The 72089-nt window shown below is 44.4% G+C and overlaps 2 long non-coding RNA genes across 3 annotated transcripts; one reads left to right on the top strand and one right to left on the bottom strand.

The window, feature by feature from the left end:
- Positions 1 to 53078: 53078 nt before the first annotated feature.
- LOC135383135 (uncharacterized) lies at positions 53079 to 53870 on the bottom strand. Its single transcript, XR_010419685.1, has 3 exons — positions 53715 to 53870; positions 53398 to 53636; positions 53079 to 53331 (listed from the first exon to the last, which is right to left on the bottom strand). It is a non-coding gene; the product is annotated as an uncharacterized LOC135383135 (long non-coding RNA).
- Positions 53871 to 66014: 12144 nt separating this feature from the next.
- Positions 66015 to 70759, top strand: LOC135383134 (uncharacterized). 2 transcript variants are annotated; one of them, XR_010419684.1, is made up of 6 exons: positions 66015 to 66408; positions 66495 to 66627; positions 67301 to 67481; positions 67584 to 70075; positions 70205 to 70426; positions 70634 to 70759. It is a non-coding gene; the product is annotated as an uncharacterized LOC135383134 (long non-coding RNA). The 2 variants fall into 2 exon arrangements; XR_010419683.1 differs by having other exon boundaries at positions 70205 to 70759.
- The last annotated feature ends 1330 nt before the right edge of the window (positions 70760 to 72089 follow it).

Raw genomic sequence — 72089 nt, 5'->3', positions numbered from 1 at the left:
TCATCACCATATTTAAGGTCACCCTGCAGGTTCCTCTCAACGGAACCGAACCATTTGCTCTGAATGGCTTCGTAATATTGAGAAAAAGCTTCCAGTGGCGTCCAAAAGTGTCCACACATCAGATCCGTAACTACACTGCGTTGTGTCGGACCATCTCGAAAAAAGCTCAGGAAGCCGGACGGCTAAGATGGAGTGAACATTACAAACTAGGGTGCGTTCTGATTCCATTGCCTTGATTACCTCTAACACAAGGCCTGATGACTCCGTCAAAAATTTTAGCTTAGTAAGAAGCTCTTGCATTTTATCCGTAGTATCTACCATGGCACGTAACTTCTTGCACTTTTCTTCATTCGCTTTCGCACTTCTAAGGAAAGCAACGATGGGGCGCCAAAAGCGAAGGATGTCGCAGGATTCATAAAATGAAAACCATCGGAACGGGCTTGCCGTAGACAAGTACTTCGGCTCAATGTCCATGCGCTTGCACAACTTTTCAAACTTTCTCTTGAGTTCACGAGACCCTTTGAGCATCGCGGGCACGTGAACGACAAACTCGTGCGCAGTTTTGAAAGAGTCCATGCGAAGAGCTTGCCCAAGAGCATTGTTCAAAAAGTTGCAGTTTTATATGAAGTGTTCTGTACTCTGAGTATGACTCTTTGAGATCGGTATCCAGCTTCGACATGTAGGAGGCTGAGTCCGTCACAATCGTAGCTACGTCCTCGAATGACCTGGCGACTTTGCACAGTGCCTGCTGTATATCACCGCTCCCACTACCGTAGCGTTGCACCCATCAATCACCTTAAGGTCTAACATCACTGTCCAGTCACCGCCGACGAGTCGTGGTATGTCACCATCACACCCACAGCCGGACGTCCCTTGATATCCGGAGATGCGTCAACAGTGCTTAACGTGTCGCCTTCCATCGCTGTTCGGATGACACGAATATCCTTCCTGTATACCTCCGGAACATATTTCCTGTAGAAATGATCACCGCCGGCATCTGTTCGCGCCATTGATCTCTATAGTATAGGCTGGATCACGCATAGGATGCTCGACAGCGTGGTCACTGGCCGCCATATTGGTGAGCCCAACGCGTCCTATCGTCTGCATTTAGTTCAAGGTGGGCTGCCCGTATTTTTTAAAATTCCCTTTAAATTAAAGTGCATGTCATGCCAGTTTGTTGCAGCTTTGAGTATACTTCACACGGACAGAGAAAGAGGGATAACTTTTCACAGGTAAGCTCTTTATTTTGAGAAAAAATCTGTTTATTCGTATCGTATGCATCTGAACTCGGAATTGCTTGCGTTCCTACTTCGCTGGTGCCATTACGAACTATGTGTGGCTGCTCCTATCAATCTCAAAACTACGTATTTTCTATAAACAATGCGCTTGTGCTATACAGGTGCCCCTCACAGTCGCTCAGCTGTGCCGAAGAGGCGGATGCAGAACCAGCGCCAGTATGCCAATTTGTTCCACTGTTCTTGTAATTTGTGAGGTACGGTGGAAGAAAATACACTGCTGTGTTAAACTCGTACGTGCAGTCGCTCCTACACCGTGTGTGATAAGTCATGCGTGTGCATGCTCTTCGTGCGCAGCGCTTCGAATTTCTGTAATGAAATGTTGACAGCTGAACAACTGCAACGTACTCGTGACAATAACGTTATTTTCAGATGAGGAAAGGGGAGTTTCATCGCCAGGGGCTATACTCCACCGCATAGCTGGTGGTGGTGAATAAAATAATTGAGCACCTTCACAATAAGGATCGATGTCTTATTGTAGAACACACACAGATACACTCGTAGAACATAATACGATAATGGAAAAAGTCAAACGAGAACCATAGAACACCAAACCGCACAATAACGAACGAGAACCGCGCGGAACACCACACGAAAACCGAACAACAAACGAAAAAAAAAAAAAAATACGAACGAAAGTACCTTACAATAACAAACAGTGTGAAACCTTTCTGAGCAAAAAGAATTAATTTTATAGGTTAACATTCACCGAATTCACCTTTATGCGTATGCTCCCTGTGCACACCCCCTATTCGGAATACAGGCAGCGGAGAAGACAAAGAAGGCAATTACCATTAAAAAGTACAGGAACACGGCTAAAGCACGTTGATTTTTTCTTATGAATCAGCACTCTGATTCTTAAGAAAAATGCGTGCTAATCAGCAATGAGGAGCGTTCAAAGCGCAATAAATACTCCAAATCAAATCGCTTCCCATTGTTTCCTATGGGAGCAGCCGGCGCCAGTGGGCCCTCGAACATGGCGGCCGGTTGCCGCACCTGTCCCCCACGAGCCCCTCTCCTATGCGCGATCCAGCCTTTATACATAGAGATCAGTGGTTCGCGCTCTTTTCAAATTCTGGTGTCTTGCACAGCTCACATGTTCGGATAAATGCAGGGCTGTTTTTCCATATTCACTTTTGAGCGCAATCCGGCAATACTTGCATATCAAACCGTCGGTGCCTTCCACAGCGGATACTTCGAAATCAGGTTACTCTTTGCGTCAGCAATCAGCGGGGGCCTTCCTCTTGCGCCCCATTGCGAGGCCAACGGGAATATTACCTGCGTGTTTCGTGTCAAATGTCCTGGCAATAGTGCCAACGAAATCCAAAAAAGGAAGGATGGCTGCACTTTGGGGGTCGCCACTGCTTGTTGACCAGTACGAGGCATGGCCTGGATGACTCACGGAGGCAGAACAGCTCGCTTGGAGAAAGACCTGAACGCCTGGAATCTCCTTTCCTTTGTTGGTGGGTTCACATACATTTTGAACCTACTCTGACCTATTAACGAAAGGGTTACACGAGATGTTTTCTGCTGTACCATAGGCTAGTGACTTCAGCGCAGGATAATCGGCTTTCCACGTGGAAACGAAGTGGGGGAAAAACGAAAATGTGTCGCTCCAAAGTTGAAAAAAATGTGAAATTGGGGACCGGCTTTTCGCATGTACCACCAGATGCAAGATTAAAATTCGGAATTTCTCGGAATATTCCGAATTTCTAGAAAAATATTCGGCGGGTGTTTTTCGGCATTTTTCGGTAAATGCCGAAAACGCGGAACCCTGCTCATAAGTTTGCTTCGATTTTCTGGCAGCTAACATGAAGTGCAACGCACGGTACACAAGTTTCGTTTCGCTATTCTCATTGCACATTGCTGCACATTTCGCAAGCGTCACGCAATCCCACGCAGGGGCGGATCTAGAGGGGGGATCAGGATGTCCTGACCCCTCCTCAATTCCTGTCTTGGCATAGGGCTTAATTGACCTAGATCGTGTATCTACCATGCTGGCCAAGGCTGGACCCCCTTCTCAGAAAAATCCTGGATCCGCCCCTGATCCCACGTGACCTCTTTTTGATCAGTGAAAATAACTCCCTTCATGAACATGTATGTTCATCTCAGCGCTAATCACGTTTTGCATGCTGTAGAAGGAGGGGGGATCAGTAGTCTTCCTTTCGTGTTTTGTTATCTTGTTGTTTTGCTACTCTCACTTCCGATGGTGTCTAGCGACGTTGGGTATCTCGTTTCTTGTGTTAGCGAGCAGTTGCAGTTTACCTCCATGCAGTTTACGACGTGTTTATCTAGCGATTTGTAGTGCTGTAACGTGCAAATTACCGGACTTTATCGGCTTTTCCATCGTTGTGTTTCGAGCAGCGTGTGTTGTTCCGGTGAAAGTTGAGTTGAATGAATCGTCACAGTCCTAACGTATATCGCGCAGTGATGACCAAGGCCAAGAACCAAGAATTCTGGTGGGTTATGCTTTCGTAGACTGTCTGGCTTAGCAGTGTGCTCTCCACACATAGTTGCATTCTCATACCAGTAATTTGACTGAACCAAAACAGCCGAACTGCCTGTAATTGACGTAGCTCGGTATGTGTTAGTAGATTTGCACCGTTTGTAGTTCGTTGTGCGTTTAGGAACAACAAATTTATTCGAAGTTAAGACACCGATAATGCCGCACCGTACAGCAGCATTTATCATTGTGAGCCATATTTCACTTGTTAAAATTTGTCGTCATATTTGTTCGAAAATAAAAGCACAAGTCGGCGTACTTGAATTTATCTCCTCGAATTGCTTACGGCGAACATCCGCAAATGTTGCGCAGGCTTTTGCACCATACTAAGCACAAAATCATATTTGATTAGAATAAATATTTCAAGAGGAAGTCATTTAAATACATTGTTATTTATAGCTGTTCCATTCCACTCATGTTATGTGGCTACGCGAAGGATTCCGGGAAAGAAAAAAAAAACAACAACAACATGGCTAATAGGATGTTGCTGCCCAGGGAGTCTTGGCTGAAGAGGTGAGGTGTTAAGATTACAAATGTATCATATGGTTCTGTTGTGAAGTGAAAAATTGTGTAGTAGTGCACGACAACAACAACATAGATGAATGGATGATGATGATGATGTGGGATGTTTCCCTGCGTTGAGTGCAGGACCCTACACCATTCCAAAAAGGTTCACATGGAAAGATGACGAGGGAAGGAAATCCCTACAGTTCTTCCCTGCAGTAGTGCACGAATGTTAATTCGTGCACTACTTTTATAAGAAAGAAACAAGAAAAGGAAAGTCATGCATGCATCATTTCATGAATTGTAATGTATCAGTGTTTCATATTCGCATGGTTCCATTAAGTGAATGAACTCATGTAACTAAATTCATCTCATGGTCATGCTTTGTGTTTATCCAGAAGTCAGATTTTTAAGGCTTGTCATTTTTTGTCTGGATGAAGATTTATGTTAGCTTTGTATGAAATAACGGACACATATCAACATGTATACAGCTTGTGCACATGAAAACCAGCCATGTATAGAGTGAAATGAGTGTTTTTTAAATATTCTAGCCTACTCACGGTTGCCCTTGGCTTCTTGCAGGTCTACTCATTCCAGTTCTTGCTTCTAAGCAAGAATTGTATCATTGTAAAGCGAGTGGAAATAAACTGACGTCGACTGAGACAGGGGTTCCGTCTTGGCTATTGACTGTAGGATGACTCCAAAAAACGTCACAACAAAGTCAATGTTCATCTAGCTCTCAACAACTAGCTGACTCCACACAGTAGCCTGCTGTTCACAGCAACATCAACACTACCTTCGGGGTGTACACGTTACGCAATATGCTGCATTGTGCTGTGGTATGATAACATACTGATTGTCCCACAATACGTGTATATATATGATAAGGGCCCTAAGGGCACACTGCATGGCCTCTGGAATGTATATCCATACCTGGCTGCAGCATTACATATCAATGCACGTTACAATACACATTTTTACTTTTGGCCGTTATGGGACATCTTCGGCCGTATTGAGACTTTGGCCGTAATGAGACGCTTGGGGATTAAAGGATTATCGGCCGTAATGAGACTTCGGCCGTAATGAGATACAATGCGTTGAATACCCTGCCATAAGCTTTTCTGCGCCCACGTTTCCTGTGGCGCTGTATACCGTCCGAGCCGAGTTTTCAGCGCACACCACAGGAATGTCCGACGGACTAGCTCAATAACGCTATCGCATTAGAAAGTATATAACAACTCAGCGTGCCGCCCATCACACTGCGTAGGGTACTTTCATGTTTCCATCTTTTAGCTGGTGAAGAGCAACAAAATATTAATTCGTATGACCAGCCAACATTTCCAACGAACGAACAATGTCATTTCCTATTCAAAAACGTCTCGTCCAAACATACAAATCCGTGATAATTCGCAAGTTGTGCTTTTACACTACCTGTTGGGTACTTGAGTACAGAACAAAAAATTCCCTTTCGTTTTTCAACAAGCAAATCGAAGCATTGCTAAGGGACCTATACCCTCCCTTCGCAATCAAAAAAGCTTCCCACATCTCCCGCTCTACACTATAAAAACAGAACTTCACCTTATAGCTCGCTGTGCGGCAACCGCTGCCTACGAGCGATAGGATTACGGCTTCTTATGTGATTACGTGAATTCGGTGAATTACGGTGAATTTCCAAGTTGTGCTTTTGCTTTACCTCTTGGGTTTTTGTGTACACTTTAAAAACAACTTTACCGCATAGCACGCTGTGTGCAGACCAGTGCAACGAGCGGTAGGAATATCGCTTCTGATTTGAAGAGAGGGAGGGGGGTGCGTATGCCTTGTGGTGTCAGCTTGGATATATGATAATTAACAGAAAAAGTCTTACATCCCCCCACTTTCTTCGAATGAGATGCGATAATCCTATCAATTGTTGCGATGGTTGGCGCACTGCCTGCTATACGGTAAAGTTCTGCGTATTTTTTTTTCTATAGCCGTAACGATACCCACTCGTGTGCGGCCAACACCGGCAAGCTCCTTCCGCATCACCCCCCCCCCCCTTTGTTTTTAGAGGGTACGTGATGGGAAGGTGCCTGAGAAAAGTACATAAAGTACAGTACAAGCTACACCATTTGAAAGCACCATTTGTACTTCAAGGAAACTGCAAGTACTCACGCATTTTCTGACGGTACTGCTTGAGCACTTGAGACTTCAATTCTTTTTCTCACGACTCATACAGAGTAACTATAACTTCTCTTCCCATAAGCTAAAAGCTCTTCCCCTCCTCCCTTATATATATTCTCTCACTCGCTCACTCATTCTGACACGGGGCTGCTAACATCTTAATTTATACCAGCGAAGAATAGACAGATTTAAAAAAAATCAGTTATAGAGTTTTTATAGTAAAACTGTGAGAGCTACCTAGGTGCGGCTTTCACATGTGGATTATGTGGCCAGCTGGATATCCTATCGGAGAGTGCATGTACCTGGTTGACTACTTACCTAAAATTCATTAATGGACTCATTAAGCGGATGTTTTTTTGGAAAATGCGGGATTGCAGAATTCGAGACAGTAACTTTTTTTTCTCCCCTGCCTTTCTAAATCTCCAGAAGCGAGCATGTAACTTTGAGGTGTAAATTAAATCTTAAATAGATTGGTAAGAATCGCCATTATACAAATTGAAAATTTATGGCTACTTTTATTAGACAAGCGCAATGGCTTTGTATTGTTGACCGATTAGATGAGTCGCAAAATATCCCATCTTAGCTCACCTTAGTGAGCGCGCATATAAAGGTTAGATTTCATGACAGCAGGGAGCGGGAGATGTGGGAGGCTTTTTCGATTGCGAAAGGGAGGGTATAGCCCATCGGCAGTGCTTCTGTTTGCTTATCGTAAAAGGAGAGGGAATTTTTTGTTGTGTCTACTTTTTTACTCTGTGTTAGCGCCGCGAAGCAACTGTGGTTATGAGTGCGTACAGACATGGACAGACGGAGAGAGGACAGCAGGAAGGAGTGCGAGACAAGGGGGTTCGTACTCGTCCCTAGGATTCGAAACCACCACCTCCCGATCTTCAGCACCACCTTGGCAACATGACCAACCAGCAGACGCTTTTAATTGCCTTGGGCCGTTCATTTCCTTTCCTTTCCTTTTATTTTTGAGAAGGCAAAGGAAACGCTCCATAATTTTGGTTTGGTGCCCAGGCAGTTTCTCTCTTGGCATCCGTGGCATCCGAGTGCGCTGAAGTGCCGTTCCCATCCGCCGTTCGCATTGAGGAAGCCGGTATCGTTTGCTCTTCTTCAGTAAGAAAATAATAAATGCGTCTTAGTCGTCTTCCTTGAGCAATTCATGTTGCCTGGAAAGTATTGCTGGAATTTGTCCCCGTGCTATTGGTTCAGTATATCAGGAGCAGAGAACCCTGTTTTTCCACGTGAGGTTACGTTATAGCAAGTGCCAGTAAGCCCCGACGGACAGAGGTCTGCCCGGTTACCTCAATGGGACATCCGATCTTCTGTTGGAGTTCGTTTCGCATTGCAGGATCGATTAAGACTCTTAACTCTTGTTTCGTCTCTCGTGCTTTACTTTCCTTGTAACTGCTTTACAGACAGTGTCTCAGTGCAGTAATTCTTTGTGAACCATTATCTCAAATTGATGCGCTTATGTCCAGCGTTTCTCTCCGCCGCTCCTTTACTCCAATTATTGTGAGACATCTTGTATGAAACTGCGTTACCAAGACACTACGCACGACCGATTAATGAAACACACACAAAAAAAAAAACTCTACTCGCATTACTTGCATCACTCGCAAATCCCGTTCGATTACTCACCTCGTCGAACGGATCGCATCTTTTTTAAACCTACGTTCTTCTCTACACTTATGACCCGCGTCGACGGTGGCATGAACTCCTTACGATTCGGGCATCAGAGGCTCATCCGCACCGTTGGTGGTGGATGTGTTAATGACTTACAACCTTGTCTACGAAGCGCAGCACAGGTTGGTCCTCCAATGGGTTCCAGCACATTGCACTGTCGAGGGGAATGAACAGGCCCACAGCGCCGCAGCAGCAGCTCTCTTGTCTCGGAGACGGATAGCTTGTTGCGCTGCTGAGAGGAGATCGTCGGTCCATACTACGACGCCTTGTGACTACTCTGGCTACACGCCAATGGACCGCTGACATTCTCCCCCAAGCCATGCTGAGCAGAGTTGATCCAGCCATCGCTTTCCCCGTGCCTCGACATACCTCTTGTCAAGATGCCACATTAGGTCATCGAATGCGCCTCGATGTGGCTTTTACAGCGCAGTGGCGTTACCGCTTGAGGCAAGTTGACTTTCCCACTGCAGTCACTGCGGTGCTGTAGAAGATCTAGAGCACATTTTTATCCATTGCCCACACTACCAACCTTCCCGAACTGCACTCTTCGGATCCCTTAAAGGGACGGTCTCGTACCCCCTGCCCCTTTCATAAAGTGTACCATTCAATTGCCCTTTGGGAAAAATGGAATACTGCTAATTTTCTCGACAAAACACGCAACAGTTATTAAATAAGCGAATTAAGTTGATAAAGATTGCAGAGCATGCCGCGATCTGTGTTGGCAACAATAAGAAGGGCCACGTCTCCCTGCGGGTAAGTTCGTGATAGGATACAGAAATCGTCTGCTTTTGCGCGCGCTAATGCATCGGCGTGAGCAGACGACTTTCAGAAGTTACTGGGCACCGCGGCAACTCTCGTACATTTTCTTTCAGTTCTCAGGTGAAAAAGGCGCATTCTAAGTAGTGGCAAGCATGGTGGTTCAGAACAACTATGTTAATCTTCAAATACAAGTTAAAAGTTGCAGAACAACCCCATCCACAATCACAAATCTGAAGTCGCTGGCCTTCGGCGCTCGCGGTCGCATTACAGCTCCGACCAAAAATATATTACGCGCGCTTCCATTACACTCCCCGTTGTACACTGATCATGCTTCGAAATGAAGTGTCGCTGACGACGTACATGGAGAAGGAGTACGTGTTTATTTAAAAACCGTATTAAATACTCGCGGAAAGAAAACACGTGACTTAGCTTCCACGTATCCGATTGTGCGCCACATTATGGGAGACCCCACAGTCAATGCTCGGACTACATTCTCCGCTCGCGGAGGTATATGCCTGAGTGTCCCCCACTGATCTCTATGTATAAAGGCTGGATAGCGGATGGGTGAGGGTATCGCGGGAAAGGGTACGACCACCAGCCGCCATATTGCGGTGCTCAAAAGAGCCATTACAGCCCATTGGAATGCATGTAAGCTGTGACAAGTTTTGCTGTTTGTGAGCGCTTCCCTTGCTTCTTCACTAAAATTTTGCCACGGATCGCTGCAGAAATCCCTCGTGATTGGATTCCTTACGTTTTTTGTGTGAAATCCCGTCACATACATGTTATTTCCTGTCTATTTTGTACTCGTGTGAGGTCGTGTCGTCCCAATTTTGTACTTTGAACTTCGATTATGTGATTTGCTGGTTTTGTGTGGTGTTGTATTTGTTGTGTTACGTTTCCTTTGTCGTCTGTCAGTGTGTGCAGCGTGTTGCTTCCTGTGTTTCTCCCATTTCCTTTCTGCTCGGGAGTGTGGAATGCCAGGGAATGTTTGTTTATGTAACCGCCTTAATGCTGGGGTATAAACATTATGCTTTGCACAGGAAGTTTAGATATGACTAGTTATGACACGAAATGCCGAACGGCACTAAAGCACTTCCAAAGGACTAGAATGATATGTGATATAAAGGCTATATGACGGTAAAAACATATCGACTAGAAATATGTGCACTGGGGAAATGAATGGCGGTAAAGACAGTTCAAAATGACTAGAGGTAGAGTGAATAAGTCATAAAAAGGCTAAGTAGCAAGGTCTTGTGCTGAAAGCTCCAACATCAAAGTATCACAAGTCCAGTTGCAACAGCAAGTTTGAGGCAGTCAAGCAGGTAAGTGGGCAGAGTGCATTACTGGTTGTTGAATATGATCAACCTTGACAATTTCTTTCGCAGCTGAGGCCTGGCTGTCACCTTCTCTGTATATTCCTTGGCAAGGTGGTACAGTCCGATACTGCTGTAACACTGGGAAACTTCTTTGATCAGACTGATCACAGATACATTGATCGGATGGGCTGCATTCAAACGTGTTGTCGCAAACTTAAGCAGCGAGAATAAAGAGTAGACATTCGAGGTTGAAAAATTATTTATTGTCTCTAAGTAAAGTAAACATGCTGGAACGCACCAGAGTCATGTGGCTGGTGTGTTTGTACGTCCCACTAATACGAGTTTGTACGTTAGGCAACATTTTCATGCAATACTTTTGTCTTTATATGCTTTTGCCCATCTTAGTATTGTCCTATCCAATATGGAGTGGCTTTTACTGCATATGAATGCATAATTCAGGAGTGTTTTCATATATTGTACTAGCTGCAGCTTTAAGGTGCTCTTCGTGCAGTACTGATTCCAATCATCAACCATCGCTTGAACCTCTTAACTAGGGAACATGATTCTAGAGGCTAGATTTTCATGCAAATACACACTTTTTAACCAGAGTTCGAGGTAACTCGTTACTGTAACTAAGTTCCTTTTCTTGGTAATTATATAACTTAACTCGCTACTTTTGCGCCGTGGTAAGTTTCAGAGGAACTCCTTTTTCAGGTAACTTTGCCAAAGTAACTTAAGCTACGTTCCAAGTTACTAATTCGTTTTTACTCACGTCCACTTATTTCCTTGCTTTCTTTACGGTTCTTCCACAGCATTTTATGTCATAAAACGTGATGTCCAGTCAATGACAGTATTCTATTCAGAAAGTAAGAACTGCTGTTATTGAAATGAAGCTGAACCATCGTGTGCCCACAGGGAATAAGATGTAACGCGTTTGAATTGTTGGACATAAACGAAAACTCAACACAGGCAACTCAGGGCCGAACTCAACTGCACCTGTGTAGTGTTATTTTGTGTCCGAAGTAACTTGGGAGTAACTCGTTCTTTTTTTTAATAACTCTGTAACGTCTCAAGCTACGTTTCGGGCTGAATAAATTAGTTCTTAACTTAGTTGCATTTTTCACACGGTAACTTTGTAACGAGTTCCTTTTGACGGGCAACTTCTCGATCTATGCTTTCAACTCTGCATGCTTTTTGTACACTACATAAAGTAAGATACTTTTGCCCCAGTGAATTTGTTGTGTATTTTAAATGCATGCAAGTGAATTCCTAGAGGCGCATATTTCGAGCAAGATAAATGAATTTCTCATGCATGTGTGTTCAACCAGCTTTTAGTGCATATAAATCCGGCCTCGACATATGTCGCATGCATTATATTACTTTCTGGAGGTGTTCTGGGAAGTCGAACTTGTTGGGAACAGCGTCTGTCGAAGCATTTGTTTTTCAAATGTTTGCTGCAGACCAGTGATGTCGTCGACGGCGTCCAGTCCTTTCGCCTGACATTTGCCGCACATTTTGTTTAAATGTTCTGGGTGGCCGTGAGGGAACCTGCATTGAACAATTTATGCCATCAATTACGGAAGGGATGACAAGGCTAATCCAAGCAAGCAATCGTTGATACCGTGACCAACAAACTGAGCCGCAGATACCACAGCTGACAAGCGCACTTCAACGCCTGCTGCGTGCCGAGACCATACCCGTGAACTGCAGGAAGGCTAGCCTATCACAATGACTCTATCCAGATAACGTACGGCTTAAAGTTTAACGCTTAGATCTTGAGATACGATTCACAAAGTGCCGCGCACATGCATCAACAGCAACGTTTTGTCACCCCGCTCGTGGACTAATAAATCGCATTTATTTGTAAAACCAAGTCACTTACTTGTGAAATGTCGTCCCCAGTGGCTTGCCAGTACGGTCAGCACACCCATAACCACAGCAGGCGGGCATGACACCATAAAAATGCTACGCAAAGGCGCATGCTCACAATGCAGCTGAGTGGCGGACGGCAATGTTTTGAGCTTCCCAAGATGGCGGCCGGTGACCGTACGGTTGCACCCTCAATCCGCTATCCAGCCTATTACTATAGAGATCAGTGGTGTCCCCGTTTCGAGAGCAAAGGGGATTACTCAACCCAAGGTGCGTTTGCAAGTTACAATTACCGTGACAACGACGACGCACCCGCAGGCCGACGTCATACGTGACGTATGCATGAGAGAGCGCAGCTTTCGTCGTCTGCTCTTACGGCACGTTTCGACAAATTCCTCGAAAACGACTTGGTTATTCCGAATGAAACTTTGACGGTTGTATGTGTACAGTACTCGTGAAACTAGTTTTGGCTAAGTTTCTGAATCGCCCCGGCTGCACGAGACCGTCCCTTTAACGATCTAAACTCTCCCCCCCCCCCTCTCTAACAATATTGATTGGTCCCTGGCCACATCCAGCCGACCAACGCTCTGCCCTCAAAGCTATCTTCACCTTTCTGGATACCATAGGACTTCGATCCTTATTGGGAAGGGGCTTATTATTTCATTCCCCCGCATCATCATCAGCAATGGGGTAGAGTATCGCTCCTGGCGATAAAGCTCCCCATGCATCTCAGGAAACGGCACGACATTATGCACGATTCCGGCGTCAGTCCCTTCAACCCTGCAAAGAACAAGATTTGAGTGTGGTAGAAACAAGTGTGGTAGAAAAAAAAGAAGAAGAACACCATTCAGCGAGGTAGAACTCCGCACTCACTTGTGCCCGCGAGTTATCTCCATATGTCATTTGGCACAGCAGCAATCACGGGGACCTGCGTGTTTCGAACGAAAAATGAAAACTGCTTCTGCTCACACAAAAGGCGAAGCAAACGAATCTTTTGAAGCATTTATTTCCAAAGCACAGTCTCACAGCAAGCAATGAAACAATGTGGACATATGCGTGCGCACATGACACGAGCTCAAGTAACGAGCTAACAAACTACCTGTATCTTCAACCTCGCTGAAGGAACGATTGAAGGTTTATGAGTTTCCTATCCGGAAAAAGAGAAACAAGTAACATCAGCAAACTCGCCACTCTCCTCTCAGAGATCCAAAGAGTTCCACGCTCACCCGTTATATGCCTTCCGCCTTCAAAGACTCTTCTGATGCCACATGCTATCCAAACTGCAATGTTTTTCTTGATCCCTGTGAAATAGAATAGGAACGGTGACATTGTAGCCAGGAAGGAGCAAAAAAGATCTAGGTACATACACGATGCCTTTTGTAACCAGTCCCAGACTCAACTGGGACCGGTTGACTCTTGTCCAACTGGGACTGGATGAACTGTGTTATCGAACAGGGACCAGTTCGATCAACTAGTACCAGTTGGTCCAACTGGTTTCTAACCGGTCCGGTACGGGTTGCAACTGGGATCGGTTGCAAACCTGATTACTGAGCTGGGACCTGTTAAACTGGTCCCCGTTCGATGACATACTTTAGCTGGTACCAGCCCAACTGGTGTGCAACTGGTGCCCCTTTGCAGGATCGCTGTTCCTAACAAAGGCACATCCAAGAAACCGCAACACAAAAATGTATTTTATATGTAGTCAAACACTACACATATTCTGATGTAATATACATGATGTTCATATTCCGATGTAGCGCATATAACGTAATAGCCGATAGCCGATAAAACGTAAATAAATCATTGCAGTTGAGGAACTACAACGTTACATGGAATACATAATACTTCACGTCTGTTTGGTTCCTTGCTTGGTTGCCTTGTGGACATCTTGAACCTTGTGCCCCACAAAGTATTTCAGATGTTCTTAATACCACACGATGGATCAATATTTTTCTTTGAGCCCCAGCAGCTTAAGGTTTCTGGAAGGTCGAAACGGCACAAGTAAATATGCCCATATATCTATCACTGCGACATGTAATAGTAGTGTGTGCCTGGACAGTCACTCAATTTTAGCACTCGTAGGCCCGGAAAGCACGCGAATCTGTCAGGCGGCGCTGTCGAACAATATGACGTCATTTGTTTACAAACAGGTGGAGGTCTATTGAGAGATTCACGTTCTTTTCGGGGCGATGAGTACTCGGACGCGCTACGCTCGTTCGAGAGCAATCCGTGTTTTGCGTGTAAAGGATCTGAAATGCGATAATGAAGGTGTGCCGTTGTGAAAAAACATGCATTGGTAACGTTAGCATAAACCGGATGCTATTCAGAAAACGACATGTATTTGCAGGTGCCACGAATGTGAAGCGGAACAAAGAGAACATCTTCTCGTGGATGTAATACTTCTAAATGATGCAGAACGAAAAGCATTTTATCATAACACTCACGATCAAGCGGTCTCCGCAGTTGTAGCTGAGCTGTAATCCCATGACACTTGTCCGGCCGTGCTGAAGCCGCTGACGCTCATTGTAGCGTCGCACTCTCCTAACTGCAGAAAAATCACTAAGGGTCAGTTCTCACTTGGCGACGCCAGACACGGCGTCGTAAGCGCGGAGGAGGAGGAGGAGTGTCGTTGGGAGGAACCCGAGAGGTCTGCCTGCCTGATTAGGCGGCATGTTTCTCGGGAAGGGAAAGGTGGTGGAGAGGAGGAGAGGAAAAGGTGACGTGGAAGACCGAGTGGAATCCGCTCGGGGGGAGGATAGCTGCGTCCATGGGCCGACTTCAGGGGAACTGTGCCGGCATACGCCTATTACACATCTGAGGGAAACCCAGGAAAAACCCCAGACGGCACAGCCGGCCCGCGGATTCGAACCGCGGACCTCCCAGTCTCCGCGTTACCGCTGCGCCACCGGAGCTGGTAAGCGCGCGGCGGAAATAGACGCGCATTCCGGAGTCGGGATAGGAGAGACATCGAGCGAAAAAAACTGCCATGCCGACCTTCTTTCACGACGCCGGCGAGAGTTGCCGAGAACGACAGCTGGCGACCAAGTAGGTGACACAGAGAGGCCACGCCACCTGATTTTCCGTCTGCTTTGGACGACGGAATGCCACTGTAGTGGGAACGTGAAAGTCGCGCGCTGACGGGGCGGCGGAAATGCGCCTTCACTTCCGCCGCCCGCTCACGACGCCCCGTCGAGCATCGCCAAGTGAGAACTGGCCCTAATACAAACAACGTCTATGTCGCATACGACGCTGAGAACATAAGGAGCAAAAACTCAGTTCAGGCATGATGAGACGAACGCGCAAAAATCAAAACACGTCAACCGATGACGAACGCTGCACCAGCGAGCAAGCCACCGCTACGCATCATTCATCGCGGGAGTAGAAACGCGCAAAATACAAATATAACTTCAAATTAGCTTTCGTTAACACTAACGAAGATTACAAAAATTGATTTTGTCTTATAATGCTTTTCCTAGAATAAAGTTATCTGCTGAACGTTTCTATAACTTTGCCTTGCACTCTTCACAGATATTATGCAAACCTGTCCCCGTACCGAAACGGAAACTTCCCCCAAACATGTAAACTGGGCCAGCTCGAACTGGTACCACATAGTTCCCAATTGCCACCAGCCCTGCATCAACCGGCACCAGTTGACTTTCCAGTTGCCGCCAGTCCAGCTTGAACTGGTACCACATAGTGCCTAGTTGCCACCAGCCCAGTTTGAACGGGTACCAGTTAACTTTCCATTTCCCACCAGTTTGGTACCAGTGTTCCAGTTGACTACCGGTTGGTGCAAACTACGAACGAACTGGCAACAGTTGATTTCCCTGCACATTTTTTCGTCTGGGATGAGATGAGACCTAGAGATGACGACGGCCGAAACCTAAGATGTAGGTCGGTCACTGCCAAACTTGGTCAAGGGTACCGTGAGCAAAATGAAGCTCTATTTCATAGTCATTGGGCGAGTCTAGATTAGTGGAGGAAGCAGAGAGTAGGCTGCGAGTATTGGATTCTTGAAAAGACGGAGTAACTCCATCCCATTCATCTGAAAAGCATTCAAATGCCTTAAGGTGCTGGCGCTGAGTTAACCCATTAAAGTTCGAATTAATTTTTCTGGCGATAATTTGAATAAACTACTTAATTTCTCTCATGTGCAGGACGCAGCCGTTTATTAGGAGAGTTTGGCCATTTTAGCTCAGCCGGGTATTTTATCCACAGCACAAGGAGGGTATCAACCGTACGTTTAGCGACATAAACTAGATATATAAAACATATGAGCTCCCGGTCGATAGTGAGAACACAACCTTTAGGTGCTGAAAATGTGTGGTCAGTAACTCGTATAAAGATTGTGGTTCTCAAAAGCAAATCCTTGTCTCAAGCAAGAACTAAAGTATAATTTCGTGTTAGATTCGACACTCTGTATATGATATTGTATTATGCCTAGCGAGCAGATTGTCTCCGTGCCAGCGATCAATTTTGCTGGCTGACCTTTCCTTATCCAGCCAAGCGAAGAAGTGTATTTTCTTTATTTTAATTTCTGGGAAGTCGTCAACCAGAAACTATTGGGATGTAATAAGTGGGAATATGGTCACGCTGGGTTTTAATGGGTTAAGCGTTCATATATGAAGTTTCACTTAACACGGGTATCTCAACCACGCTGTCCACATGTGGCCTGCAATGATCTATTCTGTGCCCCGAGCGCCCTTGACCACTAAACAGAAGGAAGCTGCCCGTTCGAAAAATATAATGAAGAATTAGGAATAAAACCTGATTTTCAGGCATTGTTTTTACCCTTGCCCCCGCGTACGGCTGCCACTGTCCGTGTTGGACAGAACATACGGATGTGAGCACTACGTGTGGTTCATGCCTCAACAAGTTATGAACAGAGCAGGTTGATTTTCGCGCGCACTTTGGTAAACTGACACAGAAACTAATGCGATGATTAAGTCAGGCACACCTAACTTCCCACATTAAGTTAATGACGTTAAGTGACACGCTAAAAAAAAAAAAAAGGTAGAGACGCAACAGTTATGTACAAATGCCATTGCATTCTAAATTTGTAGGTAAAAATGAAGTTTGTTGTAGAGGGAGCAAATTTGAGGACATCCATTATCAATAACGTCAGCTATGCAGGGTGTTTGACGAAAATCCCCGGCTGAATAATTCGTAACAGCTGGCGCTATCGAAGCAATTTCTTTTTGGCAAAGATCTTTGGGACATCGACCATGAACTGAGTAGTGAGCGGCTCATTTGCATACGCTCACTAACTAGATAAAAATCTTAACTTTTAAGTTTTACTTTGCACGCTTACGGAACCTCTGTTTTGCGCATCGAGGCCTTCAGCGAAAAATATTACGAGAAAAAAACTGCATGACACTTAGTGATTTTTTTCGTGTGATTAATCAGTTTCGGTTTACACATTTCTTCCGTGGAGCAGTGCGCCAACGCGCTCTTTGGAGCAGCTATCCGACTGTCAATTTTGTGTTCATCCGGTTGGTTGACACACGGGGGTGACGGATGATAAGAACAGCCGCAATACCGCAGGAGACGCTTTGGTGTTCCCTCTCCTTCTCTACACTCTTAAAATGATCTTCACCACATAGCACTATCCTGGCCACACATCATGCCGGATGACAACGTTCTCTCCTTAGATTTGATAAGTATGGGATGCGTACGCCTTTATTGTTCTTTTCTTTCCTTTTTTTTTTGTGTGTGTATACCCATGATGCCGTACATCAGGACAAAAAGAAAGGCTCCGCCTCCCGTCTTCAACAAATCGGGCGAGAATGTTGTCATTCGGGATCATGGTTAGCTAGGAGCGTGCCATGTGGTGTAGTTATGTTTTAAGAGTGTACCGACTTGTTCACAGCGCTCGCGGCGCCTTCGTCATCATCCACGATAACAGCGTGCTATCTCACCTACGGAACGACAGAACCGGCAGGGCTGTTTACCAGTCGCTTTGAGAAGAAATATCAAAGCGTCTCTTGCGGCTGTTCCTAACCTTCCGTCAACCCCGTGTGTCGAATGAACACGAAATTGACTGCCGGGTAGCTCAAAAGAGCGCATTGGTGCACTGCTCCGCGCAAGTAATACGTAAACCGAAACCGATTAATTACTCGAAAAAATCACTAAGTGTCGATGCGATTTTTTTCTTGCAATATTTTTTGCTGAAGGTCCCGATGCGTAAAACAGAAGTTCCGTAAGCGTGCGAAGTAAAAGTTAAAAGTTAAGATGTTAAGTGACCTTATGCAAATGAGCCGGGCACTACTCAGTTCACGGCCGATGTCCCAAAGATCTTTAACAAAAAGAAATTGCTTGGATAGCGTCACAAAGGCAACAATACAGTGTGTAAACAGGAGATAGTTTCAGTGCTTCTCAACATTGTCATGATCGTTTGTGAAGCCCTACGTATTTTTCTCGAATCGTTTTTCAATATCCGACTTGGAAAGACAGTTTATTTATTTCTCATGGTGTGACAAGACACTGGCCTCTTTTCTTTGTATATTTTATTGTACGGGGTTTATATTAGACCCAATAAGGTTGAAACAGTTGTCCTGTACTGGCATGGCGACGTTTGAGAACTTACGAACATGTTCTCTACGTGGAGCCAATGAGCTCAGGCAATTTTTTTTTCACACATACTTCACTGACTCCTGCACCGGGCCTTCAGTGGTGAGTCGCACACCCTGACGGAAGGAATCACGTAACACGTGACCCTCTGACGCCACCCGCTCAAACGTTGCCTGCCTGCGTACTGCTGACGATGGCCCAATAAGGCCGAAACAGCTGTCCGGTACTTGCCTGCGCAATCCTGTTTTGAAACACTTTCATTCTCAGACGTCGCAGATATATCTAAGATTTGATATTAGAATTTGTGATTTTGGTATTGTGGATTTCGAGATCTTGGATTTCAAACGTTTGAATAGCGTGGCATGCCCAGAATGGTAATATCCCATCCGCGCAAAACGGCCCATTTCTTGCGAACACCAAATCCGACGCTGTTCTTATTAAGCGCGAGTGCGTTCTTTAGACCTGACAAGAAAAATGCCGTTCAGCTCATAATGTCAAAACAAGCCAATTTTTTTATATATTTTGTTAATGCGATCAATTAAACAGAACTTGGATGAGACACCATGGGTATTAGACGCAGCCTTCCACCATTAATTCCCTGGCGTGTGCGAGAACAAGCGAACAACTTCAGACTCTTAAGCAGCGCAGTAAACTTCTCGTCAGGCTGACCAGCCCATTAGATCGTTACTGTAACCATGTATTAGATACCTCTAGTACGTCGTAACAATGCTACGACAACGATACGATCAAGGAAGCTATCAAATCCAAGCTCAGCTATACGATGTTCATAGTTAACCAAGTGGGGAAAACCGTCTGCTCTTCATGGTAGCCAACGTCATGGGAGGTGGTGGGTTCGAATCCTACCAGCGGCTGTGCCGTCGGAGGTTTTCCATGCGATTTCCAGCAGACTTTCCAGACGAGTGCTGGCACAGTTTCCCTTGAAGCCGGCCCAGGACGCATACTATGTCCTACGTTCCCCAATCCTTCCTGCCGTCCCCTGTCTACGTCTGTACACCGCTGATAGCCGCAGTTGCTTCGCGGCGCTAACGCGAAATTAAATGAAAGCTTAGCAATGTGATGTCACTCGAGTTAAAGAAATAGGGCTATTGGTTTATCACATTATCATGAAGACCTTGCTATCTACTTCCTAAAACGGTATTATGTACTTGCACCGTTAACGCAAAGGGCCTGTCATTTATCAGGTGGCTGCCCGTCTTAACGACCTTGCATGTCGTTGGTGCATTACGCGTGTAATGATTAAGCCCCCGGAGCGCTTAATCCCTTGACGTGCAAATGGGCGGCCCCATGTTCGCTACGGTGCAAGGTTCATAATGAATCCACAGTGATTTCTCATCGGTTCGTCGCGGAAGCCGAGAGACAATGGTCCCTGAATGCGCAAACATGAATACTCCAGCTATTTAAATGGGCTTGGGACGGGAACACATACAACGACTCCTGAGTAATAAGTGCATTGTCGTGTACAGTAATTTAGTACTGAGCTATTGCAAAATGAAATGTCATAGCTCCACTATAGCTCAGAGGGTTTTCTCACACTGAGCGGCAGGAGAATATCCAGAAGTTAAAGTCATTCTGTTATGATGTCTCGTTTGTAGTATTTGGAATGCTCAACCTTGCTTTCTCCCCAACCATCATCATCAAATAAAGTTGTTTGCTTCTGTTGTGTTTTCCTGAAGAAATCCAACATCCTTGGAACGTTCGGCGATGAAACTCTCCATTCATCATCTCGAAATAAAGTTGTTCTTGTTTTGGGAACGTTCCCTCTGCAGAAAGGTGGTGGTGGTGGTGGTGATGGTGAAAGGGCTTGCCGTTGTCGGCCTCACGTATGTGGGCAACGTCACGACTGACGCCGTGGGGGAATGTGCGTCCTGGGCCGACTTCTAAGGGAACTGTGCCGACATATGTCTGAGAGCGTCTGAGCGTCTGCAGAAAGGGAATACCCTAAAACCCGCCTAAAACCAATCGCCGATGAGAAAAAGTTAAGAGCGTTTAATTTACAGCTCTTGTAGTTAAAAGAACCATGAAATTTCCCGAGCCTCCATAATTTTTTTTTTTTTTTCTGGAAACGCTTCTTCGCGCCGAGAAACTAATATGCCAGAAGTTTTTCTGGGCGAAATCACTCCACTCTCGGAGAAGGGCGCGCTTCATCTTTCTCTTCCGCATTCCTCCTCTCCCGCACGCATTCTCCTCTGGATCGAGCAACTATGCGGTCTGTGCTGCTGGCCACCGTTACGTCACCGGTGTTGCGCAATACCAAACAATGCTGGTGCTGCGCCTGCCAGTCGCGCATACAAAGTCACAAGGTCTCTGGTCGCGTCTGAGGGCACGTTTCTCTTCGTTGCAGGCGTTCGGATAACGCGCTATAATGAACATATTTTTGTGGTGGATCTTTTTTTGTATGTGTGTTAGCGCCGCGGAGCAACTGTGGCTATGAGCGGCGTACAGACGTGGAGAGATGGAAGGAGTGGGGGACAGGGGGGTTAGTGTGCATCCTGGGCCTACTTCAGGGGGAACTGTGCCGACATTCGTCTGGAAAGTCTTCGGAAAACCCACGGAAAACCTCAGACAACACAGCCGGTGACAGGATTCGAACCCGTGTCACCTCCCAGTCTCGGCGTGGAAAGCGATCATCTTAACCACTATGCCACGGGAGCTGGTTTGTGGTGAATCGTTTGCTACACTTGCGCTGGCAGGTATGATATGTGAGCTGTACTTTTTCGTCGAATGTAATCGTCGTGTTCTCGGCGGCCGTTCACAACAGGGAATGGAAGCACCCACCTTCGTTGCTATGAGGTTTTTCTTGACGAGATACGTGTGCTTGTAGCGGTTCACCGCAACACCGCAACGTTGTGTTGGTTGTATCGCCGTCACCAATGGAAAGCGTCTGGTGGTTGGGTGGCGCTGCAATTATATTTACGTGTTGGCATCTGACAACAAAGCAAGTGCGTTGTGAAGTGTGGCGGCGATGTTTGGAAGCTGTCCCCTTTTGTTGCTCGATTTGTTTGTACGAATTAGCAATGAAAAAGACGGGGTGGTCTAATGTTTTGTTTTACCTTGTTCCAACTCGTGTTCTGCATTACCATTACTATTGCTATTCAAACCAGCTACGCGCTTTCAAGCGATTCTGATTTACCCTGCATTTCGTAGTCTACAGATGCGACGGGCTGGCCGTATTTCCTTTCGTAAAAGGACTTATTGCGTAAGAATATGTTTCACGCAAGAAATCGTGTTTTAAGAGGTATTCAGTCTTGTGCATGTCGTAAATTCACAGATAAAATTTACAGGTCGTAAATTTGAACAGATAGCATTAACTACAACCATGCCTACAGAAACTCAACGGCAGCGCATTCTGTAAGAGTATTCTGCACATCGTATTTATTTCTAATGACTGTTTGTTGTTTAACACATTTATTGCTCAACGAGGTTTCCAATACTATGTAATATAACCATAATTAACCCTGAGAGTGAGGGGCACAAACTAACGACACCAGCTCGCCTACTTCATTGCAACATTATAATATGGTGTTTCATGAGCTTGAAGTCACCAGTTGAGGTACCTGGAAAGAAGCAAATGCCCCAGTAGTCACGTCACATGCCCTATATTTTGCAATTTAAAAAAGAGAGAGAGAGAAGTAATTGGTACTATTTCAGTCTTCGGGTGGAAATCTGTCTTCTTCATAAACGAACTGTCAAATTTGCCACCTCGACAGAGAGACCTCAGCTGTGCAGGCTCCACCGAGGATGTGCGTCTACTTGTATACGTGTCAAGGACAAGGGCACCAGACTCAAACAGATGAAATGTCGCCATTTAGATCAAATAGTACGATGACTAAAATACACAACAGCTGATAACTGAAACATCTACATATACACATTATATGCTGCACATGCGTTATTTTTATGCGTATGCGAGCATAGGATGTATTCTAGATTACACTGCCACACAGTTCACCTGAAAACTGTATTGGCACCAGAGAGTCGGACCGAACCCGAACCGAAAACCGTTATTAACCGTTATTTTTGGCCGAACCGGAACTGAACTGAACCGAAACAGTCGACGCCATCTTGGAGCTGAACCGGAACTGAACAATTAAATAAAATGCCGGTAACCGGTTCAAATAACAGTTTATACGCAACTAAGGGCATAACTTTGCATGTTCTACATGAACAGAAAAATTACTTTTTCGTCGTCTTTTTTTAATTTTTATTTTATTAGCTTCGTAGCATTCCTGTTGCTCGCCGATAAAGTCGTGCGCTATTCCAAGTCAAGCTCCTGCCAAGCTCCAAAACGCAGCTACTTCTGCTCTACTCGTGCCCTTCAGAAATGCTCTGGATCTTCTAGAGTTACGAAATAACAACAACAAAGATGATAACGTAAAGCTGTTGTGATTACTATTCCTTATGGAAATTTCAATTGACAGTCTGTAAAAATTCTGTTGACCAAAGTCAACAACAGCATAAAGAATGACAATAGGATGTCTATAGAATGTCTATTGACATTGTATTCGAAATTGGCCACCCTGTGTGTATTGAGAAATCTCAATAGACTTATTGCAATACGATGTTTATACAAAAACAATAGAAGTCAGACAATAGGCTCACAATAGGCTGCTTTTTCGCAGCCTTCGGTGTGCGCTTGTATGAGGCAAAAAAATGATACCGATACGTACTTATCCAAACATTTTTTTATTAGTTTTCACGAACCAGCATACTTGAAATCGAGTTATTGAGTTTCACATCACTCTGCAGTGCAAATGCAGATATTGTGTATTCTGAAATGACAAAAGAAACAACACAGGTGAGGAAACTGCGCACAATACAGCGAAGATAGCATACCGCAGAGCACCATATTTAATCTGTGCTAAAATATATGCCTCAGTAAAGAGGTAACTGTACTGAACTGATGCAGAAAGAAACATTCCATACAAATTGTCACCGGTCCCAAATCCTTTTTTTAAATTCCGTGTTAGCGCCGCGAAGCCACTGAGGCTATGAGCGGCGGACAGACGTGACAGATGGAGAGAGTACAGCAGGAAGGAGTGGGGAACAGAGGGGTTAGTATGCGTCCTGGGCCGACAGGGGGTGCTGTGCCGACTTCAGGGGGTGCTGTGCGGACATTCGTCTGGAAAGTCTTCGGAAAACCCAGGGAAAACCTAGGACATCACAGCCGGTGACAGGATTTGAACCCGTGTCACCTCCCAGTCTCGGCGTGGAAAGCGGCCACCCTAACCACTATGCCACAGCTGCTGGTCCCGAATCCTTAGTCATCACGTATGGGTGTTTATGCTGCTCTAGAAAGAGTGCTCAGATATTAATCATGAAAGCATATGTGCTAGCACTGGCAGAACAGCCATGGGAGAAGTATGTTTCAGAAGCATGCATAGAAGCTTTAAAAGGCGACCTGCAGGTTACATCAGTACCCTTACGCAGGAATACTTTAGTTTTGTAATGTGAAGTAAACCCACCATGGTATCAAATTGTTGCTTGCTGAGTGCAAAGAGCAGTAAGTGCTCAGAAACGCGCAGTTGTTTGTAGCACAATTGTGTTCTATGCCTGTTATTTTATAGGTATATAGGACACAGAAAGCAAGTCCCACAATGCTTTAAGGTAATATATATGAGAAGCACAACCTTAGACACCATAAGTAACGTGCAAGGCAATAATGAAACTGTACATACCAATCACAGCGTTTACCCTGTTCCTGTCAAGGCAGTCCTTCATGGCTCTTTGAATGCGTTTGAGACATTACCAACGAGGAAAGATGAAAGACGTTGTTCCAGCCTCAGAACATCAGTTTCTCTCTAGACATTACCAAATAGCGATTTCCCCTTCGACTCCTCCGGCGTGAATACAATTCGCATCAGCGCCCTCGCAAATTTATTTGCTTGTCCGGCACACCTAGCCTGAAGGCACTCCAGGGACCTTGAAGACACCAGCACACCACGTTCAATATCTCTCTATAATAAATATCAGAACAATCAATAAAATACCATACAGGTCGCTGTACACATGCTAGAAGACAACAACAAACGAAACCATACTACAAGTAGGAAGGCAGTGAAACACAATGTCTGCAGCATCTGCACTTAAAGTGAGATTCCGGAATAAAATCTGTTTCAGGCTTCTGTTACTTTTATGGTTATCGAAATGGTTCGAACACAGTTACGGGATGTCTCGGCTGAGGATGATGCTGAGATAGCAAAACTTATTTTTTAAATGTGAGGAGCTGCGGCTCTGAGCCACCGCTGGAAGGAATTGTTGCAAGCACTGGGCAAAGAAGCCTTGCGTCAATGGGTATGCGTTCGCTTGATCTGTACTTGTGTTCATTCAATGCCTTATTCTTGTGCAACAGTGATTGAAAAGAGGTGCTGCGAGGTGTTGCATCAAAGTCTGCAGCAACAAGTCAACTTCTATTTCGGGGGTCGCTTTTTTTGGCTTCCCGAAAGACTAAAAGCGTCACTGTGAGTAGGAGGCAGCGGTACGAAAGACCAAAATAGGGTGGAATAATTCAGCACAGAATAGAACATGTTCCGAACATTTCGATTATGAGAACGTTTCGAATATGAGATGTTCGACATCACAGCACATCTGATGCATAAGGTATGAGTCTCCGAAGTACGAAAAACGTTAGGGAGCCTCGCTGTTCCTACGCTCCTCCCAAGGGCTTGAAGAGGTATGCATACAATGTGGTGTTAATATTGCCTCCTTTGATCACTGACACAAGCCTGACAGAACTAAAAATATATAGATTGTAGATGAGTCTGTGAACCAAGCAGTTGAATGTGCATCTTTTGAAGCAAGCAGCTCTGCAGAGCCCACCGACACCGACCTCCTTTTTTCGTTACAAAAAAACAAACAGGGTGTACTCGTCCGAGTCAGAAGAAAAGCATACAGGGTCGTAGTGGTCTGAACCCACCACGGGGCACGGCTTCCTATCCACTATTACGTGCCGCGACACGAGTGTACATCTGCTGTCTGCATACCCAGTGACGTCACGCAGTTCTGCACGGGTACTCCTGGGGGGGGGGGGTATTAATGCAACCTCCTCTCCCCACTGTGGTTTCGATTTACATTAAGTGACACTTCTGCATAATACATGGCGTAGGATGGAAACCATACCCATGCGCGTGGCCGGCATTTGGGGGCCATTATGCACCAAAAGTTTCACGGAACGTTGTTTTTCGAGGATGGTTACGAAGTCTCTATTTAGGTGCAGGCTTACACTCCATTGTTATCGAACATCAGAAATAGCGCTAATTGAAGCGAAATTACTCGTGTTGTATGTATGTGTGACACAGAAGCAGCAGCCGTTAACCCTGTAACAGCCCTTCCACTGACAGAACCAGTAATGAAACAAAAATATTACAGTAACGAAAATGGAAATGCTGGAAAATATGCATCCTTTCCTGACTTCGACAGGCTAGTGAACTTTAACAATATGTGAGGTGAAAACACGGCGTTGCCAGGCACAACAGTGCCTTCTCGGTGATCAGTACTAACAAATAAAGCATACCATGGGATCAGATATAACTGTTCCACCACTAGCTCTTCTGGCATCCGTGTCTACTAGCTTTTTCAACCGCTTCACTATTCTTGCGGCATCTAAGTAGAAGTTGACAGGAAAAGAAAAAGGTCATGAACTCTGCGTGGTCGACTCCGAATAGTATATGCGTTGAAGGTTTTGTGAAAGGAAAGGCTGGATAGTTAAATACTGCCACAAGTAATCTGGAGCAACATTATGTTCTTTGTATCTCCAAAAGTTTCAAATGTACCTGATGCCAAAATTCAGAAATACATACCGAGTGCTTCTTCTGCCCTTTTCAATCTCTCCTGTATAGCTTCATTTTCTGCTTTTAGTGACGCAACCTCTTGCACGTGGTGGCCGCACTGGATCTAGCCAAAGAAACCAGATTATGCTTTAGGACTGAGTGATATTAGCAAACAGTACAAAAGTCCAACACTGATGCTTTCAACTAATTTAATCACACAAGCTTTCATGCAGCAGACTACATTTCCTTGTACAAACAACGTGTTGAATGCAGCAATAAACGATATGTCATTTCTTTGTTGTCTGCTACAAGAAAGCATGTGTCATCAAATTAGTATCGTTTGTGCGTAGGGTAGCAAGTAAGATTAGATACTGACCTGAGCAATTACGAAAGAATTGGTAATTAATTCAAAAATAACAGCAACACAGTGAACGATGTAGCGAAGAAAATGGAGCGAGCATGCACCAAGTACCGACGTCCGCTCCCAAGACCGCCGCCTATTGTTACATGTCACGTTCTAAAACTAGAGTTCCACTTACCGGTGCAGAGGGTAACGCGTGGGCACAATCCTTCGATTTTTTTCCGTGGCAGCTTCGGTGCCTGCAACAGAAAGAGTCAGTGGCTAAAACCAGTACGGAAGGTGCAAGCAGCGTGATTGTTGAGCTTAAGCCTGTGGGTATCTAACAAAGAGAAAAGTCTGTCTCTTGCAGTATTGAAATTTTCTTGTTGTTCTTTGTTATACATTCATTTACCCACAAACTTATCGATATGTTAGACCAGCACATTAGGAAATCTAGATCAACACACTCAACTTGTCCAAAAGTCTTCTTCCCTTTTGTCCTTTTTTCTTTTCTTCTTTTTCTTTTCTTTTCGTCCCCTTGTCTTTCCTTCTTCCCTTCTTTTCCTTTTTTTGTGTTTGGAATAGCAAGCCGACCTTCTTCTGGCTGACCTTTCCTTTGTTTTTCTTAATAAACATATCCCCCACCCCTTGTCGAAAAGCTGAGGCGGGCAGATACTCGCTGGCAAGAATTGAATGGAACTAGTATGGCACAGTGTGTACCACGGATACATGTAGCAGAACTTCTTCTGACTTACCAACTGCAATAACATAGCCTGGTTCAGGGTTCCTGCCTTTAGACCACTTGATGACAACCTCCGTCTTCTTCAGTTTGTACACGTGGGTGGAGTAGTAGAAATTTTTTCGCCTATTTCAACATCCCGATGGCACGTAGCGGATACATGTCCCATTTCTTCTCCCCGGGCCATTTCACCAATATATGCGCCATCACAACTTATGGTAAAAGAGTACAAACCGAAAGGCGCGCCTGTCCAAAAAGTCACTAAAACGTACACACTGCCTTTGTGATGCTTGATATGGAAAGTCAGTTAGAAGAGTTGCTCGAGCAGCACGGACTTCCACAGAAAAATGAAATGAACTATGATGTTGAAGACATCACTCAGAGTCTCGCGTACAAGAAATTGCTTCTTGGTGAAGACGACATAAGCATTACTTGGAACACTGATGGCGTGGCTGTATTCGGGATACTCTATATGGCCACTTCAGCTACATATAAATGAGCTTCCCTTTAACATACGTGTAAAAAATGTGGTGCTTGCCGGACTGTGGTTTGGCACATCCAAACCCGTAATGAATTGCTTTTGAAAACCATTTGTTAGAGAGGTCAAGAGACTTTCCGCAGAATGCGTTCATTGGATCAACAAAGATGGCTGTGAAAAAGTTTCACGTGTCTTCCCTGAGCCTTGCTCTGTCGACACAGTGGCCCACTGTCTCGTCATGAACATGACGCAGTTCAACGGACGGCATGGGTGTGCGTGGTGTGAAGCAGAAGGTGAACAATGTAATGTTGGGAAGGGCATGGCACGTGTCTACCTAATACAAGACATTCCAGCAAAGGATTGCACTCACGACAGCTTCATTGCACATGCTGCTGAGGCTGAACGAAATGGTGCACCAGTTCGTGGCATTAAAGGAGCATTAAAGTGGTATCTAACATGGCCAAAAACTGCTGTCATCTTGTAAAGCAGTCCGCGAAAAGCATTCCCACAAAATATTTTTGTCCAAAGTTCGTTCTTCGCGGCGCAATTAATTTGCAAAATCGCCCACCCTCTCTCTCAAATCACCCACTCTAGTGTGACGTTTGTGGTAGAGAGCCCTCTCATTCGTGGGTAAGAAAAACCGTCTGCTACGAACATTCCCTTATCAAAATCAACGTGGACTTTGTATGCACGATCTATTGACCGCCTATGTTCTATATTGACATTCTAGAGTTTTACCAATGTATTGACTTTTGACCATACAATCTTTATTTACTCGGTACTGACTTTATATTTATGGAGTAGTATACATATGTGCACAATAGAATTTCTATTTACGTCTTAGTACGGCCGGCCTCGGTCGCTGCAGGTAGGGTGTCCGAATGCTGATTCCAAGATCGCGGGTTCAAACCCGGCCGAGGACGGTGGCAACTTGGTAGAAGAGTACAAGTTGCTCAGACAAGCAGTCTTCCGTGAGGGACGTTCATTATGGTGTACCATGTGTCGAGATTTCGGTGCACGCTAAAGTACCCTTACGTGGTCAAAAATAATCCGCAGACTCAATTGCTGTGGCGTTGTGGTCGATCATAGTTGTCTCGTGACGTAAAGCCATTTTTGTGGTAATTTCAGTGTGGGATGTTTGGTATCAGGCACAGTGCACCTCCCGAACCTACACTTTGATGAAAATGACGATCTGCATAGCTTTCAGCACATTTATTGCACTCATGCAATTCACACTACATAAACTGCAACAATTTGCTATTCTTCGTGCTTTTGTTGCCAATCCTGCTAGAACAAAATATTCAATGCATTGCACTCAAGCTATGATGTGTAAATGTTAATGTTTTCCTAAGCAAGCAACGTTCAAAACCAAAGTTCAGTTAAATGCCCCCAATATGCCGACATAATGCAGTATTGTAATTACTGATTACAAAATCATCACTGTATAACAGAAGCATATATAGGTACACAACATGTGTTTGCAAAGCAAACATTAACTCATGATACATGAGTGCAAACTCAAGCAGCTTCATGCGTACAATTGTTATGCATTACACACAAATACGTTGCATCTGAACATTGAAGTGCCATATATTTCCTTGCACTTCTTGCGTCAACACATACGGTCTCCGAAGAGCTCTCAACTTTCACAAGAAGGTTACAGACGTCGGATACTAATGTCACAGTGTAGCGTTTTACATGCATTTTCTCTACAAGGAACTTCACAACGTTACATTCAGGAGAAATGAAAATTTCGCATAAACGACTAAATATGCCAGCATTGTAAATGTAGGAGTTACAGCGTCGTGACTTGTCGAGCTCCTTCGTACAATACATAAATCCATTAATCCACATCTTCTTATAATAGCGTGTCCCACAGCTACGGACGGTCCCTTTTCCCAGCAACAGGATAGATTCTTCTTTAGTGACACGTTTTCTGAGGCTGTACCTTTTGAGGGAATCTCTTAGAAAAGGTGCAACCAATGCGGCATTTGAGGTGTTACACATCTGGCAGTGCTTTGCCAATGCACGCAATGTGAGATAGTTCTGGACAATTTGCCCATGAACATGACGCGTACCGTTAAGGAAATTGGTAAGTGTACCATTCATATCTTGAAATCCAAAGGACGAAAACCCTCACAGTGGGCCTCAGTGGCGAACTGTATCAACCAAGTGAATCATTAGGTGTGAATTATACGTCATATGCTGCTTGCCATAGAGTGTTTGATACTCTGCCAGGAATGACATCATCTCAGTTTTTATTATGGTTACTTTATCCAGTGGTACTGCTCGCCCTAGGATAATATGCATGAGTTCTACAAATTTCATCCATTTTGTGTAGTATTTTTTTTTTTTGCAAAATACCCTGCAGTACAATTGGGAAGTAATACATAAGCCAATTACGCCACTCAGACGCCTTCCAGTGTTTCAACAGAACGAGGAAGACGTGATACTTCCCAGACAGGCCGCAGAGCTCGTAGCCGGCTCTCAATCTCTGCGAGGTGTTTTCCTAGGTGGTACTTTTTGGGTCCTCTGTGTGTGAACTACATGCATGCAGTAGAACGGACAAATCCATAAAGAAGGAAAAAATAGGAGAGCGGGAACAGCACACTGCCCCCTTTTAAGGAGCAGTCTGGAGGCACATGACGTTGTTTCTGTTTTTGGGCGGTATGGAATGTTTGGTGGCCGAACACAGTTTTCCCACAATTAGTGCAACCGTAGCGAAATTGGGCATGCAATAGGCCCCTCAACCTCCCGTGCGCGAAACACCCTCCTTCGCCTTCACGATAGACACGTAATGAGCGCCGCCACGCGCGTCACTATGTGACGCGATTGGTAGGGACGCTCCTCATTGGACCTGGGATCACATGATCGAGGTGAGACAAACCGCGCAGGCCGAAGCGCCTGCTACCGATTCGGAGACGTCATGCGTTGTCCAGCTGCGTGATGTCCAAAACGCAGAATTTGGAGGCTGTCAACGACACGACCACGATTTTTTGGGACCGCTGGCACCATGAGAAGAACGAGTGGTGCAGCCCGAAATTAACCGTGTGCTGTACAGCGATACCCCAGCGCTTCCCGACAGTGTGCAGCCGTGCAGCCTTTCCGACAGTTTTTACCGCACTGTTAGTTGATTCAGTGGCTAACAGGTGGCGCCACAATGCCGCCGTGATCGCTTGCTTTCTGCTACTGTGAATTCTGAGGTTGCACGAAGCCACGGATAAATTACTCCAGTGACTGCAACCTTATTTTGTAAGGCTGCATATATGCTTTGTCTTTTTTTTTTTTAGAAAACGCGATATAAATCATATAAAGAACAGAAGTCAACAAGAAACAGCTCGTATACACATAAATATATACAGGGTGTTTCGGTTAAATCCACGGGCTAAATAATTCGTGAACGGCTGCACCAATCGAAGAACTTTCTTTTAAACAAATACTGCCTAGAAACTGGGCACCGTGTGAATAAGTGGCAGGCTCTCATTATTTAAATAAAAATTCAAACGAGTTTTGTGAAAACACATAACTTCTAAAGCAGGTCGCTGTCGGCATTAAAATGGATACATTCGCTAAAACAGTGCTAAAAACAATATGGACGCCACAGGACGGAGTCACTGCCCTTAGGACGGACGGATTGCATGATTTTATTATGTGTGACCAACAGGCCTCAATTGGTACATTATTCCAAAATGAGTACCACCCCTTTTGGGACCTTCAGCGGACACCTTTTAGGAAAAATCTGCCACCGAAGCGTGTCATTTGTTGCAGTAATTAATTGGTTTCAGTTTACATATTTTTGTGGCGCCTGGTCACGGTGAAGCACAAAAGGACGCTCTCCTGCTCTCTTATCCCCCAATCAATTAGGTTGTTTTGCGACTCGCCGCCACCGGCCGAGACAAAAATATGTAAACTGAAACCAATTAATTACTGCAACAAATGACCCGCTTTGGTGGCAGATTTTTTCTCTACGAGGTGTCCACTGAAGGTCCCCAAATAAGTTGTACGCATTCGAATGCCAGCGTCGCCATGCTTTAGAAGTTATGTTTTTTCACGAAACCAATTTGAATTTCTATTTAAATAATGAGCGCCTCGCACTCATTCACACGGTGCGCAGGTTGTAGGTGGTATTGGACAGATACTTGTGAAAACGAAAGTTATTCGATTGGTGCACCTGTTAGCGAATTATTCACCCCGGAATTTAGCTTAAACACCCTGTATAAGGATTACGGATCAACGACAGTTTGGGGTATATTTATGAAGCGACATATACAGGGTGTTCAAAATTAAGCTTTCACGATTAAAAAAAAAAAAACACGAGTGGTAGAAGGAAGCCGCTTGTGCAGGCGGGTCTTGCGGCCAGGCGTACACAAGGTGAAATGATGGTTGCTGCCCTTCAACTCGTAATTAGCTAAAATCTGTCAATTAACTTTTTCATTATTGCAGTTAGCGGGCAAGTTTATATTGGAAATTTAGAGGCAGTTGCGTTCCAAGACTACTCCACTTTTTAGAATTTTCCTACCTCACCCGTAGTCCAAGATATTCGCCTTCAAATTTTCCACCGAAACCGTCTTACACGTTCCACAAAACGTCTTAAGGCGCTGAACACAACCCCGACCTGTCGTCGCTGTGAAGTGGGGTAGGGTCCCGTGGCTACCACGGGGAAACATCCGATGTCATCGTCGCTTCTCCGTTTATTCTTGTTGTTATTGTTGTCTGTGCATTTGAAATAAAATAGATAAAAACACACATACTGACATAGGATCTAAGAATCGCCAATGGGTTGTAAATGGGTCGAACTCTGTTTGCACTTGCTCTTGCCCGTGCTCTGTCTTTTGTCCACAGACACTTCACTCTAGGGCGACATGGTAGCACGGCGGCGGTCAGTGATAACACGATAACGCGCCATTTACATTAAGACCCCAGGCCTATCTCCTTTTTGTGTGAATAAACAATACCCCCCCCCCCCCCAATGCTCAGAGTCGCACCGTCCCAATCCAACTTAATTAAAAACGCTAAAACCTTCAGCGCCTGGGAACTAACATGAAACATCGTTCGCTGCTTAACGTGTACTCGAGTCTACTGACTGGTAATCAGTAACTTCAGTTATGGTAATTATTATTTCAATCCAACTAACATGAAGGGTTGTTCGCTGCTTAACGTGCATTCGCGTCTACTGACTGATAATCAATAACTTCAGTTATGGTAATTATTATTTCAATGACATAAGTGACTTAGGCTAAGGTGGCACGCTTGGTTGATTCTTATATTCTTGCCGAGATTCTGCGAACAACAGGAGGGTTAGTTGTTAGGGAGGGGGTTAGGGCTTGTCCTTTATATCGCGCAAAATTTTTCAAGATCTTGAACGACGTTCATGCCTCCCTGTCCACTTCAAGCACTGTACCTCACAAACGGAAGTGTGCTTTAACCTGCCTGTTGTACTTTATTCGCACCTGTGGCCACTGAACCGTTTCGTGAACCGAACCGTTTGGGAAAAACCGGTTTGAACCATTATAGTTGTCTTCCGGAGCTGAACCGGAACTCAACCCTTATCGTCGAACCCGAACCGAACCGATAAACGTTTTGATTCGACTCTCTGAATGGCACCAATGTTATCAGCAAATGAGGGCTGAATTCGCTGAACAGGCTTTACAGGATGCTCAGTGCAAGTTGAACTAGTTGAACACAGCAGCACACCACTGATATAATAATTTGTTAGTAAGGTTATTTTTAGTAATGTAAAACAAAGCACAGAGTTGTAGCAGGAACAAAATCTCCTGACGACGTGGTGCATCAAACGTTGCAGTTTTCTTTTTATTTATTTTTATTTTTTTAGAGGTGAACTGCAGAGCACTTAATTGCTGGAGTTGTCCTGGCATGTTACACCGGTAAAAGACTTTAGCTGCCGTACACTTGAACCGCCCTGGTTTGAGAGAAGCAAAAGAATAACATAGTATGCAACTCCAGTTCCGGTGAATACAAATGGCGTAATTCACCTTACTAATGATTACGGAATGAGGAACACGAGTCTGAACCTTGTCTGCTCTGAATAGTGGGTTGCAGTGATCAGGCTGTCTCACCTCAGGGGTTTCAGGTTCCGCTGAGCAAATTACCTGTGAACATGAAAGGAGATGAGTGAAGATAAAAGAACTGATATGTTCAATATATTACATAACAACAACAACAAATAAATTAATGATAATCAATGATTACATAAATACTCTGTTAAAGTATGGTTTCTAAGGTCATGCTAAGCGAAGTCTATTTTATTCAGCAGTGTATCACCTGAGTGTAGTGACTAGGTTCGGTAACTTTTATTTTGCCTTTTTGTTTTACTCTCTCTCTCTGGTGTGCCGTAAGCGGCCGTAAGCTTTCAAGCCACGCATAAGAAAATTAACCCATTTACACAATCCTGAAATCTGTGATACCATTTGGACCACACGGACTGAGAGATCCTTGTTAGCCAAAAATAACGAAAAGTATGATGCATAACTTAAATACCCCGAGACTAGGGAACACGAAGGGACAGACACAACACGAAGTCTAAAAAATCAAGCATCTTCACCAGCTCGCTTGCTTCTTAGCCATTTTTTTTTCATTGAACGAAAAGTACTCCCACTTTTGCGCCGTGTAGCTGGATGTTCTTTCCCCGGAGTTGACAGGTATTGTGATGGCAATAAACCTTGTTTCAGACAACACTGAGCTCGGTATCCAGTACGTTGAAGATATTTAGTATCACCTTCGTAGTGGCAATCATAGAAATGTTTGATACAAACACGAGCAGTCGATGGCACCGCACCATCTTTCCATTCCGGTGATCCGATTGCTTCGTCCCAACAAAAGCTGTCCGTATCGTCACTGGCACTGGGAAGTATATGACATGGGATGCTCGGCGAATATTGATGTGAATTAGGGCAACCAATCAACAAACATCGTCTCGGCATGTTGACGAAAACCACAGGATGCGACTGCAATAGACTGCGACCATCGCATGGAAGCTGGCGTCATGGAGATTTCCACTTCCGACGAACGCATACGGCGGATCCTACGGTGCATGCTCCTGGCAGGACCACGACACGTCACGATGACGTGTCTCGGACCCGGCCGTGGTTCCGTCGAGTTGCTCGCTGTGTCTCCCAGCGGCAGCTCACCACGGCGCGGCGCTAGCTGTACTCCCTTCGCCGCTCCGCATCAATTCGCCCCCGAGAATACTCCTCGCACGACGAAAGTAAAATTTTGGTTCTAGACTTGGAAAAATGTTTTCTTTCTGATGAAAAGGAGAAAAAAATCATTTCATAGCCACAGCACTAGCAGGGCTAGAATTACTACACAGACGAAGTACTAACACAGCACAACGAATACAACTAAGGTCCTGCATCTTCCGTATTACCTACGCCCTCCAAATTCGGTGTGGAAGATATATGAGTGGTGTATAAACGATGCAACAAAATTACATTTATACTTTTGGGACCCTGTATTTTAACGCGGGAATCTCTATCACATGCTGATACAGATGGCCGCAGCTTCGATGCTTGCGTTAACTATTCTCCGCCGACTGTGATGAGGATTGCTGTGTACTTACTAATGAAGAGTTTTATTCATCTTGCCACTGCAATCTCCATTAAACAAGTATGATTATACGTTAGCGACCTGCACAACCGCGCGGATGGAATCGTCACCTGTCTGGATTTCACCGCGACAGTTTCGAAATGCTCTAGCTTTGTGTTCGGTGTTTGGGTGCAAGTGTGACCAGGACGAAAACGTTCGGAAAGAAGGAAAGCGCATGTAGATGTGGTGGTAGCGCTCGTCGACGTCATCCCCAAACTTGAAGAAATATGTAAAATGAACATGGAAGACCTCACGCAAATGCAAATTTAATTTCAGCAAGACAAGCCAACCGTTTTGTGACCTCTCAAAAGCAAACCGTTGCCCCAATCAGAAACCAAAGTATAATTTCGTGTTACATGCGACACTCTGTATGCCATTGTGTTACGCCTGGTGAGCAGATTGTCTCTGCGACGGTGATCAATTTTGCTAGCTCTCAATATTTCTTTGCAAATTACATCTATCTGCAAAACAACGGTCGATATATCTACATGACAATAGATTTTAAAAAATCGCTTTATGTTAACTTAAACAAGAGAAGAAAGACGGCATTTACCACCTACATATACCACAATTTCAGCAAAGTATGACGCCCCACCCTCTCCCTAGAGTCCAGTAGTGGACCATGTCCGACTAAGCATATGCGCATGCGCAGCCACCTGCGGGAGGCTGCCGTGTTAATTTGGGGGAGATAATCGGTTTCAAGGTTGCGCGGACATTTGAGGCCAACCCTTGACGTCACTTTGTACTCGTAATCACTGCAACGCGCTTTCATGGTTTCCGAATTCTTCTTTCAACCTTCTCTTGCTACTTTCTCACGCGCCATGGCAGTCCAAAACGCGTCGCCATGTTTATTTGGGGGTAGAATACGACGTTGGACATTACGCCGCAAGGGGGTACGCGAACGTGGAAATGGTCCATTGCCGCAAACAAAGATGGCGACCTTATGGCAATGCGTTAATTAACTTTCAATAATTAACTTTTTAATTATAAAAGCTCCGAAGTTGTCCCAATCTGGTGCTTTCGGTCACCTGATGCCGGAGCCGTTTTCAGAACAAAAATTCGTTCGATAGATCGTCCACAAAAAATTCGTGAAGGAACACCATGTTTTTCTTTATTCTGTTCATTGCGCATTTTCGGAGATGCGACTTTCCTTCACCCACAATGTAAGAGGGTGAAAGAGCACACTATCGCATCTTGCGTCGTGGAAAAAGATTAAAACAAAACAGAAAATGCAACCCAAGATAAGGGCAGTTCCGATAGTATCAACCGACACATTTCTTTTTGTTTAGTTTACCCAAGTTAAAGCTCATCTTCATCTGCATGAGGCGGCACTGTGCTCCTTCAACCTCTCACACTGGGGGTGAAAGAAAGACGCCTCTCCGAAGATGCACAATGAGCAAAACAAAGAAAAAAATGATGTTCCTTCACGAGTTTTTTGCGGACGATCTATCGAACGGTTTTTTGTTCTGAAAGCGGCTCACGTATCAGGTGACTGAAGAGACCAGATGCTCTCATTGGGACAACTTCGTAGCTTTTATAATTGAAAAGTTAATTAGTAAAAGTTAATTAAGACATTGCCTTAGGAGTTTGCTAATGCCCTCCTAAGGAGTGCCTTTCAGCATATGCTTTTTTGCAATTGATTTTATCTCGGAAAAAGTGATGTACATATTTTTAAAGAATATGTTCGCATTTAGCTGGGCACCCTGTATATTTAGGAAGCAATGTACTCTCACGGTGTACACGTTCGTACATGTCTGAGACGCTACACAAGATTACCTTGTGTGTAACTACAGTCTAACTAATTGAAAATAGTACTTAACGTGAACTGTTCGTTTTACTTTCTTTTTATTGGTTTTCTCCCTAACAAATAAAATGAACTCCTGCGAATGAATGTCCAATAGAATATTGACGCATAGCGGTATCATGAAGAAAATGGAACTTAGCGGTCACTCAAAGTTATCCTGCACACCCAGATATCCCACTTTTTTCCCTTTTCGCTGTCATTTGCTTTTATGCACCTTCGTCATCAAACTGAGCAGTCCCTATAGTGGTCGTTACGCAGTCGGCTGTAATCGTTTTGCAGCAGCCGCTTCCACATTCGTGGAACCACCATCGTCATATTATATTTATTTTCAATCCAGCCCAAGTCAATCCAGCTGAGTGCTCCATCTAGTCAAATATAGGAGGCAGCAAAAGTAGGGATTCAGAGCACGCCTGTTTTATTGAGGCGTGCTTTGCATGTCTAAGCGTTGGACTCTATTCATCTCAGGTGGAGACATTGGATCGAACACTATCTTGCATAGCCATCGTATTGACTTTACTGTTTGGTGACCTAAACAAACACGTCCTGAAAGCTCATCATGGTCTACTCAGCTCCCTAGGACTGTACTGCCCAACGCAGCGACTCTCCCGTGTTTGAATTGTTAGTTCGATATGGCCAGTACGAAAAGCAAACTCTCCTAGAGAGTTTTGTTATCTAGCTTGTAGGATTGTAAAGTGGAGCTCAGGCTTAACCGCATGGCACAAAAAACTGCCCGAAAACTGGCCGAACCGAAATCGGGACCGAACTTTTTTCTGTGCATCACCGCATGCTACCGAAATGCACCCCGAATTTCGGCCGATGACTTCTGGCCTTGGGGAACATCACCTTTCAACAATCCAGCTCAATGAGATAACCCCTGTATTCATAGAAGTAGAAATCGCACACACGGCAACAGTCGACCCGATTACTACGTCATCGTTCCTATGGTTCTCCTTCCGGCTGAATAGCCATTGGATGCTTCTACTTTTTCGGTTGGCGTCACTTCCCATTTCGGAGGAGAAATCTGGCTTGGTCAGATCGGGCCGAATTCGGCCCGAAATTCTGTTCGAAATTCTGTTCGAAATTCGGGACCGAACTTTTCTCGGGCCGAGAAAAGTTCGGTCCCGCATTCGGTTCGGAAAGAATTCGGACGCTTTTCGGGCCATGCGGTTCACGCTTTAGTGTCTGTCTACAGGGACCCTTTGCACAGGTAGCTCTCCTGCGTGATGACAATACAGACGTCAGAAAATTAATCGTCTTAACACTTTGAACAAAAAAATTATAATGGAGCCAGAACTCCTTTAGCGGAGTAAATATCTTGTCTCTAAGAACACTCTCTTTGAGAGTAAAATTTATGGCCTCCAAATGGAGTTTCATATTTACTCCATTCTCAAGGAGTAACTATGACACCAGTTACAGGTGTCACGCTGATGCCACTAATCGGGTTCATGCCACCACAAGCTCTGCACATGCTCTGTAATCTTCCATGGTATTTCTTGCGTTTTGCTTTACCCTTGTGTCTGTGTGTGTGTGTGAAGCGTTATGGTGGAACAGAACAGGGAGGGGTGTGAAGCCATGCACTGCCACCTGGAGGATGGGCCATCACATGCCACGCGATGTCCTCCCGTATGAGTGAAATTTACAACAACTGGGAACTTAGTGCAAAACTAATGATTAAATAACCAAGACGATACAACAACTAAATAAATATAAATAAATATCTCGATAGTGGTACACGTGTTTATAAGTCGAAAATCTCCGCACGAGAAGCATGGCGTTGTCACTCGCCACTTGTTGATTAAAATTTCAAATTTGGACATGAATGGGGAGTAATTAGTTACAGCGAGGGAGTTCCCTGGCAAATGCGGAAAGCAAGAGGGAGATCTCACTAACAGGATAGTGAAAATGGAGTAAAAGCGGGAGTTTACTCCCTCGTTACTCCATTTTTCCTCAGAGTGAAGATTCTTCTTTGGCACGGAATGTCCATAAAACTGCAGTATCTGCAGCTGCATTCATTTTCAGGCACAAGTAAAACCATCATGTGTACCAGTCAGAGTACATTTTGAAGTTCCACTGTCACTTCAACGGAATTCAACCCAGTCACAAGATTTTGTGTCTGGTGAGAGGTGACCTCTTTGCAGTCGCATGGTATTCAAAAGGATGAAATGCAAGTCAGAGATATAAAAATTAATCGAAGTATAGGCTCATTCGTGTTCATGTTTCTATATGGTGCATGAGGAAAAGTGCGCATTCTTGTCATAAGCCTGATTTGCTATTTTATGTTTTACTCAACAGGTTAAAGTCACTGCAGAGACTATACTTGTAGTTAAACCTTGCCATCGGAGAGAATGATTTTAGTACAGTAGAATGATGACAGTACAGAGGAGCCGGTGGTGCACGTGCTTACGTGGTTGAAATCAGTCTAAGGGGTTGCTCGTTACCACTAACTTGTTATTGCAAATAAGCTACTATTTTCGGTAGCTTTCAACCCAACTCGTTGCTTTTGAGCTCCTGTAAGTTCTTGGGCAACTCGCTAATTTTTTAAGTAAGTTTGTCAAAGTAACTTTTACAAAGTTCTAAGTTCCTTTTGTTCGATTCTAGTCTACAAGCATCGCGAGCTGCGTCTTCCCTCCTTAGTGACTTGAGAAGACAGCAACGTGCACGCCGGTGATACGTGCACGGCGTGTCTGACTCCTTGTTGTCACGCGGTGATTGTTATAAATTATGTTTTGCCCGCACATTAGAAGGCCCAGGTGTCGCTCATCTTAGCGACGAGCAGTGCATTTATAATGACAGAAGGCATTGTGTAGTAGGGTTAAAACTTGTCGCGGATCGACATGTGCGTATACATACGCACATGTCGGAGCACAAGGCACGTTTATGTTCTATGAGATCTCCCCTATAGGGGAGAACTCATAGAACATAAACTTGCCTTGTGCTCCGTTCAACAAGCTTATTACGACATAAAAACTATCAAATCCCTCCCTAAAGAAGCACATAAATGTAGGCTTCTTTCGTCACATCAAGTATTGGCATAGCTTTTGTACATAAAACATATTTGGAAGGTCTTTCATGGCCCCTTGTGAGGTCAAGATCAGAATTAACTATATAGAAAGGTCAAGAACTACAAAGTACATACAGCAAGTAAATTGAAAGTAACTCGTTACTTTTCTAAAGTATAGCTCGGGAACTTGAAGTTCATTGTCGTTACGCGTAATTTGGTTATTATTTAGTCACACTTCTTCCACAGTAACTTAACTGATAACGAGTTACCTTTGTTCGATTAACATCTCAACTCTGGTTGAAATATTTGACGAGACTTATTTCGTGTTTTGATCTTTCATGTATACGTGCGTAAGCACTTCTCGCGTTCCAGTACATGCACCAACGACAATCGGTACCTCTCTTGCAAGCATGGATTGCGCGCTGCACACCTACTTTTTTTTTGTGCGAAGATACGTATCGCAGAACCTGTACTCCATGCACCTGACTTTTTTCTTTATTTCGAGCCCTTCTGTGCGCATTTTATTATTTTAGCTAATGTAGCATTCATCCGAAGAACGCAGGCGATAAACGGGGCATTATATAGCGCAAGTAGTTTTGCGCCAAAAAAGGCTCAAATCATCATCATCAGTAAACTGGGTCCACGAAGTGTTAAGTTGCTGTAAATCGACAGTAACATTTAAGTGCAGAAAATGGCACAAGAAGGCAGCAACGGTCGTACGAACGTGAAGACTCTACGGATATACGCCACCATAGTTTTAGTTAGCTTAGACATGGCAGCCACTGAATAAATACCTTCTACTCAATCTTTCCTGGTGCTAATGCGTTTAACGTGTACTGTCACGTAATCGACGAGCGGGCTAGTCGCTTTCAATTGAAAGTGAAGTGTTGGCACAGCTTTCGTCTGTGTACTTTTTCTTCTTCTTCCTTTTTTTTTCTTGCTCGTGCTCTCGTTGATCAGGACCTGACGGCGTACCCAATACTCAAACTTCCCACGTTTGTGTTGGTAACATCTCATTAAGTACGATGAGAAGACATTAAGATAAGATACAAGTGGACGAATTCATACCAACAAAATAGATACATACGTTTCATTTTTACACGAAGGTGTGAGAGGAACAGAGGCAAAAGAGCCGAAAGGCTTCACTAGGTCTCCGCTCCTCTTACTGAGAGTAGGGTCATGAGTACATACGCAAACGTCGAAAAAGAAACAAGCAAACAGCATAATATATATCTATATCATGGTGGAGACAGTAACAATCCAAATGATGTGAAATCAAACATCTGTATGCATAACTTTGCAACCGCTAGTGATAAAGAAAAACAAAGAGTTGTGACAGGAACAACGTTATCACACTTGAGAGTGTTGCAGTAGTAACATTAATGCTCATGTTAACTAGATAATTTAATAAATGCGGGAGTTGATAGGAAACCCGTTGAAAACCGAAATTTGTACGGCAAGGCGGAAGGGCCCATGGCTCATTAGTCCTAAAAACATACGAAACACGTTTTTCTTGTAGAGAAAAATGACTCGATGAAAATACCCCTGTCCTTCTGTTACGCGCATGATAACGAAATAAACAGTACTTAAATAACCGGAAAAGAAAGTGGTAACATGACTATTATAGGAAATATTCCGTACAACTGGAAACACTCTATTTTGTAGTATTTGTATGCTACGCTCATTAGCGGCTGATGTTGTGTCCCACACTAATATCCCATAAGAAACATGGGGAAAAAAGCGCGTAATATAGTGTCAACTTTACTTTTAATGGCAATATATGCCGACACTTATTTAACATACCGCTTATTTTGCCCGGTTTTCCCAACGAGTGAACGTGAACGTGGTCATTCCATGACATGTCTGAAGAAAAAATTGCACCCAGAGAGTTAACAGTATTCACAAGTTTAATTCTTGACTGCACCAAAAATAAGCCGTGAGATTTATTTTTAGGCTTCAATATTATTGCTTTAGTTTTATTAGTATTAACACGCAGGGAATTTTGTGATACCCAGGTCGATATCTTGTCAAGGACTCATCTTCCTGCGAACTCGTCAAAAGGACTGTCGTGTCATCAGCATAAATGACGAATACCGTTTCCTTGTCCAGTAAAGCAATAGGATTACTAAAGAGGTTGAAAAGCAGAGGTCCAAGGATGCTTCCTTGCGTAACTCCAGTTTTAATTAGTGAGAAAGACGAGCTCCCAGATTATAAATAAACAGCTTGTTGCCTGCTCGAAAGGTAAGACTTAATCAGCCGCTGGGTAGTAACCCCTACACCGTACAATTCCAGTTTTAACAGTAAAATGTTGTGGTTAATACAGTCAAACGCTTTGCATAAGTCTAAAAAAATACCCATGGTAAGTAGCCTATTTTTGACGTTATTAAGAATGCACTCTTTTTGATTAAGAAAAGCTATCTCTGTAGACCGGCCTTTACGAAAACCGAACTGCGAAGGTGTAATCAGTTCATGCTTCTCTATTAGTCAAGCGAGTTAAGCAGGGATGGGAACCGGTATTTTTTGCGGTGCGGTTCGGGTTCGGCTTCAGGCATATTGGTTCGGTTCGGGTTTAGCTCCGCTGAACCGAAATTATCAGTTTGAACCGGTTCAGGTATATCGGTTAGGTTCGGGTTCGGCTCAAGGAGATCACCCCCCACACCGCACACACACGGTCAAAAAAATTCGGCCAGCGGTCGGGACATTTACAGGGATTCGAACAGTTACTTTTTCGGTCAGATACATATTTATAATATATATATATATATATATATATATTTATATAATAAATTATCTGTAAACATATCTGCAAGTTCCGTTCCGGAGACCATTTTGTCGTCAACCATTAGTTCTTAGATTCCTCTGGACTCTTCAGCGGTACCCATTATCTTACGAAGGTGGTTCCATGTTGTTTCAGAGTTTTTGAGGCATGATTCGCTGAAAAGTTTTTCATAATAAGCCGTTTTTGCTTTTCCAAGTTCGGAGTTCAAGAAATTACGCAATTTCCTAAACCCACGTCTTGAAGAGTGATCTCTACTGCGCAAAAATTTGTCTAATGCGTATTTCTTCCTAATCAGTGTTAACGGCCCTTGGCTTCCTTGCTCGTTGAGGTTTATATATATTTTTTTATATGGGAAATATCGGTTATATAACGGGATAATGGTACTCAAGAACTGGTTATACGCATCGTTAACGTCGGAACAGTTGCTTAGAAAATTACACCATATATTTCCTAAGTGGTGACAGAATTGCTCCATCCTTGTGAGTGAAATATCTGGAGCGAAAACGTGACGGGGATTATATTCTGTACTCTCTCTGTTCCCACTCAAAACGATAAATATCAGCAAATGATCACTCAGATCATCAAAGATGTAACCCGCTGTAATCTTTTCTGGACAAGAATTCGTTATAAATAGATCCAACAAAGTGCTGGTTGATGTCATGATACGAATAGCGGAATTTATTACATTACAAAAACCATATGATTGCAGTAGATTCAGCAACTCCTCCTGGATGGGTGAAACAGTCAACAAATCCATGTTAACATCCCCACCTAAGCATAAGCTACACTTATTCTCGGAAGCGTACGAAAGTAGCTCTTCTAGGCAAAACAAGAAATGTACGAATGTTCCCTTGTGGTGGACGATATATTACTGCGAACATTTGACTGGCCCTTGTAACGCTCAAAATCACCTCATATTCGGGAAGAGAGAGAGTAAACTGTTCTAGTAATCGAAATCCATTTTCACGAACTAGCATCAGTACACCGCCGCCGTGTCATATATATATGCCAATATTTATGCTATTGCTTCAATATCTTCTTGGCATCTGAAGTGAACTACAGGCATACCATCCGATTTGCTAGCATATATTTTGCTGTTCCAGACCCAAAGGTATTTCTACTGCAAGGCGCGTCTTTTCTCTGACACTTTTCGAAAAATTTCTTTAAGTCAGGACAGAGCTGTTCATTCACATATATTGCTCACTACTTGCCAGATCAACATCACTTCCACATAGCCTCCTCTTTCTAGAGCTAGCAAGCACATCACTGCGCTTCGAACGACATCCGAACTGTACCACGACATGGCTGACTCCTCGCTTTTTTCCCGGCACCCTATAGCAGACTTCTATATGGTCAGAAGTAGTAAGACTTGCAGCTATAGCCTTGCCCAACTGTTCTAACACTGAACATTTTTTCTCGTCCTTACTCTCCGGGATGCTATGAATCTCAATGTTACGATTCCTTGAGTATTGCTCCAAGTTGATTATACGTATTTGTAGTTGTTTAACGCTTTCGTTTGTTTTATTGTTCTGATCAACGAGTTGAGCAAGTTTCTCTTTGTGATACTCATTTTCAGTCGGCACGCTTTCGACAGTTTTCTTCACACGTCAAGCGTCCTGGAACAGCTGGTCGCAGCAATGGGACCTACGTTTCCTTTTTTTTTCTATTTCTATTCTATTCTAGTTTTCTTCACATCCTGAAATTCTGTTTTAATGCGCCTGAGTTCATTACGAATTTCTCTTTCTAATGAATCTCGAAATGTTTTCAGTTCACGTTTCATTTCTTACCTAGTGTCAGACTTAAGTTCAGTCTTTAAAAAAAGAGAAAACAGAATAATCCTAAAAGCCAGCAGACACGGTGCGCGCACCCCCGTACCTAATACTAACACCCTCCTAACAAACCAATAAATAAAAATGTAGAAATCCTGCACAAATCCCCGATTAATATTTCGCCGACAAAGTCTTTCAGCGCACTCGAAGGAAGAGAAGTAAATGCCTAATTAGGAGAAATTCACGACTATGGTGAACTATATTCGCGATAAACGCAGCAGTCATTGCAGGCAGTTAAGTAATGCGAGGATTACTACACAGCCGAAGTATACTAAGAGCAACAACATGAACGCAACGAAGACACCAAACTTCCTGTATCATGTCTACGCCCTCGAAATTCGGCGTGGCCGATAAATGAGTGGTGTATAAAGGACGCAATAAATTATATTTATATTTTTGGGACCCTGTATTTTAACACGGGCATCTCTATCACGTGCAGATACAGATGGTCGCAGCTTCGATGTTGGCGTTAACTATTGTCCGCCGACTGTGAAGAGCATTGCTGTGTACTTGGTAATAAAGAGTCTTGTTCATCTTGCCACACCAATCTCCACCACACTAGTATGACTATCAGTGATGGCCAGTAGTTAACTACATGTAGTTAAACTACTAGTCAAACTACCTGATTGTAGTTAAAAAGTAGTTACCAACTACTTGCACAAATGTAGTGGCAACTACTAGTTAAATTACTATTTCGAGCAGTTAACTACAGTAGTTAAGTTACTGCCGGCGCAAACTACTTCCGATTGCCGCAAGCTTTACGGCACGACTGTGCTTCCGACTTTTACCTTTAGCTACTTGTTTCATGAGAACGGAGGTGCAGAGCAATTGTGCCGTGCATGCGTACTAAATCTTCACTTCTATCACTGCTTGTGATTCATACTTAGGTGTCCAAGAACACTACACAATGAGATTGGTGTTGATGGACAACGTTAATAAGTAGTTATAGATGTAGTTAAACTACGTCGCAGTAGTTAAAGAAGTGGTTTTAACTACATCCCTTGAAAAGTTGTTGAACTACTAGTTAAACTGCGTCATCGCGAAGTAGCTAGTAGTTACAGTTAAAGTACTATAGAAGTAGTTAGTGGCCATCACTGATGATTCTACCTTAGCGACCTGCACAAGCGCTTAAGCCGAATGGGGTTGTCCCCAGTCTGAATTTCACCCAGACAGTTTAGAGATGTCCTAGCTTTGTGTTCGATGTTTCGTTGTGAGTGTGACACGAAAGGAAATGTTCGGGAAGAAGAAAAGCGCAAGTAGATATGATAGTAGCGCTCATCAACATCGTCGCCAAACATGGAGGAGTATGTAAAATGAACAGCGAATACCATACGATTTTCTTTTTTCATCATGATTTCATCATGAACTGCCAATCGTTTTGTAACTTCCCAAAAGCAAACCGTTGCCTCAAGCAAGAACCAAAGTATAATTTCGTGTTACATTCGACACTCTGTATGCTATTGTGTTACGCCTAATGAGCAGATTGTCTCCGCCTGTGATCGATTTTGCTGGGTCTCCATATTTGTTTTCTCTGTGCAAAACGACGGGCTACACCTACAGCTAATAGATTTGAAGAAATCGCTTCATGTTAATTTAAACAGGGGAAGGGAGACGGGATTTACCACCTGCATATCCCACAGTTGGAGCAAAGTACGACACCCTACCGTCTCCCTGGAGTACGGTAATGGATCTTTTCTTAGTAAGCGTATCAGCATGTGCAGCCACCTGAAGGCGGCTGCCATGTTAGCTTGCCGGAGATAATCGGTTTCAAGGTCGCGCGGACGTTTGAGGCCCAGAGATGACGACGCTTTATATTCGTGATCACTACAACGCGCTTTCACTCTTTCCGTGTTCTTCTTGCCACCTTCTCTTGCTACTTTCTCATGCAACGTGCCAGTCCGAAAAGCGTCGCCATGTTTATTTGGGGGTAAAATACGTCGTTGGACATTCTGCTGCAAGTGACGACGCGAACGTGGAAATGGTCCATTGGCTCAAACAAAGATGGCTGCCTTAAAGTCGGAGTAGCAAATGGGTGAAAAAGAAAGGAGTACGTCGGTCGCACGACCGTGAAGATCCTTCGTGTATACGCCACCATAGTTTCCTTTAGCTTTAGTTCTAGCATAGTTTTAGTTTAGCACGGTTTTAGTTAGCTTTGACCTGGCAACCACTGTATAAATACCGTCTACTCAATCTTTCCTGCTGCTAATGCGTTTAGCGTGTACTGTCACATAATCGAGGAGCAGACTTACTCGTGGAGGCTTACTAGTGAAAGTGAAGTGTTAGCACTTTTTGCGTTCTGTGTGCTTCTTTTTTTTGTTTTTGTTTTTTTTTCATTTTTGCTCATCATTTGTGCTCAGGCTCTCGCTGATCCGTACCTGACGGTGTACTGAGCACTCAAACTTCGCACGTTTTTGTAGGTAACATTTCATTGAGTACGAGGAGAAGACATTAAGATAAGAGACACGAATGGACGGATTCATAAGAACAAAATCAAACGTGTATTCCAGAAGAAGCACTCTAGGGAGAGAGGAGATTGAGTTGTAATCGTCCTTTCGTGTCAATTGTACTGGTGACTTCTCGTCGTACCCAGGGATATGTTACCTACAAAAGAAGGTTCAGCAGAGAAGCCGACATATTTACCGACGGCTGGCTAATGCAATGCTGGTTACGGATTATTTTACGGCACCCAAAACGACACTGGCTGAGTCATCCCTTGGCTGTGCAGAACTTAGCATTGAGTCCAAACGGTGAAACAGTCAGAGCAAAAATGCGAGTGTCTGCTTTCCACATTTTTCGTGTTAGCACAGCCTCATAGTGTGCAGATCCAACCAAGAACATAAGATTCAGTAAGTAGCAGAAAACTGATTGAGAAATGGCACAGAATGACGCCAAAAGGACATGAAATATCAGTAGGAATGCTTATGCGTTAGCTATGCTTTCATATGTTTACTGAGCAACCAGGAATGGTGATTCTCCCGTAACGCATTCATTTCAGGGATTTTCCCATCTCTCCCCCATACCTATTTAGACCTTCCTCGTCCCTAGGATCCTACAACCCCAAGAAAAGCCGACAAAAATACAAGGAGGAATGACCGCAAAAGCCAGCAGGCACGATGCCCGCATCACCATTCGGAATTCCAACACCCTCCTAACATGAAATTCATGCACAAATCCCCCGATTAATTTTCCCCGAGAAAGTCCTTCAGTGCATTCGAATGAGAAAAATGAATGCATAGTTAGGAGAAATTCACAACTGTGGTGAACTATATTCACGGTAAACGCAGCAGTTATTGCACGTGATGCATCCTTTCCGCCCTAACGAATGGTCGGTTATTAGCACATCACTGTATTCTTACGCCACCAAAGTGAACTGTTATAAGACAAAAACGGTTGTGAAGAAGCCGAATAACTGCCCCTTCATAGAAAATGAAACGTCTTTAAATATCGTGATAGTGTACTATCATACCTTTAATCCTACGGCTACGCAGGAAAGTTGGTAAACATCCGCGATACATACAGTCGGCGCGACCGTCGGAGAAATAGGCATCAAAATGGCAGAATGGGCCTGTTGGTACATGACTGAATTAAAATTGGAACACGGACAAGAACACACAGGCGACACGTTCGCTGACCTCTCAGGTGTGCAAGTTCAAATTAATGTCTCATTTGATGAAATTTTCTCTCTTCATGCATGATCGGCTGGAATTAGCTCATGCAGGCAAGAGAGGAAGAGTGCAAGCACACATACACACAAAAGAATGCTATGGAAGATTAGATGGCTTCTGCATAACCGCTGGCATGAACCAGTTTCATGGTGTCAGTGTTACACGTGTAACTAGCGTAACTCGTAGTTACTCCTGGAGAATGGAGTGACGGGGTTCAAGCTCACAAAAATCGTTGCTTTGAAGGGTACCGCCCAGCTCCTACGGAGACGACACCGTCTGCGAGGGGGGGGGGGGGGTCGAAGTAGCTTGCCGTTGTTGGCCGCACTTAAGTGGACATCGTCACGACTATACCCAACAGAAGAAAAAAAAAAGCATAAATAGGGGGAGAAGATAGTTGACGATTTTCAAAGTGGCGATTTCAAAGTGAGTCACATGCACGACGAACGATACTGATGGGACGGAGGTGCACTGCAGATAAGTGGTGCACTACAGTGGTCTTTGCGCGAGGCCCGTTACGCTCGAAGTTGCGAGTTTTTGTAAGTCGTTCTGCATAAGAACTTTCGGGGAAGAGGACGTCCGTCAGTATGCCAGGCCTGGCGTGGGGAAGGTGAGTTTCCCGCGTAATATGGTATGCGCACCATTCTGTCACGATATGTTCGATAGTATCCGGACGATTACAGTGACCGCAACTGGAATCTTCCCTGGAGCCGATCTTGAGCAGTTGCGAGTTCGTGAACGCAGATCACCTGCGTAACCCATGGAGCATTGTCCGCATGACACGGGGAAGATATTTCGTGGGAAGAGAGGGTCGATGATTCTGCATGATTTCCTGTATGCAGGGATGACGCGCTTCAGCAAGCTGTTTGACGGTCATGTGTCTGTCGGTGTCGACCGGAACTACTAAGGATGGGCTGCGGCTGAAGTGTGCTGAGGATGCTAGCTGGTCCGCTCGTTCGTTGCCTTTGATGCCGACATGAGACGGGATACACTGAAGAGTAAGACCACCTCCGGTTAGCTTATGCTGGGCACGCGACCCCCTTATACAGCGGGGCGGGCTAGGACGCTGCCACACTTGGGGTTCATCACGTTACAGAGGGCACTTCTGGGGTCCGCAAGTGAAACGACCTTAGCTATTCCAGTGACTTGGACCGCAACAGCTGCTTGTAACAAGGCCAGGAGGTTGGCCGTCGTAGATGAGATAAGGTAACGAGCTGATTTCCCTTGCCAAGCCACGTTCATTGATGGGATGTAGTACGCACTGGTAGCGCTCTTGGCACGATTGTTCATGGAGCCATCCGTGAACACCAGAGCATGCGTGTGGTAGACGTCGCTTATCAGGTTCTCAGCCGGCATCCTGGCCGCCAGGGGCCAGGACTCACTCTTCTTCCGTAAACCCGGGATGCGGAGCGTGTTTTGCCGGCACGAACTCACGCAATGGCGGCGCAGGTGGACTAGCTGGGGACCGAAGAAGAGCCCTCCTGTTGGCTAGAGAGCTGGTGGCGAGCTCATTAGCGAGGCGCCCTAGTGATGTGTGTGTCCTTACTTCGATGTTTACGAACTGGAAATGCGTGGTTATAGATGTTGCTGATGACTTTCCCGGACAACTGGTACCAAACTCGACTTCTACCAATCTGAACACGTTCCCATGAAGCCGCTTCGAGAAAGGTCATTTCAGGTATAAGATGTCGTAGAGTGTGACTTGAACTGAACGAAATGTCGGCACCCACAATAAACATTTGCTGAATCACGCTGAATGTTCGTTAAAACGCATCGGGACTGCCTGCGCTTGAAGACCCCCGATCTGTGACCCCTAAGCCCTCTGACCTGTTGCATTACTTTTGTCAAACGTACGACAAACGCTTCACCTACGATAACGAGGTTTATTGAAGGTATTTATGTTGGTTGTAAAGGAACAAACATTTCAATACGGTCATCTCTCAACGACAACAATCTCCGGTATGCTCCTGTGATCTATGACGTTAAACAAAGGCTAATTTTCAGTGAGTGGTTGCGCAGAAGCACACAACGGCACACCAACGAGGAACTCCGTCATGAAAATGGACGCCGATCAAATTGAGTTGTCTTCCTGTCATATCCCTATTGAAAAATCCTACAAACTTTATTACAGAATAAGAGCTTTCTTTTAGGAATTCTCTAGAGGATTCCTACGGATATTCTTCTATTCTACTATTCTTCTATTCGGATATTCTACAGATAACATAGTTTATCATAGAAAATCCTTTAAATGAACTTCTAATTGTACATCTTAAGAGAAGCCTCAAAGATGTTTTTTTTTTTTTTTTGTGTGTGAGAAAAGATGCACTTCTCACAGTCCGCGGTAGGAACCTGATCAGCTCTGTAAGATCTCTCACGACTTCTAAGGGAACTTCAAGATTTCGCTAAAGCTCTGCTAGAAAATATTCCTCATCAGATTTCTTCCAATGTTTCTCACAGCGACTGTCCATGCAGTGCCAGAACAACAACCGTATTTGGTAGGAAAGGCTGAAAGTAAGAAAGCTGAGAAGTTAACCAGTGGCCCTGCCCTGCGGCACGTGCAACATGCCGCCACACTTGTGTTGCATTACGAATTTTTGCATACCCCAACATGTTTTCACAGATATTGCTTGCCTCAGGTGACAGTGACACAATGGAAAGGGCTATATCTAGTTCTTGTGCCATTGCTGTCCTTTCAAGCAGGGTGTCGAACCGCAAAAAATACGGGTACGGTTCGGGTTCGGGTTCGCGTTGTTTTGATTTCGTTCCGGTTCGGTTCCGGTTCGGCCACGCCAAGAATCGAACCGGTTCGCAAACCGGTTCGCAGCCCCGAACCGGTTCGCGAACCGGTTCAACGCTTCCGTTTTCTATGTTCCATAAAACTGCTCTTACCAGGAAATGCGTGGCTAATAGCTTACTGCTGTTGTCTGCATTGACGTCTCTAGCGGTGAGGTAGCCCTTTAGCGAGAGAAATGAGGAATGGATGAACACTTATTGCAAATAGAGTCCACACTGTTGAAGCGGTGTAGTCCTGCTACTTTCTGTTCCCAAAATCTCTTTTTTCACACGCACAGTGCCAGCAAGATACACTTAAAGGAAGCCTAATAAGATGGACAGCGTAACATAGACGACAGTACTAGCCGGCACACTGCCTTCGCAACGTGAATCGATCTGAAACCGTACTGAAGCATGTCGAAAATAAGCCTGCCAGCCTTACTCTGTCCGAGCTCACAGCAGTGTACTAGTTAATCCACAACACAAAGGCAATATGTCACGACACAACTGCACTACCAATAAGCAGAACCACATTTACTTTTCAAGCCACGACCAATCAAACAGGCACCGTTCTGCGTACGCTCCTTCTCCACTTCTCATGTTTCTGACTTGTACTGCTCACGTGTTTAATTTGTACTGCTCACGTGTAAAGGGAAATCTTGGGCGCTTATTTGATCGCATATTCGTCCTGTAGAGCTACATAACTGGCCTACTCCATTCCTGTTTCATTCGTCCGTGTGGCACCTCGTCTCTGAAGAGTAGATGCCGCACCGCGTGCGTGGGGCGCTAGCCGCGGCGCTCACAAGGACAACTGCGCTTCAACATGTTAAAAAGACGCTGAAAGTATACTTACTATACGTCGTCGTCTCACTGCTAGGTGAAAATTTATGAAATCCATGATATAGGCGCGTGATGATGATACCAATGTGTCTTCGTTCGGGGATAGAGAGGAACTCTTATGATGACTTCTTTTATGTCCGAACCGTTTTGTTGCGAACCGGTTACCGCTATTATTTTTTACGGTTCTGCTCCGGTTCGGGTTCAACAGTGTCATGAAAATTTCGGTTCGGGTTCGGGTTCGGTTCCGGCAAAAATAACGGTTCGGGTACGGTTTTCGGTTCGGGTTCGGGTTCGGTTCGACACCCTGCTTTCAAGCACTTGAAAAGGAGCTCCTTTGGCAGCAGCTACATCCTTCAAGAGTGCTCCGTTCCCGCCCTGGAACACAAACGCTGAGTGTGCCCAAATTGGGTCTAAGTTTTCTGCGCTCTTTGCTAGGTGAAGAAGCAGGACGTTATAGGTCAATTTCGTTGGTCCATTGATTGCAGCGTCCCTTTTCGCAAACTCCACCAGCAGGTCGTCTGAAAAGTAGAGATGGCGCATTTGTTAGCAAGCGCATAAAAACTACATAAATACTGTCAAATCTTTAGTACACAATTTTTTTAATGCATAATTTGCTGGTTACTCATACAATCGTTTCAAGTACTACTTTTCATGAGTCGTGTCACAGTGCTCTTCCTGTAATGTATTCCCCATTTACACTCAATGCATGCATTCTAACTTATTTGATTTCTCTATGCAATGTGCCTGTACTGCACTAGCTCTCCATGTACTTACTGGCTCGTTGCAGCATTACTGGTGTGAGTTCTGTGGAGAGCAGAATGTACGTGCCTTCAGCCCGTCCTTTCACTTGGTTCCAGTGCTGGGATGGGATGACGCCCAGAGTGCATGGAAGGCAATAGAAACAAATCAAATTTTGCCATCCGTTCGCTTTCCAGTCTGCGCACTCTAAGGGATCTCGGCAGCTTTGTGAAGCTGTCAGGGGGCTTGATGGCAAGGAGTCGTTTGTCAATGATTTCGACAGAAGCAGCAAAACCTATTCAAAGCATAATTTAAAGCAATATTTTTTAATTAGAAGTGCATCGTCAAGAACGAATCCCACCTGCACTGGTTGATGACAAGATAATTTCCATGAGTTGCTTTGCCACTCACAGGAGCACACAGTGCATGTAGTCAATACTTTGACCCCATATGATGTCGAAATGCCGCTGATTAACCAAAGCAGGTGGCTCTTTACTCCGTTCCCAGGGCGACCATACTGCACTGCCAACGTCATATCCCTGAGCGTCCCATTTGCTATTCTCTCGCCAACTGGAGCTGCATCTGGAAACCTCATTGTTCCTGCATGAAGTACAAAATGCGTGTGTTAATTAGCAGATGCAAGTATGTATTATTTTCATTAAAGCTTCTGCTACATACCTTCAATATGCTCCCCCTTGACAAGCACCATGGACATGAAAAATATCCGTTGAAGAGACAGTGGTTTGAAGTCGGGGTGTGCACACAGCAGCAGACAACACTGACTTTTGAGGTAAGCACCTCGTCAGCAACACGCCAGCTCAACGGCTTCATTGAGTTAAGTCATCCACAAACTTCTCAAGGAAGAGCAACATGTTTGGGTGAGAACTTCCAAACCACAGACCTGCCAGCATGCAGTTTTAGAACCTGTCCTGAGGCGGCAATTCGTTCGAGGTGAACTGAATGGGCCACATGGAGACATTGGATGATTTGTACACGGGACTGCCATACGTGTTGGAAGTCACTGTGAGATCACTCCATGTTTTTTGGCCCTAAGTGTGCAACTTCTGCAGTAATGTTCCACTTGTGATATCTGTAATTGTGCCTGACGTTCTCTTTTCGTGCAGTCTCTCCAGGTTGTTGTAAAGAACATCTTTGTTCCAAGTAATAACGCTCTTAACCTGCTATTCCGTGCTCAAGATAGTAAAGAAATGGCCATCTTTCCTCAAGGCTGATTACTTCTCGGACACATTGCAAGTGGTGCAAATCATTTCAGACGTACCTTCCCAAGTTGCAAGTAGCGCCTTGCAGTACTGACAGTAATAGTATTGCTTAGAATACTTATCAGCTCTAGGTAGCCGCAACTTCCGAACGAGGTGCTTGCTTTCCGGCAATGCATCACTTTAGGGACCAATAGCGAATTGATGAGTTCTAAGAGGTCATCAACAACAGACCACGTTAGTCCATGGCTCACAATAAAGGACATGACCATGGAGATGGCCTCTATACCTTTGTCCTGGTTGAATTGGGCAATGCGCTTTCCCCGTATTCCCGAAAAGCATCATAGCAAGCATATGAAAGGGAGTATTGGGCATTGCATCTCTCTTGGTTACAGGTGTAGGTTATTACTATCCTCTAAACAGTGTGAGTTTTGTGCACATTTGCCGGAACTGCTGGCTATGCGTATCAGCAGTAGCTTTCTTTGATGCATGGTTCAAGCGTATGTCTAAATATTTTTGTGCTATGCTCTTTATCAGGTGATAGTAGTGGTTGTCCAAGGGTGCTTGTTCCAGCATGTGGTCTTTCCTAACAGTTCTAAAGGGATTGGTGTCGGCGACACGGCTGAGCACATTGGTCAATATCATTTGTAACACCATCTTTGATGATAAGCCTGACCTTTGCATTGTACACCGAAACACCTTTTCGCTTTCCATACATACATGAATTAAATTATGTGATGGGTAGACCAGCCAGACCATGCTTTCCTGTCTAATTGGAGAATGCTGGGGAACACAGGCTTTATGCACTGTTAGAGCATCGACACAGGTCTCGCACTTCAGACACCTCTGGAGATATCGTGCCACGTATCCAGCTATGTAGCCTACAACCCTGTCAGCAAAATCCGACAGCAGGCTGGGATCTAGGAGGTATAGTCGTGGTTGGCTGCTGATGGGATGTCATCATCGTCTGCGCGTATTTGTTTCCGCTGAGTCGATCAATTATTAACCTCTTCAGGGCGATGTGCAGATCCACTTGTTACGTGCAGTATTGCAGTATTGTCAAGGAGAAGACAGTTGCCTGTTGTCTTATCTCCAATCTCATTTTGAATTATCAACTTTTTAAAGGCAGACTCGAATTGGGATGCAGTTGGACTGTTGTTGCATCTTCCATAAGCACGAATCGCATCAAACTAGAGTTCAAGGTGGTCCTGGCTGACTTTGTATGCACGCAGGTACTTGGGTTTTGTGCTGTTTTCCACCAGGTTAGTGTACAGAAGATCAATGCTGTTAAGGCAGACCAGAAAACCGAGAAACCCTGTTTTCCTGACGTTGTCCAAAAGAAGGGTCCCGTTTCTGCTTGTCCGCAGTGTTGATATGCAGTGCCTTGCTTCCACATTGTACCTCCTTTGTTCGCTGATGTTTTCATGGCAAAGTGGTTTCTTCCAGGATCTCTGTCGTATGTTTTGGGAATTGAGGATATCAAAGCAATTGTTTATAGTTCTAAGAAAGGGCTCTGTTGCAGCAGTCTCCGTTAAGCCTGGCACGGAAAGTTTACGACATTCCTTCAACGCGTCTGCAACTAATGTACTAATTAGCTGAGCCGCAAGGCGGACTTTCATTGGTTGTCGGTGCCAATTAATGTGGGCTTGTCTTAATTTATTTCCAGCACGGATGTCTTCTTTTTGTTGTAAAGCATGCAGCTCTTGAATGTGGCTCCAGCACACCATGCCTTCATCATTTGTAAAAAATGCAATGTTTGTCGCAGAGTCTGTTGCGTACAAGCTTTAGCATGTGGCAGGCATCTAGGAAAAAGGGCAACTGGATGTCCTGAGATTGGGTGCGAAAAGTTTGTCTTCAATCCAGATTTGTAATCAAGTGAACACCCAAGGCTTCTTAGCATTGCCAATTCTGCCGCAGCGCCGTCACAGGTTAACGAGACAACTTTTCATGGGCAGCTGCAAGGCCTTGCTGAACCAGGTTTGATCGCTGCTCCCCTGATATTCCGTCAACTAAGAAGTACCCTAGTGGCAGCTTCCATCTACCATTGATGGAAACAATCATGACTACGAATGCCTCCTTCGCTACCGTATAATCATTTGTGATGCCCGTGCCAAAGTCCACGTAGCCACACATGGTTTGTCCATTCCTCTCGAAATGAGTCCGGATGGCCATCTCGTCCACCATCATACTATAGTGTTGGCTGATTTTTTGCTGTTTTGCTGTGTTGTCGCGTGCCCTCATTTTCAGTACTTCAGTTGCTTCTCTGGAAAAACCTAGTTCCCATCCACTGACTCATACCACTTCTTGAGTGTTCGTGGATGAGGCAGGCAGGTGTTGAAGGTTTCCCTCACATAGTTGTAGGCCTGCACGAACAGAATGAAAGTGAAGCGTAAGTGCAAAAGCTCTTAGCTCAGGGCTGTATTTCTTGAATTGTGTCCTGCCAGTGTGCTTTTCTGCTTGCCCTAGCAGTAGATCCTTCTTTGCTCCAGCCAGACTTGAAAGAACGTCTGCATTTTCTTGAAGTAGGATGCTCTTTGACGTAAGGTCTCCGATAACGTCCTCCAGTTTTGCGATTTTCCGTTTCATACGGCGCTGTTGCCGTTGAAGGGCCTTAATTCTCCTTTTGCTTGCAGTGTGCAGGTTGCGTAACCGTTTAACCTCCTTTTTAAAGAAGGCTTTAATGGGCGTGTCCTGTACTTGTGATGTTCCCTACACGAGCAAAGATAAAATGAATAACTTTGGCTCCAAACTGAACATAACAGGATGGAAGAGTGAGATAGATCAAATGTGTCAGTCTCCACTCAGTGTCCTGTTATTATCAGCATAAGTGCAGGTACGGTGTTTGCACACAACAGAAGTGTGGTTTGTCAGTCAAAAACTTGCGAGCATGACGTCTTGGTGGAATGCCATGGTTATCTGCTTGGTAGAGATATGCCACCATGCACCAAGACTGTAAAATGAGCAAAAGGTTTGATTGGGCAACAAGGAGACCACACCATGCAAATCACAGAGACAATTCATTGGTTTGGTAACTTTTATTAATATATCACGATCAAGAAGGAGCTAAAAAAAATCAATCACTACGCAAAAAAAAGTGCTACAACCATGATTGTGAGATACAGTTACGAGGAACGATAAGAAAGATTGGCTGTCAATTCACTTATCAAATTATATAATGCATGCAAATCATGTACTCGTATGATTTGAGTATCACTTCAGAGCTGGAGAACCGAAGTCAACCAGGATTGCAGTTCGCATATTGAGAATGTAAATGAAATTCAAAACCAACATTCGTTTGTAGTCAATGTAGATGGGTACAAATCCAGCGAACCGGTAGAGAAGTACGAAGGGAGTTGCCTCAGGACAGGAGCCGCCGATATTTCGTTCCTGTCACAACATGCTTTCCCAACGTCTGCTATTAACTACAAAATAATGTTCGTTCTGAATTTCATTTTTCCTAGCAGGACACGACTGCCAGTGAGGTCAAAGAAAGTCAAGTGCCTTGTGAGATGGTAAGGATCCTTTGAACCTATCGCAACATGCTTTCCCAATATCAGGTATTATCTACAGAAGAATGTTGGTTCTGATTTTCATTTTTCTCAGCAGGACACCACTGCCAGTGAGACTGAAGCAAACCCACTGCCTTCTGAGGTGGTAAGGATCCTTTGTGCCAGTCACAACATTATTTCATAACGTCAGGTATTGACTACAAAGAAACGTTGGTTCTGGACCTCATTTTTCTCAGCAGGACACCACTGCCTGTGGGATCCAAGCGAGTTCTTTGCCTTCTGAGGTGGTAAGGTGCCTTCATGCTTGTTACAACATACTTTCACACGTCAGGCATTGACTACAAAGTACGGTGGGAGTTGCCTCAGGACAGGAGCCGCCGATATTTCGAACAGATAATGTTCTTCCTCTGGGCACCGTCCTCATCATTGGCATGGTCTTTAAAAGGTTAAGCGTGACGTGTTAAAGGTTCCTGCGAATTGTGGATCAACAGCCCGGAGGGAAGAAAGGGTCCGTACGAGCTTCTACGGCCGCCGGAGTGAATCGCCGCTTTGTTAGAGTGTGGAGGGGATTATGTGAACGAAGTGATCTAGGCTCGAGACCCGTTACAGAAATGGGAGGTTAACGTACACGGGGACGCAACGGGACAAGAGGCAGGAATTGGCAAGCATTTCGAAAGATAAGGAGGTTAGTGGTTACGTGGGGAAAATTCCAGAGCGAGCAAACCTTTTTTTTTTAAAGGGACCGAAAAGTGAATAGAAACCTATCGAAACTTTATGTTCAGCGAAAAGCTTGAACCTTCAAAAGTTCAAACATCAAATAACTCCGCTGAAACCGCTGTAGTTTTTCTGTAATCGTATTTTCCATAATTGCATGTCCAGGGACCTAGTAGGAAACCGAGCAGTCTGCCAACAATTGCATGACCCTGCACCATCTGTCCAGAACGCATGCAATACATACGCGCGCTTCCGGTCGCTAATCCGGCGAAAAAGAAAATGGCAGTGGGCATTTGTGACTTTTTACGCCGAGAATGTCGAGCCTCTTCAACATGAGTGCGCTGGAATTCCGCATTCGAGAACTGTCGCTCACAGAACTTCTGTTCTTGCGTTAGCGTGCTGGAAAGTGTGTGCCACTGGTGTGTGCTTCGCAGTAGAAGATTCCTCGTCCAGAGATTAACCGGAGTCATTCGTCTTCACCAGTAGCTCATCGCGCCGTGAACATCGACTGCTTTGTGAAATTTCCATGTATCAGGGAGAAGCACTTGTGTAAGCCGAAACAAGCGCTGTTTTTTTCGTCGTGCACGTGTTCATGTGTGAAATGCAAACCGACGGGTACGGTTTTTGCTGCCAAGAGGTAGAGAATGCGTGTGGAAAGCTGACAGACAATTGCATCACAACTAACGAATATTTCGAAATACTGTGCATTGGCACCGAAGTACTGCAAGTGTCTTTTACATGCATCCGAGAAACTGAAGAGCATTGTTACATACCCGGCAGCGCCGTGTGGTCTTTGCGCGCTACTTGAACGGCAAACTGGACGTAAAACCCTTATTTCTTCAGCAAATTCCGTTATATCTCCTGTCGGCCATTCACAAAAAGTATATGGGGTGCTCCGAGAAAATGCAATAGAAAGTACTCCACTGAATCTCGATCTGCGTCATGCATGCTATTTGGGATGCTTTCTCATGAGGGCGGAGACTTGTAGAAATGTTGATGTCAGCATATTTTCATTTCTTGCTTGCTGCAAGTTTTTCTCGTTGCTTTTTCTTTGCTGTCACAGCATAATTATTAGTTTGTTCCTGGAGGGTTAAGTAACCTGGGGGCTAAGTGATCATGAGGGTTAAGTAATCTGTATTTGTAGGTTATACTAATGTCTTGTATATATGAGCAGTAAATAGGATAATTTTCATCAGTGTCATTCAGCTGAACTGTGTTCATAGCCTTTTAATATACTTCTTATTGACCACGTTTCCAAATGCCAATTAATATTTGAACCAAGATTGGGATTTAACACTTGATTAACCCTGTTAGTAAAAGGAGTACTTGTAACTGATTCATTATCACGTCACCAACTAACATTTGTAGAAAAGAACTTGAGGGCTGACTTCAAGTATTATCAACCCTTCGGATCTGGGTACAAACTCAACCATGCAGCATTGGTGTGCATAATAGTCAAAAATGGTGAAATAATTTAGTGCATAAGTTCTCTGTTACTGTAATTGAGATGTACTTTTGTAAAGTACTTTTGACAGCCCCGTAAACTGCAACTGGCTTCAGTGTACACGACAAATGCATCGTAACATTTAACTGAAATATAATATAAGAGCAGAATCAACATTTTGTCACACCTCAAACTATATATTTCTTTTAGTAGGACGTCTTGCCCTCTGATGTTTTGACGTACTTGATAGAGTTGTAAAACCTGCAACAAAATGAACAAGAGATGTATAAACAGTTTTCCCTTTCCCTTTTGAATTTAACAAGCAAGTTATGTTTCACCATGTGTGCACTTTTGTATTCTCTTGTTGAAGAGAAAATTACAATAATACTGCAGATAGATCCAACAATGACCTGTCATCTTCGTGAAGATGAGAACTTTTCTTCACGCATGCTAAGCAAGACAAGAAATGTTCAGTGAAGGCTGCACAAAAACAGAAAATCTCCGTCGACTAAAATTTTATATATGTGGATGCTACCACATGGTGTAGTTTCCGTCCAAAAGTAGGACAAGTCAAGATTGTTTGGTTGTTGTTGGTAAGTTGTCTGCATGTTGATGTGCTATACCGTTATAGCACATCAATACAGATGAGGGGCAAACACAGTAGACAGCGTGATGGCTGCAAACTCTCAATTGAAGATTTATTCAACAGAACAATAAACTGAAAGCATAAGTAGAAAAAGCATAAGCTGTGCCCATGCAACGCAGGACCACCTTAATCTAGGAGAAGGTAGGATTGAGAGAGCAATAAAGAGAAATGACAGTTGTGTCCGAAATAGGGGAACTCTGCAAATTTAGGACCAATATGATGTAGCCTTGTGTGGCTCATTGCAGCTGTGACACGCTTTGAACAATTCCAGTACGGGGGCTTCGAATACAATGAACTTTCGCAGTTTCAGTGGGCATTCAAGTGTAGAGGATGCATCTCTAGGAAATTAATTAACGTTCCCTAGTCATAACTGTAGCTCAACAGGAAGTAGTCCTCTACCCTTCAAAGAAGCCAGTAGTTCTCATCGGTTTCTTCGCCTGCTGTTGGTGTCATACTAATGTCCTGCACCTGCCCAAAGACACAAAAAAATGTCACGAAGTCTGAAACACGTAACAGATCTAGTGATTCTATCTGTGGACTTTGCATACCTGCTTTCAGCTATTTCTGTCAGGTCAACTTGAGTGCCTGGATCACACACACACGAAGCAGTCTGGCACCACTTCAACACTGAAAGGCCCCTAAAATCATTTTTTTTATGTTGCCAATGCTCAGTACTGGACAAGTAGGATAACATAAGTTAAATGGAATTGCTATATTATAATTTATACCTGCGTGACACCTGCACATACCTAAGAGGTTGTGTTGAGCTCGTCACCTCGATGAAGCAAAATCACTGCTTACTGCATGGCAGCTTGCTTCGGACGTCTTCGCAATTCGCTTTCTACGTCATCTTCGTCGTCATCGGCAGCAAAATGAGCTCAGCACACATGACGCGACTGCTATATCGAATAGCAGAGTACTTGGAACCACATTCTTTTTCGCGAACTCTCCTGTGGAATCTTGTGGTAGGAAACGCCCGTCGTCGGACATGAACGAAGATGATTTTTGCATCCCCGAACAAAAAAAAAAAAAAACTACGGCAGGCGGTCTCTCGAATACATGACACAGCAGCCACAGACATATCATTCACTTCCATTTTCTGCTCCACGCGACCAGCATGACCACCCACGACGTAGACAATAAACCACAATAAGCGCCGAGCAGAAAGCGTTGCGGATCGTAGCTCGTAGGGGCGAGAGCGGCGGAGTAGCTGAATGCTTTATTAACGTGTCGCGTGTTGAGTGAGGCCAGGAGACAAACGCTTTATTAATGTAGAAACTATGGAAGTGAGCGTCATTTTTAAAATGGCGTTTAGCTGTAAGATAGTGTGCGTCAACTTTGTTCTCTACAAAATTGACTCTCACGTGGTAAGGGTTGACCAATCTCTGGGACCCCTGGATCCGAAACCCAAGTTGCTCTTTTTCGCCGTTCGTTGGCAGCACCGTCCATGTTACGGCAATCTTCAAAATATTTATACGTAAAAAATATGCCGAATTGAGAAGTAATGCTTTCTGTGTGCTATCAAACAATGACGTTGTGCACGCTAGTGGGCAAAAATATAGGGGTTATTTTTCACTTTTCAGTCCCGTTAATGATATATATTTGTAATACAAAGTTGTGGCGTGCAATAAAGAAAGCAAAAAGCAGTGGCCATGCAGAACATAACAGATGATAAAAGGGATAGAAGGGAAAGGTCTGACCATATTTTATTTGTGAGGTGTTTCTAGGGTGCCTTGTGATTCGTTGATACCGAACGGGTGAAGAGCGTTGAACTTCTATATGAGATACGACTCCCTATCACGTCTGTCACGTGTGGATCTGAACCCGGTTTCTAGAATATACAGTTTAATGTTGTCAAAGTTGTGACCAGGAACGTTCAAGTGTTCGGCGACTGCTTTGGGGGGTTTGTTGGACTAGGGTGTTGACGCGGTTGGTGACTTTTGAAGTGAAGGTATTGTTGTTTGTCAGTTGGCTTTGTGCACAGGGTTGTGGTGAGGTTGCCGTTGTCTAGTGATATTGTGGTGTCGAGAAAGTTGATTGAGTGAGTTGAGTGTTGTGATGTGAACTTTATTGTGCTATGCGCGGTGTTCAGTAAATCTACGAATTTTTCAAATTCATGTTCCCCCTGTTCCCATAGCATAAGTATATCATCGATGTATCGAAGGTACATAGTGGGTTTTAATGCGAGGGCGCTAAGAAGTTTGTTCTCTAGGAATCGCATGAAGATATTTGCGTACGTGGGTGCAACTGGTGTGCTTGGTACAAGTACACGGTACCAGTATGGGCACACCTCAGAAGGCAAAGAACTCGCTTGGATCCCACAGGCAGTGGTGTCCTGTGGTGTCAGTGTGGTGGCAGTGGTGTCCCACAGGCAGTGGTGGCTGACAAAAATGAAGTCCAGAACCAACGTTCCTTTGTAGTCAATACCTGACGTTATGAAATAATGTTGTGACACGCACAAAGGATCCTTACCACCTCAGAAGGCAGTAGGTTTGTTTCAATCTCACTGGCGGTGGTGTCCTGCTGAGAAAAATGAAAATCAGAATCAACATTATTTTCTAGTTAATACCTGATATTGGGAAAGCATGTCGTGATAGGTTCAAAGGATCCTTACCATCTCACAAGGCATTTGACTTTCTTTGACCTCACTGGCAGTCGTGTCCTGCTGGGAAAAATGAAATTCAGAACTAACATTCTTTTGTAGTTAATAGCAGAAGTTGGGAAATCATGTTGTGACAGGAACAAAAGGATCCTTGCTACCTCAGCAGGCTGTAAACTTGCTTCGTTCTTACTGGCAGTAGTGTCCTGCTGGGAAAAATTCACTGACATGCTTTCCACACCTGACACCGGAATGTAAAGAAAATGTTATCTACCAACCAGGTTGAAGTGAGGATGGGTAGGTTGCAGGCACCCGTCGCCATCAGTAGCGTGTGTCCTCACTACGACCTTGATTATTTACAATAATATGCACATTCTAAATATGCATGTGACTGAGTGGATGTCAATTTCACCCGTTCATCGACAAGTTCCATGTATGGGTTCGATAAGATTCCATCACAACACAACCCAGTGCTGTCCTAAAGCAAAGTAAGAAACAAAATAGTACAAACAACACAGCAATTGTGACAAGCACTCTATAAGCACCCTGCTCACATTGCTGAGATCAGAGATGTCTTGTGGTCTTTGAACGTCCCGCTCCTCTTCACTTGGAATGACAGCATGGTGCTGTGGATCTGGCCCTTGTGTGCAAGGGATATCCTATGAATTAAAAAAAAATTATGCCACAGGAGGTCAGCAGTTGCAGCTACCACTGGCTCATGGCAGCTCATTGGACCCTTGGCTCACTCACTGGCTACTCCACAGCTGCTCGGTGCCTGACTGGCACTTCAGATTCAATCACCTATGCCACTCAATCACGTTAAATACCGGTCTTATGATGCTGGACACATTGATAGCACGGGAGTAAATTGTGACTGAGCAGTTCAGATTTGAGAGCAATTTCCCTGGATGATCCCTTTGACAAGCACGCTCATCGGCCACTCAGCTCGCCGATTGCCACCTATTCTCACTATAATCACTCGCTCTATTCTCCGTTCGCTCGGGCTCTGAGTCTGCAGACCCATGTTCGGTTCAATGTCTAGTGAGTGAGCCAGAGCGAGCATGTCATATACGCGAGTTCGATATGAAATAAACACTACAGCTGGCAGCAGTGATTTCGGACCCCCCCCCCCCCAACACCCACTAAAATTTTGCCCACACCCCCCTCAATTTTTTCACCTTGCACCCCCTGCGATGGGTCTTACGGCTGAATGAGGCCTTAATTACGTTGTTTTCTGCATTATACGCCATGAGGAATTATGACTTCCATCCCAGTTTTTCGCGATCCTCCCGGCTCTGACTTTCTGCATAAACAACTGGCTGGCAGACAACAAAAAACACAGACTGATCGCTATTGTAAACAATATCTTCCACATACTTGACCACAGGCGACACTGGGAAGAACTTGCGGTATAGACCTATGTCTTAGTCGAACTCGAAGCGGCGAAGTCCTGTTGATGTCTTGGTTCCGGAAATGCTTGGAACAAAGTTTACTCCATTTCGTTGGGGTCCACCCAACTCTTCCAATTGCGGTGACCCAAGCATCGCTTAGTGTAGGTTCCGAGGGGAAGCTAACAGAACAGGCAATGTAACCCTGCAATGTAGGTTTCCGCACAAAGGAAACCGAAAGTTACAATACTTACGAATGAAATGTTATTCCGGTGACAAGACTGTTCTCCGTTGAACGACTGCCGCACCCAGGGCAGCAGCTCTTCACCATAATTACGATGTTCAACGGCAGTGATCAACCAACGGGTACGTAAACAACAACAAATGGAACGAACAAACAACTTCAGCACCCGGATAGCACCCTACAAACACACCGCGCTACAATCCGAAACTTAAGGAAAGTCACGTGGGGGCCAACAAGTAATGGCGGTTTTGCACCTCGCGACCGCTAGAGGGGTCCCACGCGGGTGAGAGAGAAAGCGCATCTCCTTTAGTTTCCTTCCTCCATGCATCGACGTGTGGCGCAACACGATCTGTAGTAGGCAGTGATTTCCCCAGAAATTGGGGAAGGAGGGGGTCATGCTTGGTGAAGGTTCCACTTACAGAATTTTTCTTAGACACGGAAACGATCGTGGCACAATGGTGACATATCTGCACACCTTTTGTGGTTTATTTGTACATGTTATTACTTTAGGACACAGTACATTAGAATAGAGATTCATTGTGAACGGCATTTCAACATTAAGATGCATAATCACACGACCGACAAAGAAAAGAGACTAGCATCTTGCCAATGAACACCTAGCAACCAACGGTGAAAACCTTAGAATACCTCGCTTGATTGAGTTGGGCGCAAATGGCTCTTGATGATCTACATTGAGTTTGCGTGCCCACACGCATTTTTGCTCGTATATGCGCGCAATATATGCATTGCACACTCACTTTCAAATGATTTTGGACAAATGCATGGTACGATCATTTGCATGACTGTGGTCCTACAGCCCAAGTTTGACGACACAGGATGCAATTCGCTGCGCCGGACTCACTACCAGAACGTGTTGGTGGCCGAGCTCGGTGGGGACACCTGAGAAATTTCAGGGGGGTGTACACCCCCTCCCCCTCTGAGGGGGATGTAGGGAAATCCCTGGTAGTAGGTCGTATCGGTCGTGGGATGTTTGCCGTATCCGCGCTTCTATTCATCGAAACATATATAGTGAACGCTGCCGCTGTCTGATGTGAATATGAAATGTTCGTGTAAGTGAAATATAGTGACGACGGGATGGCAGTGATTCTTCCGGAAAGGTTTGTCAAAGAGGCTGGAACAACGACGAAGAAAAAGCCGGCGTTTTGGAACGCTGAAGACGGCACTTTCTCCTGCACTGCCCCCTCTACGACCACTCCCGCCTTAGCTACCTTGCCCAGCCGCTGGCTAGACAAGGGGTTCCCTTCTCCCTGGGCGCCATCCTGTCATTTGGAGCCTCCCACACCGAGAAATGGTGGTTTGAAATAGCGTCGAGAGCCGCTGCCTTTCTTACCATCTGCGGCCGCTTCTGAAACATCTTTGCGCCTCCTTCCTTCCCTCTGCTATGGCTTCCTTCTACTATCATGCGATCCTACCATCCTCCTTGTCCCGCGTGTGAAGCCGTGGGTCTCATGAGTCTTTAGAGATTACTCTGCACGAAACCCTTGCCAATCGCCCTGTGTGGCTAGTGACCACTGTACCTACTGGTGAAAGAAGAAGAAGAAGACGGTAGCATGCCGGGATTTTACCCCGCTGAAGTAAAAATGCGTGCAGGTAAGCTCATTCAACTCATTCGACGTCATGTTTGCAAGTCAGGGGTGCGTATTTATGGAGGGTACTATATTTATGTTGTGCACTAGAAACTCTGAGGGGAGGTTGACCAGCTTTATCTGTTCTACTGGAGAAACGGAAAGTGACGTGATTAAGGCGATGCTGGAACAGAACCTAGCCATCCTGTGCGTTTTGAAGTGCGAGGATACGTCTGAAAGTAAGGTCAGTGTTTCGTTATAATCCTCACCGATTTCAGTGTCCCACATTGTTTCGACTGGCCGTAATGTGTTGGTTGATTCTACCGAATCCGTCCATGTATCGCGTGCAGAGTTGCGTGTTGCGTGAAGTGCTCGGTTTACCATCCGAAATTATAAAATATGGAGGTTTTATTGACTTAGCGAACGCTAATATCGGAAGTAGGCTTCTGAAACTTCTAAAATCGTGCTTTGAGAGTCACGTTGACTGTACCCAATTACACCCGTTTCCTTTTTGATCTGCCGCCAGTCAAACCTATATTTTCATTGGTAAACCCTCAAATTTCCGCATTAGTTCACAACTTGTAGTGTGCTTCTCGGCTCTTGATTTGTTGGTAGGGGTGGAGAAAGAACGACAAGCACACCTCACAGAATGACACTGTTGTCGTTATGTGCCATGCATGCTTATCTTATCGATGCATTCTGTATCTGTTTTGGACTTGCTTGATTGTATCTTTGTATTGCGTAGCTCTTCTTCTTTTCCCTTTTTTGTTTTTGTTATTGCTTTTTACGGCAACCTTGGTGCGGAGGTTAAATTTTTTTTTTGTATCGTAGACAGTCTCTTGCGCTTGTCTACTAACTCAAAATGCATGACCGACTGCTGCTCCTGTTTCTGAAGATGGACATGGTATCCGATGCAGGTATAGAGGTTCGCATACACAGTTTGGTGCCCCATGACTCACACGGCAGACTGGCGCCGTGGTTGGCCTCTTTGGGCTAAAGACGCGTTCAACAAATACCGGGAACTATACTTCACTGTCTTCAAGTGGAACTGTCTGGGTTCTTTGCCGCCGGGTGCAAGACACGCTTTAAAAACAATTGGTAAGGTGTAGTTTTTGCTCTAGAAGTTTTGCTGGGTCCTACCACTGTTGTTGACAAACTGCGTGTGAGTAATATGTAGAAATGAGATTGCATTACTTGCAGATGTCATACCTGCATTCAGAGAAGAGCACATAACCAATCAACCACACTGCAGCCTACTCAAGTCCTCCGAACACATACAGGCAGCATGGCGTGCTCTAAACGAATGTGAGATTCCTGATGAACAGCAGTGGGGTGCAGTCGAAGCAGCATGCTTCGTTGACCGGCAGCAAGTTCTTTCTTTCTCTCTGTTTTGTGGCATTGTTTTGCTGTGTGGCACATGTCAGTGGCACTATTCCATCTGTAGGAACTGTTGTTTCGGGAGGGGCTTCTAGTTGAGTAACTCGAGAACGAACCACGCTGTTCAAGAAATTTAATTTATCTTAGTAGCCATTGGTACTGGCCGAAATACTATTAGCGATTAGTAACTTGTTTCCAAGTGCTCACTTGATAAGTGAAAATTTTAATTTCTTTGGGTTAAGATAACCGTCCCTGCGCACCTATGCTGTTCGATGGGCTCAAGGGAAAAGGTATTCCGCCCAAAATACCACATCGTATCGTTGTGGTTTTTTTAGTTACTAATTAGTTTCAATTTGCAAATTTCCTACATGAGGTAGAGGAGGGACGTGCGCAGTCTCTCTGCTATATGGGCTTCCTCACTGCTTCCTCGGATTCCCTATGTGTATCAATGCTATACTCATTTGAAGTTTGATCTGAGTTGTCTCGCGACGTAAACCCCCAATTATTAATTATTATTTGGAGTTTTCTTATGTTTCACCACCTCTTTGCAAGCAGGCAGATGAATGCGTGGTTATACAACGACACGGGTAAGTGAAGGAGCACTTCGCTACAATATTTCACACAGAATATTGACTACTACTACCAGAAAAATTCAGACACGACCATTGTGGCACTGCACATGATCATAGATATCTCGCGGCGTAGAGCCCCGAATTATAATTATTATTTAAAAATTCACTGAGGGTTGATGGCAGTGTTTCTGCTGTAATACCTTTCATGTGAGGGAGGGCGATTTCATTTCGATTCAGTTTGGGCGTTACCTTTTGGGTCTTCGATTTTCTTGGTAGTTTTTTTATCTGAGAGCTCCACTTGTGACATGAACATTGGCTGATGCGACTTTCCGAAACGGTTCGGGAGGTAAAAAATAAAGCGAGGTAGTAAGAATGGGAGTGTCGTATACATGCATTTTTTTTCCTACTTTGAAGAGCTCTGTTTTGGCACCTGTAATGGCCAGTCGCTTCGACCTTTCTACTATGTAATTACCATGCCGTAGGCTATAGTTGAGCACGATACTTCTTGTCTCTGATCAGTGAAACACTTTTAAAAAACCCCGGAGAACCGTCGCACGCTCCGCTCCAGCGCACACACACCAAAGAAAATCTTAATAGTCGCCCCTTATAATGGTATGCACCACGAGCTTCGTTAGCCAAACTTAGGACAGGCGAACTAATTCATGGTACCAGGGCAGCTCTAATCAAAACGACCTTCTGTGGTGTCACCAGTTCACATCACAGTGCCTCTCTGGCCACGAACTAATAGCAGAGAACTTTCATTGAAACATTTTAATGAGGAAAGGGCTTTTGGTGAAAGTACTTACGAAGACAAGCGCTCCTTGCCTGGAGAACTCTGAAAAAAAAAATATTTACACACTATAGTATGCTATGTTTCTGGTAATATGAAGCGAGTGCGTAGGGAGCACATATTCCGAATATGGTAACGCAGGAGTTAACGCGTCAGTGCACTGCAGTGAGCATTGGAATGTCTTTTCATTCGTTTTTCTCTTTTCCGAAAGGGGCGTATCTGTATTCAATATATTATTATTTGAAACTGAGGCTTCTGACTCAAGCTGTAGCTCATACGTGCGTGTGGTGCAGATAAAGTAGTGTAAATGACAAGCGACAGCGCCGGTTCGGTGAACATAAGGAAGTGGGACAGATGCTGACCGCCGTGATTAATACTGTCAGCACTTACCAGAGCTAAATTTTATACAAAAATAAAGGCAAAGCATTCATCGTAACTCACAATATTTTTGAAATAAAAAGTGGCGTTTTTATGCACGTGCTTCATGAACTCAAATTGTTTTCCATTTGCGATTTCCATACCTAAGTAAAACTCCTGCACAGTTACCCCCTGAACGGCAAAATTGAAGCAACAAGCAACTGTTTTCTGGGTTTTTATGAAGTATCGCACTGATCAGAGACTAGAAGAACCATGCAGGGGAGATGCAGCTGCACTTCAACCATTTCTACACCTTTTTGCTTAAGATTTATTGATTTTGCAGCAGGCATACACCGCTGCTCACCAGCAAAGGCAGGAAGCTGCAGCACCTCTCTTAAGGGCATGTGGTGATAAACAAAGTGGTTTCTTCCAAAACTGGAACAGCAAAATGTGGCTGTGCAGTTCCTCGGCACTCACCCACCGGCAAAGCTGAGTATTCCTCCGCCAACAAGGCTAACGGCCAAAAAAGATACTCCTCCACAGCGGGAATGAAGAACACAAGTGCTGTTTCACTATTCTGTAATGTTGATGACAAGGCAAGTATATCTACTGCAGGCAAAATGAGATACTATGTTTTTAAAATATATACTAAACTGACTTTCTTTCTGAAGCAGCTCCTTTAGTTACGAAGTGGTTGCCAAAGTCTTTTACTTCATGCATTTCAGGTTCATCTGGGGAATGGCGCCTACGTTTCGAAAGATAAATTCGATTTGGGCAATGAAGTGTCGGAAGGATTCAACATTCTGCAGAGAGCTTTTTCTCGACAGCTTTGGACCGACATGGAACTTCGAGGCCGCAGCTTGGCCGTACTGTCTCAAACCGATATGCAAAAAGTGGTACACCACCCAAGCCCGCCTTGACACCTCACAGAGTACAGGCCCCTTCAAGTGACTGATGTTTACATGTCTTAGTATATAGTACACATGCACCAGGAACATAAATAATTAGTAAAGCAGGACATCAAGCGAGTGGGTGTGCAAATCATGTGTGGCACACACATGATTTGCTGAATATATTTTATTTTCCATTCTTGAAGACCTGTAGCAATGTAATTTCAGAATTGACATTTTGACGTTCTCTCTCTCTCTTTTTAGATGCATATCAACTCTATCTGAACGAGAAGTCTTCAGACACCCCGAGGGTCAAAAGGCTAAGCTCCTTTGTGCTCCACATTAGGAGTTTTCTGAATGAGTCAAATAAAGAGTGAACATGTGGCATAGATGAAAGATGAAACTCACTGAAAAGGTTAGTCAGCAGTAGGACTTGCCACATCTTCTGGATTGCCGGTCCAGGGCTCCAGCCTCAGAACATCAGTTCTCTCATGTGGCATAGATTGTTACTTGGTGTAGATTGTCAGTTCATTTATTTACTGCAAATCTTGTCAAAACATTTGTACTGTGTATTATAAGAAACAAGCCATTAGGAATATTACGACAGCATTTGTAAGAAATCCTATCAGAAACAAGCTGTAAGAATGTGTATAAGAAACTTCCTTATGTGCACCTTAAGAGAAGTTTATAAGATCTCACAGAGGGGAACCTGTGAGAAATTATTTGAGAAACCTTGTGAGAATGGGCAATAATCCCATAGAGTTTCTCTTAGGATTCTGTAAGATGTTTCTTGTGAGATTTCTTCTAGGATTTTTCAATACGACGTAGTTCACGGAGGCTGTTCTTGTCATCATGCATTATCCATCAGCTTAACTCGCTCGTGTCATTTTTCTGCCACAGACACAGGCGCAAATGTTATTCATAGGAAGCGGGGATCAGAAATGAAACCGTATGATATTTTTACCTAGAAAGGAATGCCACGATAATGAGACGTCCGTAATGCAGAGTCGTAGTGTGTGAGTTCCACTGGATCGTCTGACACACACATACTTACACTGACACATACTTGCATAAACAGAAATGATGATGTGAGCGGCACTCTGAAAACTGATGATTAGGACACGACTCCAGCAACGTCAACAAGAAAAATGAACGACAAGAGCTAGAGCAAACGTATTAGAGACTGAATAGCCCGAGTTTTGTGTCTAGCTTTCTCTCGGTAAAGTTCTGAGCTTTGTGAATATTAGTTTCAAAGTCGAAGCACCGACGGAAATTCAATCTTCCAAACATTAGGTTTCATGCAAGATAATATAGACACGTTAGCAAGTCCAAAAAGTTTCACAGGATGACTGAACATTTTCGTGTTTTTCAAAAACTTGGAATTGATGCTATCTGGGTCAGACGATGATGATGATTTCAGTCATTCAATTATTTTTGCTATATCGTCCAGACTAACGACTAACGATTTCATGGGAACGAGGTCACAATGTTAATCAGGAGGAGTTGAATGATGAAGGGTAGTAGATAACATCTTGCTAGACACATCATTGAAGTAATTAGCGATAAACAGGAACATCACTTCGTTCACTTACATTCGCTTTACTCACCACAAATATCTTACCAAGCTCAGAAAAACACACCTCGTCGTTGTCTCAAACGGTGTGAAATGTTAACATTGCAGATTAAATAACGAGAGGGCCGCTGAGAAATCAAACCCGAA

This window comes from Ornithodoros turicata, chromosome 2 (assembly GCF_037126465.1).
Source record: "Ornithodoros turicata isolate Travis chromosome 2, ASM3712646v1, whole genome shotgun sequence".
NCBI classification, from domain to species: Eukaryota; Metazoa; Arthropoda; class Arachnida; order Ixodida; family Argasidae; genus Ornithodoros; species Ornithodoros turicata.
Note: the sequence above shows the minus strand (reverse complement) of the source record. Positions and strands in the feature narration are given on the sequence as shown.